The sequence below is a fragment of the Vicia villosa genome, unplaced genomic scaffold (genome assembly GCF_029867415.1).
Source record: "Vicia villosa cultivar HV-30 ecotype Madison, WI unplaced genomic scaffold, Vvil1.0 ctg.000030F_1_1, whole genome shotgun sequence".
NCBI classification, from domain to species: Eukaryota; Viridiplantae; Streptophyta; class Magnoliopsida; order Fabales; family Fabaceae; genus Vicia; species Vicia villosa.
The window spans coordinates 1770324-1841684 of NW_026704964.1; the positions used below are offsets into that span (position 1 = coordinate 1770324).

Here is a 71361-nt window from a genome sequence, read left to right on the forward strand (position 1 = left end):
TCTAGACATTTGGGTATTAGACATAGTATGATTAGGGAATTAATCATGAATGGGGTGATATCTATTGAGTTTGTTCGGTCGCAACAAAACTTAGCTGACCACTTGACGAAGGGGTTAGCTAGAGACTTAGTGAAGAAGTCGGTAATTGGGATGGGATTAAAGTCCATTTAAATCTATTAGTTATGGTATACCCAATTCCCTTCTAATACAACGTTAGAAGCTGAATTCAATGTGGAAAGATCATAATTAAAGATTGGAGCAATTGTGTTTATCTTCCCAAGGTATGTGCTCAGACCTGCAAGTGATGGCTAGGTTGAAGTATATCTTCTTAATGGTTCTTTTGAAAAATTGCTAATGCAGGTGCAAGATTAAAAGGATCACCTATGTGAGCATGAAGTTTTGCCGCTTCAAGAAGCTTGGACTTGGCTTCCTATATGCTTATTAATGGATAAGGACACATGGCTTGTAAAGTGTCAAGTATGAATAGTAGAGTATTGTAAGAAACATATGTGTACTATATCTTTAGATATTCAAATGGATTGACGGGTTCAATCATTATGACACCCCGATTTTCGAATATTTGGAATGTGTATTTGTACTAAGATGAAAATTCAATCGTAAGACATTTTCTTCTATGCATTTGTTTGATCGTTATACCTGTAAAGTAAATCAAGGATTATACTAAAATGGGGGGAGTTTGTTGGTGATTTTAGTATCATCAATGCATTTTGGTAGTAATGTGATATACTATAGGCCAATGCAATTATGCGTTAAGTTTGAAACGAGTTAGGGTAGTGCGGAGTGCACGCTCGTCAAACCAAACGCGTAATTGAATATGAATAATAGAAACGGACATAACGTTTCGTTTGAATAGTTGCACCCGTTCCCAACGGACATAACGATTCGTTTGAATAGTTGCACCCGTTCCTAACGGACATAATGATTCGTTTGAATAGTTGCACCCGTTCCTAACGGACATAACGATTCGTTTGAATAGTTGCACCCGTTCCAACAGACATAACTGTTTTCCGAAAAGGTGTGTCTGTTTGTTTCTATTATTGGTCTCCTATATAAGGAGTCTTTTGGTCTCGATTTGGAATACGAAATTACACACTTCCTCTCTACATTCTGATCTGTTCTCCATTGTCAGAAACAGATCGTTCTTCAAGAATTATCCCCGCAAAGATTTCGTGAACCCAGACAAGAATAGGGTCGAAATACTTTGTTCGGAAAGTGAACAAACACGATTCTTGAAGATATCCAGGATTATCATACCAAATCTCTAACACATCCTGTACATAGTGGTTATTTTCTTAGTCAAATTATCATTTTGCTGGAGCTTATTTTATTTCACAATTTTGGTATAGGTTTTGGTCGTATAGGTTTTTGTCTTAGGATATTGTTTGGTGCTTATTAGTTGTAACTTTGGATGGGAGGTTGGAGACTTGGAGAGCCTTGGAATTGGAAGCATATAACTTTTGCATGAGGAGAAGCAACATAGAGTATATAGAATGTAATTTTAGCAAAAGGTGGAGCATTTCTAGTTTAGAGGGGAAAATTGGAGATCAAATCATACCACAAAAGAGATAAGATTATAAATGACAACACTAAAGAGAGAGTTGGGGCAGCACATATAGTAGAAAAGATGGTGGAAAATATGCTTAGGTGGTTTGAGTATGTAGAGAGAAGACTTACGGATTTTGTAGTAAGGATACCTAAAGGTAGAAGAATACCTAAAAAACTATAACAGTAACTAAGAAAGATCTAGAGATTTATGAGTTGGATGAAGCATGATATCTGATAAAAAAATTATGGCATTGTAGCTGAGTCTGCTTAGTGAGATAAGGCTTGATTATTGTTGTTGTCATCGTCGTATTAATGAGGTTTAGAATTTGTAGTTGGTCATCTATTCATTTTTCGGAAGGTTTCAGGTTCTGGAAGTCTCATTTTACTATGCTTCTCCTTGTTTTCATTGCTTCTTAATATTGAACTATGTTCCAATTGTGCATATTTAACTTTATTCTGTTTTTATTTCTCAACAGAATAACATCTCCATTAACAGGTTTATTGATGATGCATACAATGAAGGAATTCCAGTGGTAGTATTAACAGCCTATACTAAAAGTGGTGATAATATTGCGAGGTACTTCTATTTAGTTTTGAAACTTTACAATAGTATAGGACTAACTAGGCCAATGTTATGGTGGAGAGGATGAATGTGCTTGGGTTTGTTTTGCATAAATTTAGAACACGTGACATATGTACACCCTGCCATTCTTTGTCCTCTCTCAGTCATAAAATAAAGATTATTTTTGTACTTACAAGAAAATTTTATATAACAGATATTCTTTGAGCTCTATAAAAACTTCCAATATTTGAGGGGATCTGAGTGAAGTTCACAATCCACTATTTTTACTTTTGCTCTTTGCTTTTTTAATGTTCCAGTTTAGTTTCCTAGGGAGAACGCAAGCATACTAATATTTCCTTATTTCCTTCGTTTTGCCGTGTTTACCAAAACTTTTAGGACCATATTAGAAAAGCTTGGTAATGATCGAAGCAACAAGGTGATTATTGTGGGGATTAAGGAGGCTGAGCAAAGTTTATATGGCCAACTCATCTCAGGAAAGGTGATTGCTCATGGTTTGGATGAAGAGCTTGCTAAGGAAGCCAGAAGAGCGGGTATGTACTTCTTGAGTTGTTCATTATGTACGTGTACCTCATGCATGCATATAATTCACTTCACTTTGTTGTTTGCTCACTTGCTGTGGTGCTTTGTGTTTCTGCTATTTTGTCTAGCTTCTGCTGAGAAACAAAGACTGGCAAAGGAGGTAGCGTCCATGCTAAATTTGAGTGTTGCGATTGATACTGGCTTATCTGAAAGGTTAGTTCCTTTCTCTGGACTTACTTTTGCACAAAATAAAAATAAGAATTTGTTGTCCTCTTCATTATTATTTTTGTTGTGCATAATGTTAAGATAAATATTCATTCCCTTAAGTGAGCTAAATTATGGCTCACTGCGTTGTACAAAGTGGTAATGAATGATTGATTGATTGAACTGGATTTCAATAACATAGTCACTACTAATGTTATAGTCAAATATTATTCGATTCTAGAGGGAGTTTGTTAGAAATTTAGAATTCATTTTGTATTGATAAAATGTTCTGAAAAGTACATTACAATGTGATTGCTCCGGCCCTTTATATATAGGCTGAGTGGCTAACTAAACATCTAAGCAATGGACAGCTTTCACAAGAAGCTAACTAGCAAAGTAAAAACAGAATAGAGTAAGTGGAGTTTTATTTCTCTTACAAATATAATTTAATCTGTTGATCATCTGTCCAGTCTAGATAAGATTGTGACTGCGCTACATGCGGGAGCCGAATGTGCAAGGATACCTATCTGCAACTGTGTCCTTGTTGCAGGAAGCCAATCTGGAGCAGCTGGTGCTGAACGGGCGGGCATGCCGTGCGTTGTTCTACGAAGCAGGTGATTGATCTGTTCTTAGAAGTTCACTGAACAAATTCAAATAACATGTCTGTTGCAGATATAAACAGAAGTTCCTTAACATCAATAGAATTCTGACTTATTTATTTTTTGAAATGATATAAATGTTTCTTGTTTTTAATTGTTTCCTGTAGTTTGACATCTAAAGCTGAGTTCCCGTTAGCAATTGCCACTATGGATGGGTTTGGAGGTGGAGATCTGACCATTTCAAAATTACGCAATCTATGCCAGAAGAAACAACCAAAGGATTGAATGGTAATTTTTGTAAGCTACAATTTCAATTGTTTATTGTTTAACATGCTCTTTTACATGAATCAAACTTGTGATGTTGCTGAATAGTTTCCCTTATATTATCATGTGCCAGAGTTTTGTATCTATTACCCTCAAGAAATTCAAAATAAGAACCAAGTATCCACTTGCTCTGGATTTGAAGCTGGCAAGCAAAAGGAACCGTGTCTCTAGAAAAGGAGTGTAAGATAGGTGTCTTCGGAGACAATTTTTGCTGGTACGATAATTCCTATAATTTTGTATTGATGTTTGGTGCTTCATTTGCAAATCCAGATGAAGCATACGATAATAATTTATCATGTGATTTTTGCTTTCTTAACTGTGAGATCTAAGAAAAAACTATTCTTATGAGTCATTTTGGCTGCAAAAAGCTTTAACTGTAGTTGCTGAGTAAATATCATTGTAATCTGATGTGATGCTGCTATTTGAACAGAGCTAATATACACGATGATTATGTATTTCTCACTTGAATGTGGCACCTTGACGAGTTAAAAAATTAAATGTGGATCTTATTGTGTTATTTTTTAAAATAATGAATTAATTTTGATAAAAAATAAATTAAATGTAAAGTGACTTATGTTTCGGCTGGTGTCTAAGGTGTGCGGCCTTGTTTGATAGTTGGATTTCAATGTTCATATATGAATGCTAATCATCATGCACCATCAAAATCTATTTCATGCCTTTGTGCTCTCAATCCTTCTTTTCTCCGACTCTTGATCCTTTCTCTTTTGTCCCTCATCTATCCATCTTTATTACAACAGTACCAACCGTTGTCTCTCCCTTTACGACCTCCCTCTCGTTCTCTCTAAACAGATTATTGCCAACATTTGACATACTCTTATTTGCATGTGCATGATTGATAATAAGTTTTATTTGATTCTGTAAAGAGTCTTATATCAGACAATATATGACCTGAAAATGTACTTATAAGTGGGGGCAATTTTCAATCTACAAGTCGGTTTTGTAGGATTGAGTTAGACTCAACCATATTTCTTAACATATTCAATAATCAATAATGTTGATGGTGTACCTAAACTATTTGATAGTTTCCTTCAATGTGTTGCAATACTTGTAGGTAAATTCATGGTTGATGATACCTACAATAAAATTCAAGAATAATTCCCTTCAAACAAATAGTTGGAGTTCATTCAAAATAAAGCCCTTTAATTCAGAGTCAGCACCTACAAACAACCCACCAGCTGTTAGAGCATACACACTTTAATGGAGGAATTGTGTTTCTCATATATCAGCAACTGCAACTTATTACTAAGTGAGAGTTTTAGCTCATATAATAAGATCACAATACATGACACTTGGCAACACACTATTGGACAGCTAATTACACATTCTACTACATATAGTTTTGAATTACTTTTAACATTTTCCTTTGATTCAAAATTGTTACAAAGACCCTACATTCATAACCTCCCTTAGCTCTTTGAATCTTTCCTCTTCAATAACTTTGTCAACATGTCTGATAGCTACAATCCAATCCTGATGAAGCTTGATCCTTCCCTTGCTAACCTGGTCTCGAAGGAAGTGGAATTTGGTGTCAATGTGATTATTTCTGTCGTGTCACACATGGTTCTTCGCCAAATCAATTGCTCACTTGCTATCTACCAATAAGTCCATTGCTTCTTCATTAAACAACTTTAGTTCTTTGAGTATTGTTCATAACCATAAAACCTGACAAGTAGTTGAATAAGCTGCAATGTATTCAGTTTCACGGGTGGATAGAGCTAACAAAGATTGCTTCTTAGAACTCTAAGATATGAGGGAACCCGACAACAAAAATACTTGTCCCATGGTGCTTCTTTTGTCAACAAGATCACCTCACCGGTCAGAGTCAGAATTGACTACAAGATGTAGACTATTGTCTTTTTTAGTGTGGTAGGGAAACAGAATACCATAACTTGATTTTTCTCTCAGATACCTCATAATTCTCTTGGCTGCAGTCAGCTGTGAGTGTCAAGGATCACTCATAAACCTGCTGACCAGGCCTACACGGAAAGTTGTCTCAGGTCTGGTATTACAAATATACCTTAAGTTGCCAATTATCTGCCTGAACATGGTTCTATCAACATGCCCTTCATCCTCATTTTTTGTCAGCTTCACGTTTAACTCATTTGGTGTCTCAACTGGCTTACACCCTATCATTTTGAACTTCTTTATGTCTTCTGATATGTACTTTTTCTGATGCATAAAGATGACACTCTCAGTGTATACAAATTCAATGCCTTGAAGATTTTGTGGATGATTGTTATTCCAAGGATACTTATTTTACATGTTATAGTTATAAATAAAGTCTTATTGATGGACAAGACATGTGGCTAGAACATACAAGAGAGGACCTTGAAGGCCAAAGAAATTGAGGAGGGAACCTGATGAGGATCCTAATAAGGGAAGAACACAAACAAGTTATTATTGCACAATATGTGGTATACATGGTCATAATGCAAGAAGATGTACTATTCTTGTGGTTGACCCTAAAGCTCAAAAAAGAAATGTATTTAATTATGGTCCTACTATGAATGATTTATTATGGTAATTGATGTCATATAAATTTTCTTGAGTTTTACGTGCAGAGAAAAACAAAGAAAACTGCTATAGGAGAACCATCTAGTAATACAACACAAGAACAATCTCTACCTCAACCTAATGAATTTGTACCTGCAACACAAGAACAACCTAAATCTTAACCTCATGAATTTGTACCTGCAACTCAAGAACAACCTAAATCTTAACCTCATGAATTTGTACATGCAACTCAAGAACAACCTCAACCTCAACCTACAGCAACTCAACTTGATATTGATCGTGAGTTTGAAATGTTTGCTACAAATATTGCAGCAACATTTGAGCCAAAACAACCACAACCAAATGTGAATGATGTCACATTATAAACTGCTAAAATTTTACATGTTCCTGCAACTCATAATGCATTTGTTCCAATGGTTCAAAATGCATATGTTATTGTTGTTGATTCTGGTATCACTCTTTCTGCACCTGATTATATTTTTCTGGCACCTATTCCAGCTGCTCAACATGATGTACCTGATGTGGCTTTTTTTGTAACTCCTACATCTCTAAAACGAGTTTAGTTTCTTAAACTAGTTGAGCTCGTGGAATTATTATATCAGAATGTTCTTCTAATACTCTGGTGTTTGGGTTTAGCAAAAAAAGAAAATCAAACCAAAAGTTGCAAGAAAATTGAAGTTGAGGAGAAGCGATAGAGCAATGGTCATTAAATGCAAGAAACTCAGAGGAGAAGGAAGTGATCATGCACAACCTTTAAAATTATAAACATCAAACATCTTCGTGAATTTTTATTATGGTTTAGATGTATTTTGAGACATGAACCAAATTGTATGAGTAGTTAAGATGTAATACATTATCATTTTGTGCTTTGTAGACAAATTCATATGCCTTTTGGGCTATGTGTGTTTTGGTTATGTAATACATTATCATTTTGTGCCAATCTTTATTTCAGTTCATTAAGTCACAGGGATGAAAAATCTATAAAAAAAATGAAACACTTATAAGAACGAAAATCATAAAATTCAAAAATGCATCTTTATTCATTAATTCAACAATACAGGGATAGAAGTCATAAATTGTCCTTGTTAGAGGAATGAAAACAAAAAAAAATTATACTCACTAAAATTACAATCAACATCATTTTTGGTAAGTAATGAAGAAACTCCATGAAACAATCAACAAAAACTTAAACATGTTGGCTTTTTTCCTTTTATTTTTCAACTTCAACTTCATCTTCTCTTTTTTTCTAGACAGAGGGTCTTTGATAATGCAACCTAAATCCTTCACAACCTCTGAGCAATTACAACCGCATGAATTTGTGGGTTCACTTGACATGTTGCGTTCAAGTTCATCATCCCACATGAACAGCTTGCAACTTGACAATGTCTACGATTGTTGGACAATAAACAAAATTATATAAAAATAATGAAACACTAACAGATGAACAATGAACATCGAATATTACCTCGGAATTCGCACATTTCCAATATCTCCATTTAAGATTTTTCGTGAAATTCAAAATGTACATCATCATTGATCTATTACAACCACATGCTAGGATTTGAAATGGATCAGAGTTTCCAACTGAGGACGTATCCATGTACCAATGTGCAGAAGTGGAAGGCAACCTATAAAAACAGTGATTTGAGCAGAGGAAGACGAAGAAGGGAGGGATAAGAAGGAGGAGTTAAAATACAATTTTGGGCAATTTTAAATTTAGTCCTCCTTTTAAAACCATCAAACAAGAGTTTTCACGTAATAATAGAGTTTTAGAAGAGGAAAATAAAAAATTAATTTCACATTATCATCGTTAGTTACATCATCTTTTTTTAACATAAGTTTAACATCAGAGACTAATGCCAAAAGAAAATCAACAGTTAGAGACTCCATTCAAATAAAAAATTTAAGAGCTAAAATAAAAAACACGTCAATTTATAGAGAAAAAAAATTATTTAAGCCTACCATTATTTCAAATTTTACAAGCTAATCTTCTTATCAACTTCTATTATAAAACACTACTTTTTGCATCATGTCAACAAAATAAATCTAACATAATTGCTAATTAAAACATTATAATCTACTAAATTTAAAATATTAAATTATCTTAACCAAATTATTCAATAATTAAAAAAATAATGCATTATATCAACTCAAATATCTCTTAAAATTGAACTAAATTAAAGAGTAATAATTCATATATTTCTAAGAGTTATCATCTTCTAAATGGATTTATACAAGTTGAACTTTTGAATCGTCTAGTGTGTTTGGATTGACGGTGAGTAAAATTAATTTTGTCATAATTGAGTTTGGTAGAATTAATTTTAATAGAATTGAGTTTATCATAATTGATTTATATTTTGATATATTTATGTAAAAGTAAGTTGAACAACAAATTTTAGTGTAAAAATCATATTTAAACTCAGAAGCTACAAATTCTAGCTTAAAGTAGAATCAATTCTGGAGACAGAATTAATTCTACTTTAGAAGAATAAAACACCTCAAAATCACTCAAGAATCAATTCTACACGTCTAAAATTGTTTTTTATTCATCTAAAAGTCAAACCAAACAAGCTACTTGTGTATCATTGAAAAGAGATAATTTGATTCCATTGTACCACCATTCTACTTACGCTTGTATTTAAATATGGAAAAATTAACCTTTAATATACTTGTCATTAAATATGAGAAAGTCTTGAGAGATTGCTCCTATCAAGGTCTTGGGTTCGAATCCTCCCATGTTCTAACAATTTTTGTGTTGGATCAATTCATACAGAACTTGAGAGAGAGAGAGAGAGAGAGAGAGAGAGAGAGAGAGAGAGAGAGAGAGAGAGAGAGAGAGAGAGAGAGAGAGAGAGAGAGAGAGAGAGAGAGAGAGAGAGAGAGAGAGAGAGAGAGAGAATTTTTTCCTATATTTAAAGATTTTAGTAGTACAGAATAATGATTTACTTGTGCGGTCCAGAACCGAAAGGCTCATCTACAGATTTCTGTACAGATTATACACAGTTCTTCAACACTGGCATTGTATGTTTTCTTTTTAACCTGTTCAAAATTTAAAGCTTTTTTCGTCTCTTTGATATTGATAGTTTACTCTTTATATGTTGTAAACGACAAATATTTTTGTCTTGTTCTGAAGTATTAGCATGGGCATAGTCCATTGGTAAACAACATGGTATTATTGTTGTCGGTGTTCGTTTTGATGCCGCAAATAGAATGCGATGGAGGAGAGATAACTTGCCTATGGGTTGTGAGAGAGGAGAAAACTACGAAAGGAATAATACATCTGAAAGCATAATTCAGTAATTTGGATATTGTAGGCAGAGGGTTGTTAAAGAAAAAGGTTCGAGAACTAACACATTCATGCATAATTATGTGTCCACCGCCGGTGAAGTACAAGCCAAATAAGAGAGTTAAAAAGAGCATAAAGGATAAAGAGGGTGATGTGCATCGTGATCCTTCACAGTGGAAATATGTTGACGGCTCACTTAGGAGTCAGCCTATGAAGTGATCATGCACAAAACCAACTGAAAGTCAATCGTACTGTCCACCAAAAATTCATGTTTATTTGTCTCAATTTCTTTATTTCTTATATGCATACATTGATGACATTGTTGATGTTAGTAAAGATGGAAAATATGATTTCCATGCTATTGCAACTCTAGCTGGATGGGATGAAGAGTCATCGTTTTTAGTTTATACGCAATTAGATATTCAAGTTCATCAACACCCTTAATTGTATTTCAATTTGTTTATGATACAGTTTTTACAGAAAGGAGTGTGTTGCGGGTAGCTACCATATTGCTTGTAAATACAGTGTCATATTGGTCTCCTTGTCCAAAAAACTTAACATCACATTTTTCCTTCTTGTTGTTGCTCCACCTATATATACAAGTAGGCATAAAATCATTGTTTGTTTTACCAACAATTATTACATTCACATGAAGTTGAAATCCGATTGTCTGAGTTCCCGTCACTGACCGTCGACAACAGAACTTTACTGAAGATGCAAAAGCATAAAGCATGAGAAGCAGCATAGACACTAAAAAGACAAAGTTAAGAAGTCATCATAATTTATTATTCCTATGTATATATTTTATCGAGAAATTATTTTGTATTCCTATATATAATACATTTTTTATTTTATGTATATATTTTATTGAGTAGTTATTTTATCAACTTATTTATTTAACAAAATCTCAATATCTACCCGAAAAAACTGGAATTTTTGGTACATAACACTTATATCAAAATTTCCAGTATGACACATTCGAAATTTTCAAAATGTTGGTATTTTTTCATAAGAAAATAAAAGTTGCTAGTATTTCTTCATAGAAAATAAAAATAAATAAGTAATTCTACCTCAAATATGTAACATCTACTTTGTTTGTCTATAATATTTGTCTATTGCAAAAGTGAATTTAAAGATGCAGATAGTGTTGTTAAGTTGTTAACTAGACAATGTTTTTGAGATTAGTAATTTTTCAATATCATTAAAGTTTTTAGTTTATTCTTAGAAAATAAGTATTTGTTTTTCTTCTTTTTTTTATTTGCAAAAGAAAATAAATGTTTGTTTAGAAATCTGAAAGCTATCAAAATTGTGGAAAGATTCAAATTGGCAAAGATGAAATTATCAGAACAGAACCCTATAGTAAGATTATCAGAACAGAACCCAAATAGGGGTTCTTCATATTATCATATAATTTACACGTTACAGTAAATAAGATAAGCAAAATATATAGATGTAAAATACAAAACTGATCCCTCAAAGCAACTAAGACGTGCATATTATAATATGATGCCGATCTTCTTTAATGTAAATTACCATGATCATAATTCAGCTTCAGAAACGTTTGTTCTTTGCCTCTGTAACAAGTTTGTGGTTGAGAATTCACTGTCATCATTAGATGAGCCAACACTAGATAGAGCCGAATTGGAGACTGAGCTTGTTACTGAGTCAGGTGTTTGCGCTTGACTTTTGAATATCTGAGAATCTGAACGATGTTGTTCCGTTGCTTCAGGTGCTGGATTCCCCTGAGCTTCTTCCGCAAGACGTTTAAGAAGGTTCATAACTGTGGGAAAAACCTTTGACGAAATTGACAGTATCCCAGGCAGCTGTGAACAAAATATGCACACGTAGAAAAAATAAAACAGTGCAAGTCATGATGAATTTTGTGCCTCTAACAGGAGTGTGTACAGAAAAGCGATCACAAGGAATTTTCAAAAATAGTAAGAAAAAAGGAAGAGAAAAATCAACTCTACTCACAGTGCCATGTCGAAACTCTCCGGCTACGTCCATTTGTACCCAAAGTGCCTTCCCCAGTAGATAGGCAACAAATAAACCCAATATGAGGAGAGGGTTTCTGTTTCAGAATCAGTAAGATGTAATTATGAATTGATGGAAAAAGGGTCATAAAATAAAAAATAAAAAAAATATCACAATTCAATATTGAAATTGGTATTTACTTTAAAAGCATCATAAATTCATTGAAACCAAATATTGCCAATGCCACCATTGTCCATGCAGGAGGTAACCAATTGTTATTTCGTTTGTAGGCCTCCTGAATCCAGAACAAAAAAGCAAAAAGCAAATTTGTTAGTATGTCTCCAATCAGATTTGTTACAAGGCAAAGAGAAAGGACAAGAATGCATTTTCAAAAAAAAATGTGTAACATACATTAGAGAGTTAAACAAGTGTTAATGAATGGGAAAAAAAGCCGGAATCTAGTAGCTTGCACCATTCTCATATTACCAGCAAGAAATTATCAAACCAAACCGGTTTTATCATGAAAGTGGACAAGAGAAGTGCAACAAAATCAAAAAGTAACAGCAAAGAATGCAGAAGGATCAAAACCTTCAGACCAATGTTATAAATACTAGACCGGATTGACCGGTTGACCATGAATCAGCTATGTATCTAGTTCAATAATCCAATTCAACCTAAAATTTAAATATTTGACTAGTTAAGCCAGCCGAATCAAAAACTGAACTTTGCAAGTTCAATTTCTGGTTTAGTTTTCAAAACATTGCTCAAGACGAGCAAGACAATCAACACAACTTATTATTTTCAACCACAAAACTTCACACATTTTTTAGAACAAGGCCTTCAAAACAAGTTTGTTAACAAAGATTGCTTGCATGGATAATTGGACTTGATTGAGCATTAAATGTTGCATTAATTGCAATTCTGTTTTTGTATCTAAAAATTTGTAAACTAGGATTGTGATTCCCATTTTGTTGCAAATTTGTATTTGGTAAAGCTTTAAAAAATTATAAGGTTTTCAGGATTCTGAAATTACTGGATAAAGTTCCAATTCAAACGCAATAATATAACAACCAATAGCCATATCAATTGGTTTGGCTGTATAAAGAATTCTTGCATCCACCAAAATATCATGATACACATGGTTATGAAGTGCATATTTATTATTTGTCTCCTCTTCAGCTTTTACCTCTTGTCAGAGTATACATAAAGCATATAATTTATATAGCTTCAAATTTTAGCCAAAATATTAACTAGGTGGTAATAATGACTTCATTTTTGTATATTGTCATTAACCAACTCCCCAAAAAGCTCTAACGCACTTCCCTCACTTATAAGCTTTTTTCACCTGAAGCGAGTACAAACGCCCACTCTATATTGAATTTAACCTTAATTTCGATAAGGGGGATGGTATGGATCAAGCTCCTAACCACCTGATCATAGAAGCTCTATTACCATGTCAATAAGTACTGTTTATTGCAAGAGCTTATTCTGTTAGGCTAAACCGCTAAAGCATATAAATAGTTTTATATCTCTAACTGCAGAGAAATTTGCCAAAACTGCAGACAAATTCAATTATTAAAAGGAAAGCAGAAAACGTAGACAGGAAAGTAATCTAATGGTTTTACTACCTGAGCTGCAATAGCTTGTGTAATTGTATACTCAGTTTCCCCTTGAAATTGTCTCCACAAAGCCTTGCACTGCACTGGAGAGATAAGTACATCTCCAGGAGAAACCTGCATTTATATAGATTCTCACATAAAAAAAAACTCTGACAGCAACATTAGTAGAAGCACAAATATCACACACAATATAGTACCTCCTCCCACGTGCTTGAAGCCAGTGGATCCACAGAAGCTTCTCTGTCTGTATACTGGGTAGATGTTGCAGCACTGGTTTTGTTTATGAGAGACAACTGAAGTACTCTGTCAATTTGATCTGGCTTCTCATCCAAGCGTATAGCAGCCATATCCGATAGAAGTTTCAGAGACTGTTGCATGGCAAAACATATTTTACATGGTGATTAAAAAGAGTGTTGTTTACAATATAATTTCAAGTATGAGCGAGTTGAAAGATTCATTGAACTAGCTATCAATTACCGCAGAGCGAGCATCTTTTGTAATAGCTCTGATATCTTCCTTCCCAGTCCAAACTCTTGGGAGTGAATCATTGTCATGATTAAACACTGTAGAGAACCTGAAAATTATTATAGAAAACAGTAAGCCACAAAACTAAATCAGAAAATTAATAACATCCACCTGGAATAGTGCAATTTATTTCATCATAACAGAAAAGGTACAAGTACAATAAAGGGCACCCTCCAAAATAAACAAATGTAAATAACTAGCAATCAAACATTATCTCATTTCGTGGATCAGCTAAGATACCAAAACCTTTACCATTATTATATCATTTAAAGCAAGGTCTTTTCAATGTTTCCACAAATGTTGTGTTTCTCTCTACTGCTTTTAACAATTTTAAGTGCAAATCTCTGTTTCTCTGCATGCCTCACAAAGAAATGCTTAGAAAGCACACATTCAATGAACAAATTATAACACCCAAACAACTTTTCCCTAAAATAAAAACCTATAGAAACTTGTGCTTCTAGCATTCTATTCCAACAAAAGACAACAATGAATACAACGATAGTAGACTATCAGTAGTAGTACAAATCTCGAGTTCCCAAACTTTAAAACCGACCAAACTTTACTCCCTCTTTATTCCGTTAATTGTTCAGTTCTACCATATTAAGCAAATGAATGACTGTAGATATCTTTTCAACAATGTTACCTATCTTTCATGCGAATCAGAACCTTTCCAGCTTCTTCTCGTGCTTTATTCTCCACCAATTTTCTAGCGTAATCTCTTAAGCCTTGTTGCATTTTTTCAACAGTTTCTTCATCCAGCTCAAAACCAGCAATGCGGTCTAAAAATTCTGATACAGCAGCTTCAGTTTCATGTTTAAGAAGTCTTCTTACTGAAAGCCACGTGTCCTTTCCTCCTGCTTCAAAGAGAGACTCTACAGGCTCAGCCAATGCCTTGGCCAGTTGTTTCTGCAAAAGGATATGGTTTAGTAGTTGACAAATATATTGCAGATACTAACAATACATTCCTCTACTCAACCAATTAATCTAAAATATTGACACCAATGCAGTTTTAGTAACAATATCATTTGAGAGAAAGTTGGAATAGTTCGTGTAGAAAGATGCTAGAGTCTTATTTTAGGTGATTTAGACATGTAGGAACGACTTACAGAAGTTTGTGTAATGTAAAGAAGGTTACTTAATAGAGAGCAGTCCAATTGATAGTAGAGAAGATCAAGAGAAACAAAAGGTCAAACTACTAAGGCTCTGTATGGTAAGTTCAAGAAGCTAGCTTATAACTTATAGGACTAGCTTAGAAGCTTGTTTGATCAAAAGAAAAGTGTTCTGTAAACTACTTTATCTCACCAGCCTATAGCTTTTTTTAGATACTCCTCGAAGAAACATTTTTACCCAATAGCATATAAGCTTATAGTATAATTATTATTGAAACAAATTTATAGAATAATTATAAATATGTCATTTTATCTATTTAATTTAATAAATATATTTAAAAATGAGATTAAACAAATAATGTGTATATATACACACGCGCGCGCACACACACACATAATACAAAGAATTTATGTAAAGAGTTAAATAAACAAGTCCTTTCATGCCATTTTTTCTTTATCACTTAATTAAATAGTTAATTTTACTGAACACTTTAATTTCAATTGACTAACTTCCCAGATATATAAGCTATCAACTAGCCTATAGCTTACAGCCTAAGAGAGATTCAAAGCTTAATGGTCATGCATCAATGCCCATCAATTGATACATGTACCCAGCCCAAATAGTGGAAAAATATTTTGATGATGATTGTACCGACAACAATATTATTACCTCAAAATTAGTTGTTATCTCCAATAATTTTGCATTGCGCACAGATAAAGCATGTGAATCAATATCACGACGAAGCTTATCTCGCAGTTTTGAAGCGCCCCAATTAGCCTGCCTTACAGAAGCGTCTGAAAAATGCAAATATTGATAAAAAAAACAAATAAGAATGAGCATTTGTAGAAAACAGTTTACATGATGACTAAGGCAAATTAGCAACTCCATACGAAGTAAAACCATGCAAGAGAGAATGTGCTCCTTTAAAGAAAGCTAACGAAGACATATTATGAATGAACGATTTATATCATGAATTCTGAGATGAAGACTGGTGTAAAGGTGGTAATGTTCTTTCTTTCCTTTTATTTATATATGACCAAGAAAAAAAAATAGTACACCTATAAAAGCAAATCAGGAGCCAGACTTTCTATATCTATGAAATTGAAGATTCATAAATTCCTAAAGATTCTGCTTAAGATTAAATAATGAAATTCATACCACATTTCACAGAAAATGTATAAATAGTGTAAAGTAAAAATAATAAAGTCACTTGGGAATGGCCAAATGACACCTGATATAAATTTAAGAAAATGTATATGCCACTATGAAGAATCCTATCTGATTATTACCAGCAGATCCTTTATCAAACTCGAGCAAAATAGAATGAGTCAATGTTTGAACAGACGAAGCAAATCCTTCTCCATTGTTTAGTGATTGATCCAGCTTAGTCTTAAAATCATCTAAAGCTTTAGAGCGTAGAAGCCCTATCATTGTTGTATAAGCAGGATGCACTATCTGAAAAGTTGAAGCAAAAACAAAACTTAAGTGAAAAGTTTATAATTTAAGAAAGATCTAGGATACAATTTTCAAGGCATTATCATAGGCCATTATATTCAGATTCCGAGAATATTTTAGAACACATAATACATAATATTTTAAAATATTTAGACACATATTTTAATTAAAGAAAAGTGTTTTTCCTTTATATGATATACCGACAGGTCCTTCACGTACATACTCTCCCTTCAAAATCTCTTGCCAATAATATTTCAGCAGAATCCTAGGTGGTTTTTCACTTTTTTGTTAATTTTTCAGATCAATAACCAAGCAAAGCAAGTGCATGTTGAACAGAATATTGCTTCATTATCGATGATATATATTTGTATTTGTACTCATTTACTCTAAACTTAGGCTTATGGAATGTTGTGCTACAGAATCAGGGAAAGGTAGCATGAATCAACGAGTTGGGATGCTACTAGGAATCAACAAGTTGGGAATGTCTTTCTGGTGGTATCACCTAAAGGCTAAAGCAAAGCACCCCCACAGTTTTTTTGTCTCCGGATCTGGTGGAGGAGAAAGGATACCATCAGAAGCAACAAGAGATTATTTGAGGAGGTGGGCAGCAAGCTATATTAAGGAAGTCAAGTGGTGCCCAGACGAGTGGGATTATAGCTACCAAACCTGAAAATGGTTCAGGATATTTTTTTCTTATTCGAATTGGTGGGTGTCATCAATGTCATTTTATTCCAAGACTAGAAGAACCAATTATCAAGTGGGTCCACTTGCCCCCAAAATTTGAAGGCAGCAGTATTGTGTTGATAACCTTTTGTTTGGTACTCTGCAAAGCATGTTATTAAGGAGTTCCATTTCTGTGAGTTTCAACTTTAAGCCTCTTTGGCTCTGTTTTCCATATTGGGTTTTTTAAAGATGTTTTATTCTGCACCCAGGTGTACTTCTGCACTTCTCTATACCCAAAATAGTTATTTAAATTTTTTTTAAAAAAAAGTACTTATTTAAGTTAGTGTGATGTTTTAAAAGAAGCTTGTGTTTATCAAAATTCAGTCCAAATGGATCAAAAGCCAAAACTAAATATGAATAAAGCCTTACATCCAATGCATTTGATTCCAATTGCTTCCGTTTTGCTTTTCTCACAGCTTCATCAAAGAAGATTGTCTCCTCATCATATCTGTTGAAAACATAGATTATCACCATATGAAAATAAAATTTAAAAAATGGAACATTTGGAGACAATTAAATAATTTATTAAAAAAAACTCTTATATGTCAAACAAATACCCTCAATATCAAATAGCTCTATAGGCTCTAATGACTAGTAACAAGCTTGCAAGGACAAATACATATTAAAGTAACACATTCAACGAATCCCATTTTATCTCCTTTTATTGGGAGTCTTATCAATCAAACATATACCTTTTGACACAATTGCAAGCAAAACTTAACAAAGCTCCAAACAAGGTAAAGAATTTTGCCGAAAAAAACATCTCAATTCAATTCCAACAATTATTACACTTCTTCACTGACGCATAAACATACACATTAGTTATTAGGTGTGGAAAAATTTTGATTTAATTCAGAAACTAAACATCAAATCAAGTAGCTTCTGAGCACAGGTTTATTTTGAGAATGAATAATTAAGTCTACCAGCATCTGGTACTTACAGAGAAAGGTAAGTGTCAATAATGGAGCTCAACGCTTCCCCAAAGCCTTGTACTGGACCTACTTGAACAGCTTCCTCCAACTCCAGCCAACCCTAAGCCAAATTCATTCATATGGTGACTGATTTTTAAAATAACTGATGCAACTTAGATGGGTAAAGTAGAGGAGATATAGATCAACACCTTATCGGAACGTAGGAGATCAAGTTTTTCATTAGCAATCTCTTCACAACGCACAGTTGCAACCATTACCTGTTATAAAATGCAAATCAATAAGAAAACCACACCACTACTGCGTCTAAATATCAAATTATTGGGAAGATAAACCATTGTAAAATCCGAAAATCAGATAATTAAAAACCTTATGAGCTGGGAGATCAAGATCCTTGTTCTCTCGTATGACTTTCCATATATGTTGTGCACTAATAGAAAAAGCAGATGCCGGCACAACACCACGCCGATCACCAGCGAGACCTCCAGGTGCTATAGAATGGTAGAAACGTTGTCGTAATTGAGCAACCTGTATGAAAGTAACAATGTGATATTGCAATAAGACAAAAGTCAGGATGAAGAAGTTTTTATGCAAATAGTTTCAAAAAATCATTATGGGCATGCGTATTTATAGCCAAAAAATTGTAAATCTGGACAAACATATTTGGAAGCAATAGGAGTGGGAAATCCTTCTAGGATTAAATAGAAAAGTTGAACAAACTCCTTAAAGCAAAGTAAAAACTCATGACAACTTGAAAGGGTACCTCCTCTTTGAATTTATCCTCTTTGTCCTCGTAGCTTGACAAAGCAGTAACCTCCACCTTCAAATTAAGAGTCATTAATCATATGCCATAACATATACATAAACAATTAAACAAGCGTGTGAAAAAGGGGAAATAGATAGATCTTCTTACATTAAAAAATTCACTAAGAGGAGTGTGTACATGAGCTTGAGGTTTTGGAACTGCATCCCAAATCTGAGGAATTCATATCATGTTTAAAATTGATGATGAATAAAATAAGAAGCCAAATAAATGAAAAACTAATAAATTAAATGAAATAAACACCTTTTGAATATCTTCTCTTAGAATAGGCTCCAAATTTTCCAATGGAGTCTGTGTAGAGAGCAAGAAACGTGATAAATCATTGAATAGAAGTATAGAACAGAAGGACGCGTTCTCAATAAAGGATAAAGTGTATAGACCTTTGTTTTATCACGTATAACAAAAAGCAATGTTGTCTTCCGAGGGCTAAATAAGCGCATCATGACCTAAAATTAAAAGAAAGGTCAAAGTCTATAAATTTAAACATTGAATACCAAACGGGCAAATTCATGGGTGCAAACTACCTGAAAAACTGTTTTTAAAAGAGGTTTGTTGGCTGCTTGTTCACGACCAATATCATGACACCACCTGTCCATAAAATAAAAGACAGCTTAGATATAAATTCTTATGTGCTGTTTTTACTTTACTCTAATTATAATTCAGTACAAGGATTATGTATCTAATAGTATCATTAGGACAACTTCGAATTAAAAATCAAGTCAAAAAATTAATCCACATGGTACATTATAATTAACATAAACAGCATATATAGAATGATTCTTAAGTTTTATCTTAATATAAAATCTTCAAGGGCTGTCCAAAATGGAATTGTCTGTATAAGACTATAAGTCTATAAGTCAATTCTAAGCATAGATAACCCAAAAAAGAAGGCTTCTTTTAGTTTCTAGTTTCTGATTAATTTTGATAACTAATTAGGCTCCAAAGAAAGGAAGCGGGAAAAAGGATTTTAAAGGTGCACAGAGGACAATGCTGCAGAGAATACAGAAGGAAAATGCCATAATGTATATCATCTACTTCCACACCTTGTATTATGAAATATACAACACTAAATTTCATCCTACAATCACTAGTATACAATGTCAATGATCCCAACTGTCAAGTATATAAGTTACAAGCAAGAATATAGCGAACATCAAATATACCAAGTTAGACAGAAAGATTTGTGATTCAACCTCAACTTATATCAAGCTAGACTCTAAGGACTGCAAAAAAATAATGTTGGAACTTGGAAGTAAATAAAGTTGCTTAATAATTAACCATGAATCCTAAATGTAAAGGATCGTCCAAGAATTTCATTCATTTTATCAATTATAAAGCACCAATTTAGGCCTAAAAACTTACATGTTTATCAGAACAATATCGGATACTGCCAAAGCGAAAAGGGCACTCTGCTTCTCAAATGCAGTATCATCCTGAGATATAAATTGAAAGAAAACAATAGTGAGTTCTAATGTACATGAAACAAAGAGATACAACAGCTCAATAATATCAAATAAGATAGAAACAACAGCTCAATAATATCAAATAAGAGATACAACAGCTCAATAATATCAAATATGTAAATAGCACTTAACAGACAAATATGCAAACAGGCTAGTCAGTAAAGTGAAGCTAGAACATCCATAAAAAGTTTTTAAAAGTTGGCTATACTAACATGTGTCAACACTAAACACGTGATGATAACTTATAGTATTTTCTTATACTAACAAGTCAGTCCTATCTGATATCCTAAAGGCAACTTAAAATAACTAATAAACCACTAAACCAAACTATTAACTCCGTCCCTAAATATATTACCCTCTTGACAAAATTAAAGGAATTAAAAAAGTTGTTGGTGGTATTAAATTTGTTGATAATTGATATTGTTTTTACAAGTTTATCCTTCAAGAGAAAGAATTGGTTCCCCTCGTAGTATTTATTGTTGATTGTAGGAAAAAAATGTAAAATAAATAGAAGTATATTTGTAAAGAAAAAACTAATGTTGAAATTCAAAGAGAGTCTTATAAGGGTCAAGAAAATTTCTCAAGAGGGTCTTACATTTAGCGACAAAGGTAGTAATTAATATTAGTACATAAAACTATGGTTATCAGTATCTTATGATACATGTTAATCATATCTCAATTCAATACAAAGCTAAATCCAATCAATACAATCTCTAGTGTGTATCTATTTTGAACATGAAACTCATCTTGAATTCCGATCAATTTAGATGAATTAATGATTCACTATGTAAACTTAGTGTAGTCAACCACTTTTTTCTCTCAAATTGGTATGGCCAGCCACTTTTCTTGTCCTTTGTTATGACTTGAATCTTGAATCATTTTGAGGTGAGTAAATGATCTATCAGCTTACAATTTTGTTATGTCACATGTTTTTACTTTAAAATGACATACTTTATCGGTAACACATCTTGCGATTCATAATAAGATTTGAATCATGATAAAAATCTCGATTTGATAACCAAATAAAATGATATCGATAGCACGGTATGAAGAATCATCTAGAATAGAATCTATTACCTCACCCCTCTCCCTTCCATCCGTACCCTCTAAATCCATAGCAATAGTACACGGCTCAATTCCAGTACACTTAGCCATCCAAATACCCTTAGTAGTTTGAGATCTGCAACAACGCGAACACAATATTCAAGAATAACAACAACAAAAAATTCAGTATTTCAGTTTTCATCTCTCCCCTTCAAACACTATTTTCTCTATCCACATTCCACAGTAACAACTCAATCAATTCAAAAACCTAACCTCCCCCTAAAAGCATCCATCTCCCTGAAAGAAGTGTTGAAAAGATGATTCATCAAAGTACTCTTCCCTGCTCAAGCAACAAAATCAAACCACAAGTTCAGATCACACAGCAGAAACACATAACCGTTACAAAAAATCAAAATCGAAGTATTAATAATAATCAACTAAAACTGCATAGTAATAAAACCTCACTCTCGCCACATTTCACTTCAATCAAATCAAAAACCTAACCGAAACTTAATTTTCAGTTAAATCACCAACTCAAACCAAAATTAAACTCTCGATCCAACTCAACAAGTTCATAATTACACAAATAATCACTTCGCAAAAAAAAGCTAAATCCAAATCAGCAAACAAACAGCAATCGAATTCAAAAAAAAAAAAACTCACCGCTACTCTGCGGTCCCATGATAGCAACGACGGCGTAAGAAAGACCACACGCGGCCATGTTTGAAGTCTTGATGAAGTTATCGAGACCGGAGACGTTGAAGACTCCGTCACCGTCAATGAGTTGCGTGGCGCAGCAATCAACGGTTGTTGCTCCCATGATGAAGATGATGATGATGATGATGATGAATTTTGAAATTTGGATCTCGAATTTGGTATTGCAAGTTACTGTATGTGTATTCTATTCTTTGATTGTGGTGTGACTCTTGTGTAGATGCTGCCGCAAGCAAAATACAAGAGTCTCTTTTGGTTTATTCTATTTGACTGGTTTACAACTACACGTGCTAATCACATTCAATTAACCAACCCATACCTTTTTTTAGAGCAAAATATAGAATTTTTTAAATACTCTGGAAAAAATATCTGATAACATTTAAATTTAATACTGATCTAGAAAGAGTTTAATCATTTTAAAAGAAATTAAAATATAAGGAAAATATTTTTTAAAATTAATGGCGGTGATTAACGGTAATATAAAATAAACAAGATTTGTGGTGTGGGATAGTTTTTTTGTCTTCGTCTTTTTTTTTCTATGAATCGAACTTAAATTCATGCTGTTAATTGTAGATTTTACCTAAACTAGATTCATGGACACTTACTTAATCTAAGTTTAGGAATGTCTCAAAACTCAAATTCTTCTTAACGTATATTATCAGACTGATACTTAGAAACAAGTTGATATATCTAATTTATGTGATATGTACAATATAACTTACACAGTATGTAAAACAATATATAAGAGTGTTAATGTTAGATATAGCTAGGTTAAATTTAGATCTAAATGGCATAAAAAGAAATTGACATTAAACAAACTTCATACTTTCTTCATAGCTTCAACATTCAGCAAACTACAATATAAATAGTTAGGGTTTTTCTCTACTAAATGGGCTGAAAAGTAAATGGCCCAAAAACATAAAGAGGGAACAATAAAAACTACTAACAGCACCTACTTAATAATAAAAATCTTTGAGTAAAACTGAAACTTTCTTTTCTCTCTTAGGCCTGTCCAACTTCTTATCAATACTCATAGGCCCAATAAGAACCTTGTCCTCAAGGTTCAGATTAGGAGAAGCAAAATCGGTTGGGCCTTGATGTGGAATCAGCAGATTTGGGCCGGGTGCATTTATGCCAGCATTAGGGTTTGGAGAGAAAGAGGAGGGACACTTGTCATGCTGAGAGAGCGCCGCGGATGAAGAGGAAAACAGTTGTGTATGAGCTGTAAAAGGAACGTTGGAGACAGAGTAATCACGTGAAGTGTTGTCTTGAGCCTTGTGCGGATGGGATAAGTCACATGTGGTGGGCCCCCTTGGTACTTGGTTAACGTGAAGAGGAACGTTAACTTGAGACTTGGAACACATAGACCACTTAATGTACTTCTCTCTCTCAGAATCATTCGGACTTCCTTCTTTCTCTTTGCCAAAGTTCTCTCTTTTTTTGTTCTCCACTTCTCTTTCGAAACACTCCAACTCAGTTTCCTTCACACCCATTCTCTCTTTATCTTCCGATTGCTTCTTTGTGCTGGTAAGTTCTTTTGTAAGTTGATGGTCTTCCTTTACGTGTGTTGAGTGTTCTGATGCTAACCCCTCGTCTTTATGTTGCAGTACCTTGTTCTGATCCGCGTTGTGTACGCTGTTCGGATCGGTGTGAATCGGAAGATGGTGGTGCGGCGGCAGGGGTCTGAAATCTTGAATCGGATTGGAACCATAGTACGGTCGTAAAAGGGAGACATGGAACACCGGATGTATGCGAGAAGACGATGGAAGATCCAGCATGTAAGCAACATGACCTATTCGTTTAATGATTGTGAAAGGACCGAAGAAACGAGATGTAAGCTTTGGCGATTGCCGTTTCTGGACAGTTTGTTGACGATACGGTTGGAGTTTTAAAAGAACGCGGTCGCCGATCTGAAAGGTAAACTCTCTTCTTTTAGAGTTGGCTTGTTTTTCCATCTGAATCCTACTTTTCTGCAAATTTTCGTTTAACGTTTTGAATATCTCTTGTCTCTGTAGGAGAATGTCTCTCAGTGCTGGATCTGAAGTGGATTCGGTGATATAGTCCATCAAGGAAGGGGGATCTCGACCGTAGAGTGCTCGAAACGGCGTCATTTGAATGGCAGAGTGGTATGAAGTGTTGTACCAATATTCAGCAAGGTGGAGAAAGGTGTACCATTTTCGTGGCTGAGAACTGACGAAGCAACGAAGGTAAGTACCAATCGATCTATTAATGACTTCTGTTTGACCATCTGTCTCAGGATGGTAAGCGGTACTGTATTTTAATGTTGTTCCTTGCTCTTTAAAAAACGTTTTCCAGAAAGTACTGAGGAATAATGGATCCCGATCTGACACTATGGACTTCGGTTGACCATGAAGGCGTGCAATCTCCACTGTAAAGCGCTTAGCTAGATCCTGTGTTGTAAAATGAGAAGGCATGGCAATAAAGTGTGCAGATTTTGTGAGACGGTCACAGATGACCCATATTGTTGTGTGTCCGAATGAATTAGGTAAACGTGTGATGAAGTCCATGGAGATGTCCTCCCACACCTGTTTTGGTACAGGTAACGGTTGTAATAGTCCCTTCTTCTTTTCTGTCAAGTATTTGTTGTGTTGACATTCGTTGCACTGCTGAATCATAGACTTTGTTTCCTTGTAGATACCAGGCCAACCAAAAGATGCAGAGATCCGTGCTAGTGTGGCTTTGAGACCAGAATGTCCAGCAGTTGGTGTTGCGTGGAATTCCTTAAGCAGAGTAGAGCGGATCTGGTCTGTATCAGGTATAAAAAATTTTCCTTTGAAAAAAATTAACCCTTTCAAAAACTTGTAATCTGTTTGGTTGGTGTCACTTGTGATAAGTTTCTTGACCATTTCCTTTCCTGTTGCTTCTTTGGTATAAAATGCACGCAAACTGGAAAGGATGTCTGGAATCGGCGAGGAGATGGCGAGCAGCATGGGTTCATCTGTTGAGTATTTTCGGCTCAGAGCATCGGCTACCAGATTCGATTTCCCAGGTTTGTAAAAAATCTCGAAGTTAAATCCTTGAAGTTTTGAGGCCCATTTCTGTTGCTCAGGGGTTTGTATTTTCTGGAGCAACAGATTACGTAAACTCTTTTGATCGGTGTATATATGAAACTCTTGTCCGATTAAATACTGACGCCACTTTTTTATGGCTTCTGTGACAGCGAACATTTCTCTAACGTAAACAGAGGCTTCCTGCATTCTAGGACATAACTTTTTGCTGAAGAAGGCAATCGGATGACCCTCCTGGGACAAAACAGCACCAATGGCCACACCTGAAGCATCCGTTTCTACGATGAATTTCTTTGTAAAATTAGGTAAAGATAAAACCGGCATGTCGGTCATTCTTCTTTGTAGTTCTGTAAAGGCTGCGGCCGCCTCTGTACTCCAAACAAATTTAGTGGAACAGAACAAATCGGTGAGCGGAGCGGCGAGAGTGGCGTATTTATTGACAAAGCGACGATAAAATCCGGTAAGGCCTAAAAATCCTCTGAGTGCCGTGAGAGTTCGTGGCTGAGGCCAATCTAGAATAGCTTTAATTTTTTCTGCATCTGGTGCCACTGTGCCGCTTGAAATGACATGACCTAGGTAATGAACTTTAGAAACTGCAAACACACACTTTGAAAACTTGACAACATAAAAATTGGTCATAAGTAGCTGAAAAATAATCTGTAAGTGAGCAATGTGATCATTAAAATTAGTGTTGTAAATTAGGATGTCATCAAAAAAAACTAAAACAAATTTTCGCAAGTAGGGCCGTAAAAGATCATTCATGGCTGATTGGAAAGTAGAGGGTGCGTTAGTCAAGCCAAAAGGCATAACAAGGAATTCATAGTGTCCATCGAAAGTACGAAAAGCCGTTTTATGTGTATCCTCTGATGCCATTCGGATATGGTGATAACCTGAGCGTAGATCTAATTTGGTGAAAACTTTTGCTGAACCAAGTTCATCGAGTAATTCGTCTATTGTGGGTATTGGGAATTTGTCTTTAACGGTGACAGCATTAAGGGCTCTATAGTCAACACAAAAACGCCAAGTGCCGTCCTTTTTTTTGACTAATAAAACCGGGGAAGAAAAAGGGCTGTGACTAGGAGTAATTAGGCCTTCTTTAAGCATTTCATCAATGATAGTAGTCATAGCTGTTTTTTGGGAATGAGGGTACCTATAGGGCTTAACGTTAACTGGGGCAGTGTTGGGAAGTAAGTTTATGTGATGATCATGGGGTCTGGGTGGAGGGAGGCCAATATGAGGTTGAAATATTTTGGAGAATTTGTGAAGTAGTTTGATAAGCTGGGGGGCGTGTCTTTGGGTAGGGTTTCGAACGGGTGAGGTTGTGTGTTAGGTATAATAGGTGGGCTGGGTTGAAAAATCATGAGATGTAGTGATGCAATGGAATCTTGGTGGACAAGTTGTTTGAATTGATGAAAAGTGGTGTGTTCGGGAAGTGTGGCAGAATCCCCTTGTAAGGTCATAGGTGAGTTGTTGTGGTTGAAGGTGATTGAGGGGATAGAAAAATCAGCCTGGATAGTGCCAAGTGTCCTTAGCCAAGCCATGCCTAGGACTACATCAGCTCCCTCAATAGGTAGGAGGTAGAAGGGTAATTGGAATTGATGTTCTTGTAAAACCAATTTGACATTGTTGCAAATTCCTTGACATTGGAGGTGAGAGCCATTGCCAACCATAACCGAAAATTGAGGAATGGGGGTGGTTAAGAGATTAAGGTGCTGAGCGATGCGAGGTTGTAGTATATTGTGGGTGCTGCCTGTATCCACTAAAACCATAACCGGTAATCCGCCAATAGTTCCTCGAAATTTGAGAGTTTGAGGAGAAAATTGACCTGTTAGTGCTTGGGTGGATAGCTGAAAATAAGTGTCTCTTGGTTCTGTCTCTTCTATAGATTCCTGTTGTTCATCGACCAATTGAGCATGTTCCAAAACCTCGTCATCACATAAGAGGATCAAGAATCTGCCCGTAGCACACTTATGTCCGGGAATAAACTTTTCATCACAATTAAAACACAACCATTGGGCTCTGCGTTCCTGAATTTGGGCTTGAGATAATTTTTTTATGGGCAGGTGTTGAGGTTGTTGGGAATTAGGACTTTTGGGTCTGAATGTTGTATGGGATGGATTATTAGGAAGGCCTTTTTGGTATGGGGTATTAGATGAAGTAGGATTGGGTTTGGGGTATGGGCTAACATAGGTTTTGGAAAATTTAGGCTTAGAATCTTTAAGCTTTGCTTCAATCAATTTAGCTAATCCAATAGCTTGGGAGATATGTGTGGGTCGTTGAATAGCCATTTCATTTCGAATATCAACATTAAGACCAGAAATAAAGCAATTTAGTAAAGCATCTTGAGGAAGACCCACCACTTGATTTCCCAACTGTTCAAATTTTGTTTGATACTCAACTACTGTTCCTTCTTGCTGTAACTTAAACAATTCTGCCTGATGATTTTCATATGTAGAGGGGCCGAAACGCAATTCTAAGGCTCTTGTAAAAGAGGCCCAATCAGATAATAAATGACTATTATGCATCCATTTAAACCAACTTAAGGCATCACCTTTCATGTAAAAGGATATTAAGGATAAACGATTTTCCGGAGGCATATTATAAAAATTAAAAAAACTGCTCCGCTTGAAACAACCAATCAAGAGGTCCGGAACCATCAAACATAGGTAGATCGAGTTTTGGAGTACGAGCTGTTGGTAAGGGTGGTATATGGGAGAGATTGGGATAAGGGTGTTGGGAAGGAAATTGTGAAAAAGGGGACTGATGGGAAAAAGGGATGTGGAAAGGTTGGGAAGATGATAAGATGGTTGGAATAGGGGGGTAGGGTACAAAGGTTGAGGTGGTGTGAGGGTTATAGTGACGTGTAGATGTTGGCTGAGGATGTGTGGTGGAAAAGGTTGCAGAATTGCGTAAGGGTGTGTGTGTAGGTGACAGATTTGGAAAATTAGGTGTAAGAACCCTAGAAACAGAATGTAGTTGCTGTGTCATACCTGAAGCGGCTGCTGTTCCATGAACAGTAGCAGAGCTAAGCGGAGGTACTGTTCCGTGAACAGTAACGGACCCAGCAGTGGTCCCAGATCCGTGAACAGTAGCATATCTGCTTGATGTACCAGATTCGTGAACAGTAGCAGAAGGGGATGGAAGGGTCTGCTGAAGCTCTTTTTGAGTAGCTATTTTGTTAATAGCTGCCATGAGGGAATCAAATCTAGAGTCTTCCACACTTTTGTCATTATCAAACCTTGTTTGGAGGTTGGATAATTCTGTAGAGATTTGGTGGAATCTTACATCCATTTGCTCTTGTGTCTCTTGCATTGCATTGTTTAGGTTTAAGGTAGTGATTTGAAGGGCTTCTTCTAAAATTTCTTTAGAAGATGGGTTGGGAGGTTTAGGGGGAGCCATGGGAGGGATGAGAGGAAGGAGATGAAAGCACCAATGTTAGATATAGCTAGGTTAAATTTAGATCTAAATGGCATAAAAAGAAATTGACATTAAACAAACTTCATACTTTCTTCATAGCTTCAACATTCAGCAAACTACAATATAAATAGTTAGGGTTTTTCTCTACTAAATGGGCTGAAAAGTAATAGGCCCAAAAACATAAAGAGGGAACAATAAAAACTACTAACAGCACCTACTTAATAATAAAAATCTTTGAGTAAAACTGAAACTTTCTTTTCTCTCTTAGGCCTGTCCAACTTCTTATCAGTTAATCGATTTAATAATTGTTTTTCTTTCACTAAATCATATTTAAGAATAAGTCTTTGATGTAGTTGACGATAGAGTAGAATTTTAAAATATACATGCAATTAGTATAGTTAATGGGTATAATTGTTATTGACAAAGTGTTTACTATATGTGATACATGTGATGATGATTTATTGAAATGAGATAGAAAAGTTAGGAAAGGAAATGTTGTTATAAACTAAGGCTATGTTTGGGAGTTTGGAGAGGAGGGGAGGGGAAGGTTTTCAAAAACAAAATTTTAAAAAAATATAGGAAAATATTTGACATTTTTTGAAAAAATGAATTTGTTTAGAATGATAAAAGAGTTATTATCATTACTAAATTTTTAATTTTCAAAATAGTATAACAACCTAAAAGATATTTGAAAAATTTATGTAAGCCCTTCAAAACCCTCCAAAACCCTCCAAAACTACAATTTTTGAGTTCCCCCATTTCATGGGGTTTTTGGTGTTATGAATAAACTCAAACCCTCCAAAACCCTCCTACCCAAAATCTTTTTATCCTTTTCCCCCAATTCCTTCTATTTTCCAAAGCTCTCCCCTCCCTTCCCCTCTAAACTCCCAAACATAGCCTAAATGTTTGAAACAGCCACAACAAAATAAAAAATAGAGAAAAAGTTAATTCTCGATTGTGTAAAGAATGGAGTATAGGTTTTGGATAATCCTGAACATATGAGATTTAAAAGTATTTCTTTAATTTAAACGTGTGAGTGTCAATTTAGATGAATAGGAATAACTTTAATGGATGGTGAAAGACAAGTTCTCCCGATAGAATATGATATAGCACCTATTGAATGGTAATCTACTTCTTGATCGATTATTATATTGTTATTGACAAAATTTTAGTCTTGTCATTGAACGTTGAGAGTCAACAAAAAAATCAAGATTTTAGAAGAAATATGGAAGGCTTCGACTACGAGAGTAATTGAGATAATGGATGTTTCTAACACATATTACATATTGGCCAACATTCAATAAAATATCAATCGACAAGTACAAATTAAACGAATTATCATCGGACAAAGAACAATTTTTAGATCGTATATCAATTTCCTACATATGATCTATTAAGATTGGCTCATCGAAATAACTGACATGATCATAGATTGTCAGTGATATTATATTTATCTAATTTATTTTTCATATAGATAAGAGTCTCACGAGTAACAAATGGTTGAATACTTAAATTCTAAAGTCTACTCCTAACTAGAAACTGACTTCAACAGAACTTTAAGCATACTTCCATCGTCTTTAAATTTTTATTTATATTTTCAGCAAATTTAGTATTAGCATTTTGTCTTTTGAATTCATTTGTTTTGTATGCATTTTACATTTCAAAACATTTACCTTTTCAAATCTTTACTTTTATGTCATTTAAATTAATTTGTCAATTTTACCATATTTATTTACATTTCTTGTAGCTCAAATCTTAAAATATTTTTCAACCTCTCAAACTAATTCGTAGATATTTTAAAAATCATTGTAAAACGTGTAAGCGTAAGTCATAACATGGTAGTTGTAATGTTTAGAAATTTACTTGTGTTTTAAATTTGATATACTTTTCTTAGATCGAAAATACCAACAACACAATCATAAAAAAGAAATTTATTTGGTGGCATAGCAAAGAATATGGTTAAACTAAGAAATATATTGATTGATAATATTTAATGATCAAAATACAAAGAGTTTAACTACCATTAAGAAGAGTTATAATGAATGTCAAACATATCGTTAATTCATTGAGGGAAACAACATATATTGATGAAACGTGATAATTATGCGTAATTGTATAGAAAGGTGGATGATTTTGATAAGGCCTGAGACATATTATGGGCACATTTAAATTTTATCACACTTATGAATACAACTCACCTAGTGATTAGACATGGCAACAAAACTCGTACCCGCAGGTACCAACCCAAACTCGCCCCAAAGTTGACGGAGAAAACCCACTTTGACTGGGTTTGCGTTTGGGTTTTCCCCGTTTTCAAAATATGGGGACGAGTTGGGTAATGGGGACACTAGTACCCACCCCGAACTCGTCGCGTTTATTTTATTGTGTATATTATTATATATTTTTGATAATTTAGAATATTAAATATGTGGTCAAAATTATGATATTTTGATTTGTATTTATTATTTAAAATATTTGAAATGTATGTAAGAATTTTTTTGAAATTGTTTCGCTTTATTTTTTATAAAGTAATTTAATGTTGGAAAAAATAAGTATTTGTTTTAAAAAATTGATTTCACTAAATGGATGGTGGCGGGGCGGGGATACCCGAACCCGTTTGGATCGGGTTTGAGTTTTAATTCTCCATTATCGTTTGAGTTTGGGGTGGGGAACGGGGATTGTGAGGGGATTCGGGTTAGGGTTTGGGGGAGGTAATAACCGTCTCCGACCCGCCCTGTTGTCATCCCTACTAGTGTTGATTATGGGTAGCATGCATAAAATTTACAAATATTGATTGTTATTACTTGAGATTGTTGGTATTACCTTGACTAATGTAAGTGTGTTGGTAACTTTGTATATGCACTACAAATATTCAACGAAGTCTTATTATTTGTAATTCGAGTGTGTTAATAACTTTTTGTATGCACTATAGATATTTAAATAACAAATAACACGCGGTGATGGTCGGCTCATTATTTTTCTCAATACACCAAGCTTATTGTATTCATCTATGCAATAATGTAAAAATAAAATTCAATAATCCTCCGCAACTGCGATCGGGAGGGGGATGGAACCACTTGATGCCAGAACTCGCCCCCGAACCGGACTAAACCGGTGGTTTAAAGCCAAACAAAAAAAAATTCAATATGATTGTATTTATGAATGAGAAACTAAAAAATTATGGTGACATGCAAGTGTATGGTATATTTCTAACAAAACTGAGAAGTAATAACAAATGAAAGTATTCGAAGATATTTTTAATGATTACGTCAATTTTTATGATTATGTACATGCATAGTTATTGATTTCTCACATTTAAATATTTGTTAAGGCATGGGCGAACAAGATTTTTCACTTAGGAAACACAACAATAAATAGGGTTGAGTTTACACATTAAAGTTTGAAAATGATATGGTAAGATAACAAGAAGGATATATGTAGTGTATGACAAATAGTTTATAGAGCATGATCACACTTGCACCACCATTGACACCCTTACCACATCACGAGCACTTCAACACGACACGTCATCTGACCACCATCATGTCTAAAAAACTTTTGATATAAGGAGTAGGTTTTTTACTCGAACAATCGGCTCTGATACCACTGATGGGTCATCATGAGGGGAAATATCTATGTTGGATCAAAGACTCATCCAAACAAGTGAAAGAGACATCACATATTAATCCAAAACCTTAAGACATATATATATATATATATATATATATATATATATATATATATATATATATATCCACTTTTTCAAGTAATATGGGACTTCTAACTCACATTAATTTTTCAATATTATGTAAGTTTAGTTTGTGTTTTCTACATGAGTTGAAATTGTGTATACATCTGCGAACAAAAAAAACAAAAGTTTCATAAACGAAAAACATGACTTTTCTGCTCCAAACCAAACTAATTTAAGATAATCAACAAAGCAAACTATAAAATTGCATATGCTTAATTAAGATCTAGAAAATAATAATAAAAAACAAAGGGTTGCATTTCTATAAACTTCCGACTTCTTAAGTCGTCTCAAAAAGCATTTCCCTCATGTATGACTCATGTTTAAGAGGTTGTGCGTTATCCAATCTTCTTAGCCAACCATTAAATTCATATTTATCTTACGTGACTCGTGCTTGAGAGATTGTGTACCTAAAAAACAATAACAAAAATAAATGGTTGCCCTTTTGTAAACTTTTGACTTTAGTTATTTCGAAAAATCACTTTGCTCCTATGTGACTCATGCTTAAGGGATTGTGTACTAAGTAGAGTTGTTTTCTAGTACATTGGTGAAATGGGTGGAAGTGTTCCCTACATCTAAAGTTGAGATTGTGGGATTTGCGATTCGTAAGATATGAGTATGACAGTTGTTTGACACCCATTATGTGATCTTTGCTCCCCTTTTGCTATTCACCATTAGTCGAGTGTTCCATGTCAGAATTTAGAGAGAGACTTCGATTAAGATTCCCACTATTTAAACCCATTTAGGTTGAGAAATCTATATCAACCCATTATTAAAATTCCCACGAGTTAGACCTAGGTTATAACTCAACCCATTAGTATCCCTTACACAGGATCTATATTCATCTTTTCTCCTTTCCATAATGAATTTTATGGCACATTCATCTTCTTGGAACCAACAATCTCGAAATTCCACGTCTCGAGCGAATTTCATAGCCTCACTTTGGTTTTGGGAATTGAAAGTTCTCATCCTCGAGCGAACATCAAGCTTGAGACCTCCTAGAAAATACCCTAGATATTATTTTTTTAGAGATTCAACAAACTTTATAAGATACATATTCAAAAACTTATGTGTTCATCAACCTCTCCTATTTGATGAAACTTCTCTTATTTGATAAACATATTTCAACTCTTTGAATGTATTATCACTTTTTCTTCCTTCATAGTGCTCAATCAACGGTTTCTTCAATCTCAAATAAATGAGATCATCCTTTGTTCCCTCCTTGCCCAACTTCGCCAATTTCATCCTTAACGCATTTGAAGAATATTGCACCTCAAAGTACATTTTTGCACATGTAATTCACCCTAAGGGATCTTCGTCGTCGAACGAAGAAAACTCAACCTCCATCTTGAATTCAGACTCAATTTCATTCCTTGGAGGTAGACGTTGTGCCTCTAGTATGGGACAATTCAACAATTTTGCAAATTCTAATAACATGTTATGATGCAGTTCTTCCAACACTTCTCACATTAAATCTTTAATTTATCGTCATTCTAATCTCCAACGTGTCTACACGACCTATCAACTTTTACAACATTTGTGATTTTAATTCAACGACTCTCCTTGTTTGATCTGGCAAATCGGACGAATGGTACAATTCATAATTAATAATGAACAAAGTTATTATTAAATTAAAAAATAGTGAGCTTAAGAGCTCTACAATAGTGTAAACTTAAATTTTATGAGCTCTTAAATCAAATATAAAGAAAATTTCTTTATAGACCTCCCAACCTTCTAGTCCACCTCTGGTGAAAAACCCAAACTACCCCTGACTTTGGAAATGCATTTCCGAAATGCAAGAAAAAGGTGTTTTCGGAGATGCATCTCTGAAAGCGCCTTTTTTTTTTTGAAAAATTGTCCTATTTCGGAAATGCACTTCCGAAATCAACATTTCGGAAGTTCATTTCCGAAATATTGCGCGTTTTGCAGATTAAGCAAAACAACCCCCTCCCCCATTCAGTTTACCCTAAATCTTCTTCAAACTTCCTCTCTTCAAAAATTTCTGCAAAAGCAAGTGTGCATTCCAAAAGCTTCCCAAACTCAACCTAAGTCATCCTAATCTCTTCAATTGGTAAGTTTTTGAATTTTTTCTATTTTTAGATCTATTATTAAAATCTCTAGTAGGGTGTTTAGAAATTGCAAAAACCACATTGGAGTAGGTTGGTACTGATATTTAGGGTGTTTAGAAATTGCAAAAGTTGTTTTTAAGTCTGGTTTTGGGGTCTGCCATGGAAGTTGCAGAAAACTTCATCGCAGGGGTGTTTCGGAAGTTCATTTCCGAAAACACCTCCATCCCAGTTTCAGAAATGAACTTCCGAATTGTATCAGAAGTTCAATTTTTTTAGTTTTTTCTTTTGTGTGGCATATTAATTGATTTTAATTGTTTACAGGAACATGTCAGACAACCAACCAGCACGCATCAGACAGGGTAGGGATACCCAGACTGCGTCGGCTAGACGCGAGCGGGCGGCGGCGCAGCTGGCATCGACACAGGGACGTGGGCAGGGACGGGGACGACGTGTGCGAGTTCCCGTGGGCGAGGGAGAGGGTACATCTGCTTCAGGATCTAGGAGTCGGCTGATTCGGGTATCTTCTTCCCGCCAGCCAGAGGAGGAGGAGGAAGAGGTGGCGGAAGTGCCCTACCACGAGCCGGAGGGGGTACCGGATGTTGACCCTCCAGCCGGGGAGGAGGATGAGCAGGAGGACAGCTATCCGGGAGGGCCCTTTGACACTTCTGTGCTGATTAACTACCACGATCACGTCGCTCGGTGTATCTGGGAGGGAGAGGTATTTTTTATAATTTAACCGTTTATTTGTCACCATTTTTTATAATTTAACCGTTTATTTGTCGCTTATTTAATATATGTCGCTTATTTGTTTTTTTTTTGTAACAGGAGAGAGAGCCGTTGAAAATGGTGAACCACGCCCGGAAGATTTTCAGTCTGTTTAAACCAGCAGCTGAGTGGTTTAACGACCATGTGCGAGATTCAGGGCTTAGCGGGCTCTGCATGACAGGGTACACCACCATCAGCACCGGCATGCAGGGGCATTTGTGGAGCGCTGGCACAAGGAGACGTCCTCTTTCCACTTGCCGGTTGGCGAGATGACGATCACCTTGCATGACGTGCAGTGTCTTCTCCACCTGCCGATTAGGGGGCCAGTGTTGCACCACTCCCGGATCCAGAGGGTCGAGGCCATTGAGTGGATGACGCTCTATTTGGGCATGGAGCACGAGGTTGCTCACTTTGAGTGCGTCACGACATCTGGGCCTCATGTCCGGTTCACCACACTGAGCTGCTATTTTGAGCACCACCTAGACGCGGCGGCCGAGGCTGAGGAGGCGGGTGACGAGCTACTCACACACTATCACCGCGGCTGCGCTCTCCGGTGTTGGTACATGCATGTGGTAGGCGCTGCATGCTTTGTGGACAAGAGTGCAAGGTACGTCGACGTGACCTACCTCCGCTACTTCATGGACCTGGATACCGTTCACCAGTGGAACTGGGGGCAACTACTCTGGCATACCTCTACCAGAAGCTGAATGAGGCCTCCAACTGGAGGACGAGGCAGTTGGTCGGATCCTGCACACTACTTACGGTACGTTTTATTTTAATATATTATCGTATTTATTTATTTATTTATGTTTCGTATTTATTTTTAATACATTATCGTGTTTCTGTTTCAGAGCTGGATCATCTCCTACTTCTCCCGCATCCACGACTTTCACATCGATCCTGCGTAGGTGGACGCCATGCCCAGGGCCGCCAGATACGTTCTCCAGAGGGGGAACGATGCGATGGGACCATACCGTGGATACCTGGACCGCACGATGCACGACGACGTCACCTGGAGGCCGTTCAGCGACTACGCTCAGATTGTCCCCTTTGACGGCATTGCTCTATATTCAGGCTGGCTGGCATGCGGGACTACCATCATGGTCCGGTATCTCCCTGAGCGGTGCATGCGTCAGTTCGGATTCGTGCAGCGGATACCCAGGTCACCCTTTGAGGCTGCTCCCGACACAGTGACCGAGTGCAGCTCACTGCCATATGGGAGGACTGGCAGCATCATGTGGTACCGCAGGAGTACCGTCTCACTCGGGTCACACAGGACTGGCACAATGAGGAGGGATACGTCACATGGTTCTATCGAGTGTCACATCCTCTGCTGAGACTCGACGTTCCCGGCGCTCCTATGCCAGCACACGAGGAGATCCTGGAGAACCAGCATGTCGAGGATGACCACGCCATTGATCTCATGCCGATCTGCCAGCGGATAGAGATGCTTGGGCGGGACGCGTTGGATCGAGGTGTCGTTCAGCAGGGCGGTCCAGAGGCAGTGGCCGTGATGGAGATGATCGTCACTGATGCGGGCCGTGCGGTGGCATACAGGCGGCAGAGGAGGTCCCAGGGAGAGAGGGTTAGGCACACCCAGTAGTGGTCGGGTTTATTTATTTTTTGTTTTCGGATTGTATCTTTAGCACATTATTATTATTATTTGGATTCAGATCGGTTGTATATATTACTTTTTTTATCATATTAGTATTTTCACCTTTATATGTCGCTTATTTTATTTCCCAGTTTTCTTTAATTAAAAATACGAAACTGTTAAGAAAAACATTAAAAAAAAAAAATCTCTGTTTCTGCATAATTCGGAAGTGCATTTCCGAAACCTCTCAAAATCTGAACAAAGGTGTTTTCGAAAGTTCATCTCCGAAGACACCCCCCATGAGGTGTTCTCGGAGATGCACTTCCGAATTGTGGAAATTTTTTTAAAAAAATCAAAGCTTCGGAAGTTCATTTCCGAAACAGAGGTAATTTAAGTTTTTCGCTGGGGGTGATCCCATAGGGAGGTAGCTAAAGGAAATTTTCAAGATAAATTACTAAACGCGAGAGAAACCAACTTTTTTAATGTATAATTTGTTTCCCTCCCTTTTCTTTTATATTAGAAAACTCCCTAAAATTTAATAGAAGTCCCAACAAACTATTATTTAATCCAGGCCATGGTATTCTATTATCCATCCATATTTGACATTATAAATATACAAACCCGTTCGCCAGGATTGTCAAGGTAAAAAAATATTATAGCTTGTTTTCATTATGAACAAGTGCATGTGCCTAGGTCAAAAAGTATTATAGCTTGCACTTCATTATGAACAAGTGCATGTGCCTGCAACAAGTTACAACAAATTCTGAAAATCTAATTTACTAGGAAGAAGTGAGAAAAAAGTTGACATCTACACAAGAGTGAATCATAATCAACAAATATATTGAAACTCAAGACAATATTGGGCCGACATGTTTAACACCAAGTTAAGAGTTTGTCTAGTCAAGAGCTCAACTCGGAGGCCAGAGCTGTAAACCATGCTTTCTAGTACATACTTAGAGATTAACGCAATATGTTGATAAACAATAGTTTAAAATGATACATAAATTAAATGTAATCCTAATTATCAATGTTGAACAATCGAAACTAACACAAACACATTTTTTCCAGTTTCTAAGATGTCGGTGATACTGAGATTATAACTTCCTCAATATATTTAATTCTCTACAACGAGGAAACTTTTCGGCCAAGACTAGTAGTACACAACACATGAGCATGTTAGATTATAGGGATTAAAAAATTGTGATAAACTGTATCAAACTAATGCACACTGTGACACTATAACATATCAAATAAATTACTGTGTATAAAATAGAGATAATGTCAAATAACACCAAAGTATCATTTCCTCAAAAATCTTTTAACTTAGAGAGCACAATTGCATAGACATGCAAAGACAACCATTTCCATTCAACAATTCAAATACATTCTATTAAAATTAAATAACTCAAAATTCCTTCAGAAATCAATTCTAAAAAACACAAAATAACTCCATTACTAATCTCATTTCTAATCTCCCTTCTTTCTGAATGAGCATCCCTCTGTTAGTCTTGCTTTTCCACCGGTTGGTTGGCACAACACAGTCTGACAATTACCACAGACAACAACGGTTTGGGAGTGACTGAATACAGTAGTTCTGCATCCAAAAAAATAACCATTATGAACAAGGCATTCAAATTGAAAAGGTTCCTTTAGTAAATTTGTATTATCTTTCAATAAAAAATAACTTTATCATTAACAAAACAAATCTTCAATTCTTAAACAATGGACTGTGGTGTAGATTTCAAGAAGAAAATTCTCCACTACAGAGCCAGTTTTTTCAGTTCCTATAAATAACCAAACTACAAAATCTTACTTTGTTTATCTCTAAAAGAAAGACAGTAAAATGGTTACAAGACTAAGGACCTGTTTGAATTGGTTTAGTTGAACTTGTTATCTACTAAATTAAATTTTGTGACACTGTTTACAATAACTTTAAAAAAAGCTTATTACACTTTTTATGAAATTCTTAAGCTTATTTTTTTGGTTTATGAACTTGTTAACTTACTTTAAAGAAAGACGATAACTAATGATAATAACCTACAGCATGTAACAAAACGATTCAACTAAATTTTATTTTTTGTTATAAAAATAGATTATGTAAGCTTATACATAAGCACTTGTTTTGATAAGCCCTTGTGCTTTAAGCTGTTTATCCAATTTTAAAAGGGGAATTTAATTCTACAACAAAATACTAAAAAGTAGCTTTGAAGAAGAAGAAAAATACTATCCAGCTGCTGTGCTGGTTTTTCAGTCGCTATAAATAACAAAAGCTACAAACTCTTCCTTGTTAGTCCCTAAGGCTATTTTTGGATATCATGAATTTTACGGAGCAGAATGGAAAGAAGTGGAATGGAGTGGAATCCATCGCTTGATGTTTTATAACCGAACCGAGCAAGGCAAATTCTCCATTCCGCCCAAATCGGAAGGGAAGAAATATGAGGGTAAGTGATGGAATGGAATGAAATTCATACCACTCCATCCAATTTCAAATGATCCCGTTCCATATCATTACATTCCACTCCATTTGTCACATTCCAGGCACCTAAATCATATTTAGCCCTAAAAAATTACACTACAGGCCCTTACAACTATAAAGTGGATACAAGGATTAACAAGTGAAAAGGTCAATTTTTAAGACGCTTAAATCCTATTTAGACCTAAAAAGTTGTATAATCATAATCAAAATCACATTAAAAAAAGTATTTTTTTCTAAATCAAATGCTCCTGAGTAAGGAAAATAACAAAGATCGTAATAGGAACTTACATATTGAAGCAACCTTGACATTTGACATCCTATTAACAAACACAGACGAAACAAAAATCAGATTACAAATCAAATAAGAAAACTAAAACTTAACCTAATCGAAAAAGATTAGCGAAAAAAATTACCATGAAGAATGAATTAGGAGATTGAACAAGTCGTTTAAGTTTATGCTTTCTCTTCTCGAGTTCAGCGGGTGGATTCAACAGATCAATGTCGTTTTGAAGAACCTGAAAAAAATCAGAAAGAAAAAGTAACAATCAGAATCGGAAACGGTTAGCGATAAACTGTTAGCGAGAATGGAATGATACGGCGAAGAAGAGAGAGTGGATCACCATTTTTGCGCCGCCGGTTTGATACGTAAACCTAGAGAAGATGGGGCGCTGGTTGAGTGAAGCGATATTTGTGAAAGGTTTGAATATAAATGGTGTTTATTGAGTGAGTGTATTAGCCCTTGGATTGTGAGAATGATTTAATCTCAGCCGTTCGTTTAGTTCCTTGGGTACAAAGCGCTGTGTCTTGGTCGCTAGGGCAACACTCCCTCTTTAGAATTACTTTATTGACTTTTTTACCCCGACCATGTTTACGTGACACACTCTGATGATAACAAATTGCAAAAGTGTTATATTGTAATTTCACGTTCCAACATTTTATTTTTTTTCATTTTTTTTAAAAGAAAGCTCTTCTTTTTTTTCTTTTTCTTTTTTCAAAATAAATATGAAAATTTTATTTTTGGCTAAATATAATTTTTTGTCATTTATTTTTTATTTGAACTTTAGTTTGGTCTCTTAAGCTATGTTTGGATACAATAAAAAGAATGGAGCGGAATAGAGCGGAGCGGGATGGAATAGAGCGGAACAAAGTGGAATGGAATAAATACGTCATTCTATTGTTTGGATACTTCATGATGGAATAGAGTAATTTTTTCATTCCGCCCAAATCGGAGGTACAAAAAATGGTGGAAAGTGATGGAATGCATTCCATCTGATACCACTCCATTCCATCTGTTTTTAACCGATCCAAACGATGAAACATAAACTTATTTCATTCATTTCCGCTCCATTCCATCCTATTCCATCAATCCAAACATACCCTAAGGGAGCGGAGCGGAGTGAAATATGATGTAATGGAGTGGAAATGGTATTGAGATTCCATTCCATTGTTTGTGTATATTTTATAGTTTGACGGGGCAGAGTAGAATAGTTTAGTTCATTTCATAGCTTACACCCTAAATTGGGTGGAATGAAAATTGAAGGATATGATGGAATAGATTCCATCATATTCCATTCCACTCCATCCGTTATTTATAAATCCAAACAATGGAATCTGATTAAATACCACTTCATTCTATTCCATTCCATCACATTCCATCAATCTAAACATAGCCTTAATTTTTTAAAAAATTAATTTGATTTGTTAACTATGCAAATTAATTTACATTAATCATTTTGTTTTTTTAGTTAAAGTTAATTTTTAAGTCTATGTGACACTTATGTGAAATGTCACGTAACTTAAACCAATATTGTAATAGAAAAATTTATCACTAAAATATTTTATAAATTTTATCTCTGTTTTTTATCTTCTTCCCTTATCTATTCACTTTCATACAAATTCATAAAATTCAGGAGAAGAAAAAACAAATTCATCTTCCCTATCTGCTTCTTTTTCTTTAGAGGTGCATAACAACATGTGTTAGAAGTGTGTAACAAGAGCTATTGGATGTGCATAACTAAGCGCGTAACAGAGGTATACGCACTCCATACATTATTACCACAGCATCCCAATTGCATTATTAGAGGCATTATTACAAGACCATAACCCTATTTTATGTACATGTTCTTCTTCCTTCATTTCTCTACCTTTTCTTTGACAAATTCTTCAATATTTTTGTCCCAATAAAAGACCCAAACCCTAAAACACAAAACCCCTTTTTGAAGAGAATTCTCACAGGTGGAAAATCTAAATATTATTTGCGCAAATAAATAAATGCCTAGAACTATTAAATAAATTGTCGTTGTTGCAGCAAAGATAAAAGGTTATACACATAAAGCAAAACAAAGCTAGCTTTGGCTTGTCATTTCTCATGGGACACCATTAGTAGTTTATCAATATTTATTTAAGACATATTACACGGTTGATTATATATTATACTCCTTCCGTCCCAAATTATAAGAGAAATTCACTTTTTAGATTCATTGAATAATTAATGTATCTGGTCTGCTTATAGACCAGATACATTAATTATTCAATGAATCAAAAAAGAGAATTTCTCTTATAATTTGGGACAGAGGGAGTATATTGGATGGAGGTTAAATGACTTACTTTTATCTTTTTGCAAACTGAAATGATGAATATTAAAAACGTCTTGTCAACCGCTAAACCATGAGTAACCCATTAATTAATCTTTTTGCAGAAATATTGTTAGCCCATCTATGAACATGGAGAGTTTAAATCATATATTACATGAGGATTCTTATAGAAAGCAATTTTATGAATTTGACCCAAGTTTTTGCCTCCACTTCATGTCCCTACACCTAATTTTCTTATGGTTTTCAAATACATTTTGAGTTTGAGTTTTTGAAGAAGATGAAGATGGTATAAAAATCCAAAAAAAACAGTCTTTTAGCGACTGATTTTTCGGGTCGTTAAAACAATCACAAAATTGAATGTTACATGTCATTTGCTACATCAACAAAATCTCACTTCATCACCGATATTTGGATGGAAAAGACTGATATGGTTCACTTTGTAGAGTTAAGGGATCAAATGGTATTTTTAAAAGTTAATTGACCAAACTGAACTCCTAGTCAAAGATATGGAACAAATAAAATGTATTTAGTCTTCATTTTTTGTATTATGTTTGGATTAAAAAATGAACAAAAGAGAAGAAAGCAAGATGATTTTTTTGTTTTTTGTTTTTATATAAATGATGATAGTAAATGATTGAATGGAAAGTGAAAGAAAAGAAATATATAATTTTGTAGATGACATAAATATGTGTATAATATAAAAAGGATTAACGCTTAATTTGTCTCTTGCAATTTTGGATAAAAGCATCACTCGAAGATTGTCATCATCCACGAGAACTTTAAAAATATTGAGGAAAATAGAAAAGCTAAAACAGTAGAGAAATGAAGAAGGAAAATTACTACAAATGTATAAATCAACATCATCTTAGTGTTTTTTTTAATTCAATTCTCAATTGCACTTCACCAATAAAATTGAAAAACCCCATAAAACAAAAAAAAAAAAAGCAAAATCTAAAGAACTCATTTTTTTCTATTTTATCAACGATATAATTTTTAAAGTTTAGTTGAGGTTATCGTATATACCTGGTGTTTAACCATCATCAAAATAGAATTCATCTTTTTCATCCTGAAACAACAAGGTAAATTTACTCCTAATGTCTCAAAGTTTATGTCCTCTAATTGCTAAACATATTTTTTGATGCATTTTTTGTTGTTGTATAAATTGTGTCTAAGACATCAACAAGTAGCAACTACAATATATCTTGTAAACCCAAGTTATTCCAACGACGAATGCATGATAATAGAACTACAACTGCAAGTTATGCACTGCAACACATGTACACCATAAATATTTTGAGGTACATATATACTAAGGTGGCAAACGACATGCCCGCCCCGTTTAGACCCGTCCCGCAAAAGTCCAAGAAAAAACGGGGCGGAGCAGGCATATTGAAGAGTGCGGGTATAAAATCTTGCCCCCGCCCTGCAAAAAAGTGAGGGCGGAGTGGAGAAAGCCCGCGGGTATCCGTTTTGCCACCCCTAATATATACTAGTTTCAAACCCTTTAGTCCTAAAACCCCAAAAGTCTTAACGAAAAATTCAAAAAATTTATTTCAGACCAAAAGAATGTAACCTTTTTAAAATTAGAAAAAAAATATCTTAATAACCAAAAGAAAATACAAATCGTAAACATGATGGGTCACAAAGTACTTATCTTCTAATTTTAATTATTTCCCTCTTGATACTTGTGCTAACTTAAACATCATTTCTCTCTCATATCCGATCTTGATTCTACATAAGACAAAACATCATTTCTCTTTCATTTTCGATCTTGATTCTACAAACGACAGTGGTTGGATTTAGTGGTTGGATTAACCTAAAAAAGACTCACAAATATTTCTTATCATTTTAAAGAATAATATGAGAATATTGAGTACCATAGAAACATGTCACTAAATTTTGAACTCGTGAAATCAAAAAGATTATTTAGAGATAGAAAGTCAAGAATAATACATATGATTAATGAGTGAGGATACAGAAGAGAAAGATGATTTTAGTTAGGTCACAACACATAAAGCACCGTCGAGAGAGATGAGTTTTGAAATAACAATTTGAGAATTTTAAGAGAAAAATATTTTTCAAACTTTAATAAATATTATATTAGTTTATTTTAATAATTAAGATAAAGTATGGAAAAATAAAAATAACTTCGAATGATGGAAGAGATATGGATCACAAAGACCAAACCTACTACTCCTTACTATTAAAATGTTGAGTTTGATTTGTAATTAGGGGTAAAAATAGGCTGCGCCGAGTTAGGCTTTATCAAACCTAAGCATGATCTGTAAAAAAAAATCGAAGTCTAAGCCTAGCCTATAGCCTGTCGTAGGCTTATTTTTTAAGCCTGAGCCTAGCCTTTTCGTAGGTCTGAGTCTGACCTTTTCGAAGGTATGGTTAGCTTGTTAGCCTACATAAAAACCTAATTGTTTTACACATATGTAAATAAACAATTAAAATAATGTTTAAATAGACTAACTTATTTTACCTTACCTATTAACATAAGTTCATGGAGACTATTTGTTTAAGAGAATTTATTAAAACAATGTTCATCTGGTGTTTTCGTCTTATTTTCACAAGTTCTTCAAGATTACCAAGTTTTATTTATGCAATTTAATTCAAAGTACAAAACATAACATAATGATCATAAAAAAATATTCATATTTATTTAAATAGGCCGGCCTGATAGGCTCAAAAGACTTTTTTTTAGAGTCTGAGGCCTAACCTTTTTAACTAAATAGGCTTATAAAGAAACTTAAGCCTTTTCTATTTAAAAATAATGTGTGGCCTAGCCTGAGCCTATATAGACTAATCGGTAATCCCCTGTTATCGGTCTGACCTATTTCCACCCGTATTTATAATTCATACTTTGAGCAAATAAGTAGTTAATATGAGCAAAGTTAGAGTACTTTTGAGCAAATAAGTAGTTAATATGAGCGTAGTTGAAGTACTTTTGAGCAAATAAATAGTTAATAGTAGTAAGCTTCTTAAAATTTATTGATATTGCATATTTACAATTTAAAGTAACACTTAAATTATAATATAGATTCAGTCCAATAAAATAAATAATCTTAAAATAAGATGTTGCAATGTATAACCGAGCTTTAAAATAAAAGAATATTATCCGTGCACTACTTTAAACTCTAAATTTAAACACACTGGCCTAAATAAAGGGATTTGATATTTACGACCGACCATCTTTTGTAAGAAAAAACAGATTTTCACAACCTGCGACGCTGTCCTCCAGTTTGCCGGCCACCGCAAGCCGGCCGTGATCTATATTCCGGCGAAGCAACGCAGGAATCAACTAACACAGTCAAACATACACTACACACCATTAACGTGTCACTAGGTTTTGTTCTACCACTCTCCAACTCTCTACAGCAAAACAAAAGATGCAGGAACCTCCCAATTCAACAAACGAATTCCGATTAGGGAAACGAGTACACACATCCGGTAATCCAACTAGAATCGGCACAGTGAAGTATCTCGGAACTGTAGAAGGCTACTCAGACACATGGATCGGAATCGACTGGGACAATGCAGAAGGAAAACACGATGGATCCCTCAATGGAGTTCGCTACTTCAATGCTAAATCCGAAACATCAGGTTCCTTTGTTCGTCCTAAGAATCTCTCTAAAGGAGTTTCATTTCTCGAAGCTATTGAAAAAAGATATCGAAGTTATTCTACTAAAGATGAAGAAGGTGAGTAACTGAGTATATCAAACTAGTGGTTAATTGGTTATTTATATATGTTTAGGGTTTATGGAAGTGATATTTGATTTTGTTTATTTTTGCAGATGAAATGTATGTGTTTTCGTCTAGTAATAGGCGGGTTTCTATTCAATTGTTGGGTGAAAGTGAACTTAATGATAAGCTAAGTCGACTTGAGGAGTTATCGAATGTGTCGTTGTCTTTTATGGGTGTTGGTTTCCCTGGAAGTCCAGGTCAAATTAGTACTACGGTGCCGAGTAAGTCTAATTCTATAACACTCTTGTTTCTTTGCTTATATGAAGAGAAATGAAACATTGAAGTAGTTGAATCTGTTTCCTTTTTTGTGGGGAGGGTTGATAGCATTGTGGTGTTATTGAATTGGTTGCTGTTAACTTGGTTAAGATAAGGGTTTTAAAAAGCATTCATGCTAATGTGGCCTCAATTGCGGTTGTGTGGCAATTTCAGCAACATAGAAAACTGTTGTGTCACGGCCTAGATTGTGGTTATGGACCTTTATTTACAACCCTGGTTTAGGTTCCTTTATTTGAGGTTACAATTGGAATTTATAAATTTCGATACAGTGTTTAGTTCACTTGGAATTTTCTATTTTCTGGCAAAATCCTTGTTTTGTAACTGTACTTTTCTGTTAATAGATATAAAAGAACTTGATCTGTCTGGGAACCTTCTTTCGGAGTGGAAGGTATGTTCCACAACCTGGTTTTGTCGTCTATTTTCTCCTGGCTACTGCTGCAGCTTTGAATCTGCTTATTTTCTTGATGCTGTTGCCAAAAATAGCACTATGATGTAAGATCACAGATTTTGGAGGATTCTCATTATCTGCATAGTTGTCACTGTTGTCTTGTATCTCTTGTAAAACTTCTTATTCTATTAAAAAAATAGCACTAGGGTCTAGGATCACTTGCAAAACTCCTTTTTATTTTGCATGGTCCACTATCTTGTTATCAATTGCCGTTTAATCCATTTTCATTAATCTTTTTGCAGGATGTTGGCATCATTTGTGAACAGTTACCTGCTCTGAGGGCTCTAAACTTATCCTACAACTTAATGTCACCATATAAATCTGAGCTTCCATTACTGAAAAGCATCCGTATTCTAGTTTTAAATAATACCGGTGTAGATTGGGAGCAGGTTCCCTTTTATGTCTTTTCTCAAGTTACGTCTCTTGTTTGGATTTTCATCATGTTTAATTAAGAATTGCTAAATATTGCGTTGTAACTGAGCAGGTCGAACTGCTTAGACTGTCATTGACAGCAATTGAAGAGCTACATATTATGGGAAACAATATAAGCAGAATACTGGTATGTTATATTTGGTTCAATAACAACATGCTTGTTAAATATGTTAGTAGCTTTAGGCTTAGATTTTGTCCCCTAGCGTATCTTGGCTTACATATAGAGCATTTTAATAAATGGAAACGGGCAATGCCTTTAAGTAACCTCTGAGCTTGAACTTCTGATGTTTTATTTAGGGCATGTAAGCAAATGATCTCCTCATTCCCCCCACTTCCATCCAAAATAAAGCAAAATAAAGGAAAACATTTTCCCAACATGGTTCTCTGGTGGATTTTAAGTGATTGTAGTACAATGGAAGCATAAGTAGGGAATAGTATTGTTGACACAGTCTTTACTATTTTTCATCCAAAGTTTCTCCTTGTCCTCAAAAAGTTTTTGGATTAACAGAGGGGATAAAAATATATCTAATTAAAAGAAGCTGATAAAGATGTTTTTTCCCCCTAAAATTTTATGGTGGCTGTTGCAGTTGTATTTGGAGTTTGCGATGCTTTATTAAACATGTAGTCTCTTATCTGACACTGGCCTGGATCTGCTATACTCTTGCGTTTTGACATGAAATATATTTGAACTTAGTGAATAAGATAGGTTTGTATTTTAGGCTGTCTAATTTTCCTTTTTCTGTTCAGCCTGCGTCATCCTCTATGGTTCAGGGATTTGATACTTTGCGCCTGTTGAATTTGGAAGATAATTGTATAGCAGAATGGAGTGAAATCATGAAGCTTTCTCAGCTAAGATGGTTGGTAAATACAATCTTGTTTAGATCTACAATACAGTCCTGACGTTAGTTTAGAACAATGTCATTTTTAACTTGTAGGCACATGTGGCTTCAATAATAAAATTTGCTTTCGTGTGGATTGAACCTAAATTTTCCGGCTCAGTACTTAATCTAATAACCACTTCACATTTTAGCCACACTTATTGTTTTTGTCGACCACTTATTGATTTATTGCAAGTGTTCAACTTCAGCATGATAGCTTAGCTATATAATTGAAGTGAAATGTGGTTTCATAACATGTTGTATCAGTTTATCTAAAAGTGGTAATTGTATCTTAGAACTGGCCTTTATTATTCAGTTCTTCTCTTGTTTATGATTCTTTCCCCCCTGTAAAAATGCCTCTGCTTTTGGTTAGATATGTTCTATCGTCTGTTGAATTGATATAATTTTGAAATTAATTTTTTTTGTTTCAGTTTGGAGCAGCTTTATTTGAACAAGAATTGTTTGAGTTCTCTCTTTTATCCTGATAATGGTTCTCAGTATTATGATTCAAAAGTTACGGACTGCAAGCCCTTTCAAAATTTGCGCTGTCTTCTGTTGGGTAATATAATGTAACTCTTGATAAGATCATCATATTGAAACGGAATGTGAATTGTGGCTGTCTGCTGACTTTAAGTCTTTCAATTATCATACAGGTGACAACAACATTAGTGATCTAGCATCTGTTGATTCATTAAACTTGTTTCCTAACTTGGTGGTAAGGTTTATAGTTATTATACTGTGATCTATTATGTTGCTATATATTTTAATGGTTTATAGTTATTGATGTTTATGCATAACTTATTACTCCACTGTACTTATGTTAGAGAATGCTGAACCAAAAAGACAGTTATTGATGTTTATGCTTAACCTATTACTCCACTATACTTTATGTTAAGAGAATACTGAACTACAACGAAAATGAATTGGATGCCCCTTAAAGAGAAAAAATAGTTAAAAAGACATACAAAAGAAACCCTAGCTTTCTAATATATCTGAATATCTAACTCTTAGATCTCTTCAAAAAATCAATTACCAAGCATGATAATCCCAAAGAAACCTTAAAACATTTTTTATCATACACAGGCAGTACTAAGCCACTTCCTTTACCATACACTACTTGGAAATTAATGTCTATCTCTGTCTGGCTTGTGTGCTACATATGCCTAAGTAGAGGAACTTTTGCAGATTTCCTTTTAAAAAATAACTATCTGTTTCAGCAGAGGATCTTTACAATTACAAGTTTTTTCCGAGAAAGTAATTGGTCTGTTTTGCACAACTTGTTTCCCTGTATCACTACAGGGCCTACTCTCTCCTTTGTTTCTCTTATTCTCTTCTCTGTTTTTATTTTTACTATTCTATTTTGCTAGAGCATATTCATAGTTATGGTAGCGAGCTTCTATCTAATTGTATATTTTTTAATAACAATTAAGGAAATCAGGCTTTCTGGGAACCCAATAACTGATACTGCAAGAGGTGGGGTTCCAAGATTTGTTTCAATCGCTCGTTTAGCAAACATTCAGATATTGAATGGGAGCGAGGTATGATGAAAGATATCTCTATTGCTTATGTGTCTTTAATATAGTCTTTTACTAAATGTAATGCATTCACATCCGATTAACCTTTCAGATTACCTCTCGTGAAAGAAAGGACTCTGAGATTAGGTACCCTCTTAAAATTTGCTGCAGTAAATACCCACTAAGCAGCTGAAACATCCTTTTGTAATAATTATTAATCTATTCATTAATTGTTTGTCAATGGTTTTTACCTTATATTTTTTTAGTACTTAGCTTAACTTTATTGTATTGGATTTTTGTATATTTTTGTGATCATTTAGTTCTGGTCTTTAATATATCTATTCTATATTTGAACCACATAAATTTCCTCATTGGAGAGCAGGTATGTCCGGCTTGTGGTCTCAAGGTTGCATGTTAGTCCCGAAGAAATCAAACAGCACCCCAGGTATGATCTATGATCTTTGCTCAGTTATGTTCAGCATCAACCAAATTCTACCTCGTATTACAATTGTTTTGCGGATTTACTGATGCAATTTTATACAGGTTTTCTGAGCTTAAGAATTTTTACGGAATTGAGGATCAAAAGCCTTTAGTTGGAGCTTCTGGTGGCCCACGGGCAATGAGCTCGGGATTCTTGTGTATGGACTCTGTATATTAGTTTTGATCATCAGCTACTTTTTCTGAACTTGCCATAGCTTAATTAACTTGAATAGATATTAATGCAGCTATCACTCTGAAGTGTGTCGGAGCATCCATGGGTGAGAAAGAACCATTGACAAAGAAGCTGCCAGCAACAACTACAGTTAGATATCAATACCTTATTAGTAATATTATGTTGAAACTGAGTCTATCAAGACTTTTAAACAATCCTTCTGATTACTTTGTTTTTCTCAGGTTGGCAAGCTAAAATTTCTCTGTGAAAGCTTTTTTAAGCTGAAGTCAATGAAGCTGAAATTATTTTTTCAAGAAGAGGTTTGTTTCCATTAAGAATAAACTATGCTATTTATTATCATGATTGCCTTGTTACTTCAAATTTTATTGAGGGGAGCAACAACCTCAGAACAATCTTAAAAATCATTTTTAATCTGCTACAATCAATGCAAAAAAGTTCAAATTGGTATGCTGAGAACAAACTTGTGGTTGAAATTATTTGTTACATGCATTTGAATTTCCAGGGATCTCCATTGCCCTTGCTGCTTGACAATGACTCGTCATCTCTTACGGACCTTGGGGTTGGCAATGATTCGGTTATCCTTGTCGACGAAGATAGTTGATAAAAACATCTGAATTTTTGTATAAGCCTTTTGGTGTAGTCTATATTAAAAAGAAATTACTCTATAATCGGGATTGAATATGTTGTGTAGGTCACACGATTTTGTTAAATGCGTTGTTTGAACTTGTTATTTTGGAGCTGTGATGCACTATTTGACGGGACTTCATTTTTACCTTGTTCTTGCTGCTAAAAAATCCTACATATTTTTGAAAATATGTTTCTGAATGGGATGAATTGTTTTTTTTACTAGTATATGATAAAACAATTCGGATTTATAGGATCCTTGAGTATGCATATGATTAATTGAAGTGACCAATGGTCTAATCTTTGTATCCAAATTAAGAATGGTGAAATCTGTTGTTTGTTGAAATTGGAGATGTTGGATAGCCATTTGCTTGACAAAGTAATCTAATGACGGTTCAAATCTAACAACTTGTGGGTTGTTTTGCCACAACTAAAGTTTGTTGTTGTGCAGATCAATTTCCATACCTCAAGTTTAAATGGTTTTTTCAATTGGGGTGATACTTGTTACCGGACAAATCACAGTTGTTGTACATGTCATAGTTGTTGGCTTAGTATATGTTTGTTGCATTTGTTTGAGGTAAATCAACATTGGGATTTTCTTGCAAAGTGAGACATAAATCTGTTGGGGGTGCCTATGAGAAGTACAAATACCACTAACCTTTGTTGTTTGAGTTTTACCTAATGCTAATTGCTATACCAACCAATGAAGTAAGCTCATCAAGCTTGTTCTTTAAATTCTTGTTGGAAGTAGAAGAAGTTTGAATCTCATTCACTTCTCTTGTCAATACTAAATTGTTTTTGGTTGTGAAAGTGACATATACTCAATCAAAACTTTGCTGTTTATAGGGTCTTATTGACAATTGTCTCCTCCACTACCAATATTAAAGATGTTTATATTTATAAGTAGCAAACCTTCGTAGAAATAATGGATGAGCAATTGTTCAAAAATCTTGTGTTGAGGACAATTAGACATTAATTCCTTGAATCGCTCATAATACTCATTCAAAGATTTTATGTCATTATGTCTAATGTCATATACTTATTTTCAAATTGAAGCAACTTTTGAGGCATGAAGAAAATCTTTCTAAGAACACTTTCTAATTCGAGCACTTGTCTATAAAAACCCAAAAGAAACTAAAGTCTTGATTCACAATATGTCACTTAACTATTAGCACTTATTGAATGATACTCAAGCTTCTTCTACTTTCCAACAAGAATATGGAGAACAGGCTTCTTGAGCTCACTTCACTCGTAAAACAATTAACAATAGGTAAAAACTCAAACAATGAGAGTTTGTGGTATTTACACTTATTATGAGCATCTCACATAATAATAATCAATGGTTAAGATTTGGGGTAACTTTTCTTAATTTACTCGTAACTCTTCTTAACTTACTCTTGGAGTAAATATATACTCCAAGAGTAAGTTATCAAGACTTACTCCACATCTTGACCATTAATTCTTCTCAATCTAATGGTTAAAATTAATAAGTATTAGTTTTCTCTCTTCATATTTAATTATTTATTATTTTTAACCATTAGATTAAGTAGAATTAATGGTTAAGATGTGGAGTAAGTCTTGATAACTTACTATTGGAGTAAGTCTTGATAACTTACTATTGGAGTAAGAGTATCCCTCCTCTATGTATATTTAGAAATTATTTGTCATAGAATGTACCTTTAGGAAAAATAATATAATGCAACTTAGGGTAGCGACACTTAAGTCTTGTCATATGGACTCCAAATTCAATTAACTTAAATTTAGAATCAAAAAAGTTAAATAGGGGTTGTTGAGTCCGGGCAGTTTGAGAATTTCGATTAAAAAAACACGAGTAAAAAAGGATTAGTTTATTGATTTGCCAACTTTGACCGATCAAAATTTTACGGCTCATCTCTAATTTCAATTCTTTTCCTGTTTAACTATATAATAGATTATGCAAGTGTCAATCAACCTGTGTGAAATTTGAGTTTCTATTACCGGATAAATCATCATAGCTGATAGTGAATTATAATTAAGAAAACAATAATTCCAAAACTAAAACATATTGATTCTTTCCTAAGGAAATTGAATTCTACCAAAACTAAATTCTATCAATTTTATTAACGTTCGAATTAAGTATTAGAATAATAATATAATCAGATAGAAAATGAATAGAATCAATGAAACTAAAGAAATAATATAAAAAATCAAGTTTTGTCGAATCAGTGGGTCGATTTTGATCTTAGTATGCCACGAGGAGAAAATCTAAACCTTGGTTCGATTCTTTTACAATATTTTGAGTTTAGTGTTATCGTCTCTTATTTTATGCCAAAAACAAATTTTAATAGTTTAGTGGTTTGGGCTTTAAGAGCACCAGACTGGAAAAAATACAAAAACAAAACATAGTTTTATTATGAGGCTTCAAATATGGTACGAAAAATAACTATTTGACTCATCAACATTTTTAACTAGTCTCTGACATCAACATAAAACTTGTATCTGTTCTCTTAGATTTCTAATGCATATTCGTAAGCGTCAATCCGATACTCGCAGCTCAAAATATCTTTTCTCTTAATGTTACAATTTTTCATGCATGCTGACACTACCACATGGTCCTCTTACTTTTTGTCAGTTCATTCGTAATATATTTCAAAAAAGTGATAGAGGAAAAAACACTCATTGGATGTGTAAGGGCGCAAACAAATTTCCAGGCTCTGAGGTATCTCTTCCTAGTACGGTTGGAAGGTTATCCTCCTATAAATCCTCCAAAGACCAAGTTGATTTCTCTAGCTTGGGAGTTGAGTGCTTCACATTTCTTTAATCGTAATTTTACATATTTTCTAGATTCATTAACTTCCTGTGAGGTGTTGGTGACCTACTTATCCTATGAAGAGGTCTGAACCTCTATGTGTTTATACATATGTTGTTTCTTAAGCGTACTTTTATAGGTAAATGAGGTTGAAGTCATATGCGTCTCAAAAGGTTTGAGATTTTTCCATAAATGGAGTAAAGTTGGAGTAATACTTCTTCCTCTCGTCCTTCTCAGAATCATTCCAACCTCAACTCCAATCACGATCATTATGAATGGAACTCTTTTAGTATCCTCACTTTGTTGCATCTATGAGCTCCATGGCTATGTTTTCCCTCGTTCTCATTTTAGTTTCCTTAGCATATTATTGCGCTGACGTAATATAGAGTTAGAGAATGGTCTCGATTTGAGGCATGTCACCACTATAAGTCAGACCACAACTAGATTAAGGTTATTAATTTGAAATATCTTGTAGCCAAAGTGAATTGTGAAGGAGGTGAAGGATTCTCTTTGTTTGTACTTGGATTCAAAGAGGCGCATTCAGTTTTATTGTGTTATCTACTTAAGAAGAATTGTGAGGCAAACATATAAGCTATATAACATAGGCACTTGCAAGTGAAGTGAGAGAATCATATGAGTGTATAAATCTTCAAAGTGCATTGGAAGACATGCTATTGAGGGAATTATATGCCTTTTTGAAGCTTCATTATGGATTTAAATGAGGTCAGAGGATTTTATGGGTCCATCTTGCTATCATATTCTTCCATTTTGTCAATCATGTTTTATGGAATTTGTTCATGGTAACTGGGCTATGAAGTGTCACATCTCATAAATCCTTTGTCATTGTCCATACTTATTGAACGAGAATGTTGAGGGTTAAGATCCCATTCTCCATCATCACGTCCCCGAAGTGGCGACTATCCATGTGTTGGATCCACTATTTTGAGAGTTATAGCTATGATGGCTACACTTGTCTTTCGAGCGTGAAAATTAAACTTGACTTCTAGTTACCCCTACATCAGTTAGTCTTTAAGGTTTGATGAGTCTTCTATCAGGCCCCACAATGGACGACAATTCTCCTATACGAACTTGTTAGATGAATCGCCTGAACAAATGATGCAAGCCCTACTTCATTGGTTGCGCTGTTGCAATATCCTATTCTACTTCTTACTCTAGTGCTTCTCTAATGCCTAAGTTAGGCAGTGCACTAGCATGTAGAAAACGAGCCTCTATTTATAGAGTGACTATACTTTAATACACTCCAAGAAATGTTATCATTATTGAGGCGATCTGAAGAACCATTTGCGGATAAATGTGATCTTGTTAGTGTAACTGATGTCAAGATAATGATGGATTCAATTAGTCAAAAATTGCTATATGTAGTTCAAAATTTTGCAAGCATTTCAATACTTCTAGATACATGACTAATAGGCTTATTCGTTCAGAAGGATGACCACGAGGTAAAAAACCGTATTGTGTCATTGAGGTAAACACCTAAAATGGTGGCTTTGTGTCTTGCTGTTGAGCTAACTTTAAGTTCAGAAGAGATATTAATCATAATTACAATATCTCAAATATTTTAATAAAAAATATTTTTATAAAACTATTGGAAATATTATAAGTCTCACATTTGTTGGAGATATAATATTGAAAGAGTTAATATAGAGTGACACTCCTCATTTTACAAGTCAGTTTTGTAAATATAAGTTAGATCAAACTCTAAAATGGTACCAGAGCATATCGATTCGACCTTGGGGCTTCCACCGTTTAACATCCAAACACGAATCCCAAAAAGAGTGTTGAACATGAGAGAGCGTATCAGAAATATTACAAATCTCATATTTATTGAAAATACAATATTAAAAGAATTAATAAAATTAATATAGAGTGACGTACAACACCTTACAAATTTTTGAAAAAAAACAAAGTTAATAAATTTACTCCTTAAAAAAAATATATAATTTTACTCCAAATTGAATTTTTTTGTACTACTCATCTCTTTTTGTCCCTGTCATATCTTTCTCCTCAATTTCTTCTTTGTATCAAACATGCCTACAAAGAGCATGAAAAAAGAAGAGAAGATGAGAGAATTAAAAAAAGAAATATTAAATTTTTTAAAATTAACCAAGATTATTCTCTTCAAAATTGAGAGTATTAAAAAAGAGAGTATAATTTACTCAAAATTAATTTTTTTTCTACGACTCATCTCTTTTTTTCAAACCAAACAATACACGTATAAACAAAATTTCACTTTTTAGATATATTAAATAATTAATATATCTAGACTATATATAGTCCTAATACATTAATTATTCAGTGTATCTAGACTTTTTTTTTTTTTTTTTGTCATATCTTTCTTCTCAATTTCTTCTTTGAACATGCTTACAAAGAGCATGAAAAAAAGAAGAGAAGATGAGAGAATTAAAAAAATATTAGTATTAAAATTTTTAAAAATAACCACCAGAGTATTCTCTTCAAATTGACATGTCAAACTTTCGAAACTAAATCACTTCAAAAACATGTTAGGTTTTTGAACTTCAACAACTCAATCCCAATTCTCCTTCACACTGTCTCAATTTTTTCCGGCTTCATCAGAAACAACCACAAAAAATGCTCTCTCTCAATGTTTTCCCATCATCATCCTCTGTCCCTTTCACCAAACCAAATCACCATTTTTCCATCAATGCATCATCTCACACTCTCAAACCAAATCTCCTCAACCGGTTTCACCATGAACCACATCTCAAAAAAACCAACCTTTCTCTCACACCCATGTCTCAGATCCATCGTTCAACCACAAAGTTTTCATCTTTTAACGGTTTCCTCTCACACCCATTTGAGTTTTCACCGTTTTCTCCAAAACCCAGAAACCAGATTTTGAAAGCTGTATCTGATGAAGGTGAAGGTGAAGGTGAAGGTGAAGTTTCACCTCCAAGTACTACTCCAAAACCCAAGAATCTCAAGAAACTTGCTTTGGTTTTTGGCTTTTGGTACTTCCAAAACATTGTTTTCAACATCTACAACAAGAAAGTGTTGAACATTTTCTCTTTCCCATGGCTTCTTGCTTCTTTTCAGCTCTTTGTTGGTTCAATCTGGATGCTTGTTCTTTGGTCTCTAAAGCTTCAACCTTGTCCAAAAATCTCAAAACCCTTCATTTTTGCATTACTTGGACCTGCTTTGTTTCACACAATAGGCCACATTTCAGCCTGCGTTTCATTCTCTAAGGTTGCTGTTTCTTTCACACATGTTATCAAGTCTGCAGAACCTGTTTTCTCTGTGATATTCTCTTCTGTTATTGGTGATAGGTATCCTATTCAGGTTTGGCTTTCCATTTTACCTATTGTTCTTGGTTGTTCTTTAGCTGCTGTTACTGAGGTTTCTTTCAATATTCAAGGGTTATGGTGTGCTCTTATTAGCAATGTTGGTTTTGTGTTGAGGAACATTTATTCGAAAAAGAGTTTGCAGAATTTCAAAGAAGTTGATGGGTTGAACTTGTATGGTTGGATTACTATTCTTTCGTTTTTGTATCTTTTTCCAGTCGCGATTATCGTAGAAGGGTCGCAGTGGATTCCGGGGTATTATAAAACAATTGAAGCTATTGGAAAGCCTTCAATTTTGTATGTTTGGGTTTTGGTTTCTGGTGTTTTCTATCATTTGTATAATCAATCATCTTACCAAGCATTGGATGAGATTAGTCCTTTAACTTTCTCGGTCGGAAATACAATGAAGAGAGTGGTGGTTATTGTGTCTTCGGTTTTGGTGTTCAGGAATCCGGTTAGGCCGCTTAATGGTCTTGGATCTGCTATAGCGATTCTCGGGACTTTTCTGTATTCACAAGCTACTGCTGCTAAGAAAGCAAAGAAAATTGAAGGTGAAAAGAGTAGTTAGAGAAATAGAAGGAGAAAAACAAATAGAGGAAATTTTAGAAGATGATGATTACTGTTTGAATATTTTAGCAGATTATTTGACATTAAATAAGATATTTCATTATGGTTTCTTTTGAACTATTGCAGTGATTTTTCTATTGATGTGTTTCAAAGCATTTTTCTTGATTTGGTTTGTTTAGTTTCATGCATATAATTCCTTATTGCTGGATTTTTGCTAAGCTATGTTTGGATTAACAACCTAATTAAGTGCTTATAGCATACACAGTCTATCATATTAGCTATAAATTGTTTTCGTACTCTATCCCTAAGAGTTTATGAAAGTAAAGTTATAAGTTGTTTTCATAAGCTTTTTTAAACACTGATTTTGTTGAAGTTCTAAAGTATAGTTTCTGACAAAATCATAGCGACACGCTGTGATTCTGTCAAAGTCATGCAAATCTGAAATGTACTTGGTTGTGATGTCTTAGGAGTAGCAATCCACTATGCATCATCAAATGAAACTAGCGATGGCTGAAACAAAGCCTGAAAACCTTTGAAAAATTAATTTTTGAGTGAATTGATTTTGTAAATTTTGGTTGAATGGAAAGTTATTTATATTTAGATAGTATATTAGTATCTAAATAGTCTGCTATTGACACTTTTCAAATTTTATGAACAATTTGTTATATTGTAGAATTTGGTTTTTGGCACGCAGAGGATGCCTTGATTAACAAAAAAATGTTACATCAAAATATAGGAGTGTGGTTAGAAAATGTGGGGTATAGACACTAAGTGTTTTGTTGTTATCTTATGTCGACATGACCTATTACAATCAAATTATACATGGAAATGGGGAGATTGAATTGTTTGGCAGGAACACATTGGACAGTTAGAGACGGATCCAAAAGTTTTAATAGTGGTCAAGGTCAATTTCTTTTTTATACAAACATAAAAATCAAATAATAAGTATATAAAAGCTTATGCACTACAACAAAAAAAACTTATGTATGTAAAAAATTGAAGATAAACTTAATATATAAGGATTATAATTGTTGTTTACGTGTCTTCATATTTTGAAACTGTATTAAGATTTTTTTTTCATTTTCAACATTATCATATTACATCACTCCTTATGAATATGAAACTGCATTAAGATTTTTTTCATTTTCAATCCTTGTCATATATATCACTCCTTATGTATGTTTGAGGCAAAAGTAATGTCTAATTTCAGAAGTAAGTAAATATATCATTGGATTAACGTTTTCGACAGACTCAAAATGTTTCAAGAGTATATTCAACATTGTGTTAGCTGGAAATTTCAACGGGCGAAATGAGACGAAGATTATGAAAAGGAGATGTTTTGAAGAGAGTTATGAAATCCAGCTTATGAAATGAGACGAAGATTATTAAAAGAAGATGTTTTGAAGAGAGTTATGAAATCCAGCTTATGAAGAAGATTCGAAATACCAAGCATGTTGAAGAGGTTTTTATCTTGTCAAAATGTTATTCGAAGAGAGTATCCTCGAAGGTGGAGATAAAGACTTAATTTGGAGCTTCTTCTAACAAGCTTCGACAGTCACGTTGATAGAGTTTGGGGCCTCAAACGGGAGAAGATTTAAATTCAAATGATTGATCTTATTCAAAAAGGACGTGTGGAAACCTTAGAGATAGAGGAACATGCAAACGAAAGACGTGACATTCCATTAGGAAAAGGTCGTTAAGGTCGAATCAGTATAAATTAGAATCTTAGCGTTAGATTTTAGTGTGTTCAATCTGTACAAAATACTCAATCATACTCAAAGTATCAAGTATATCGAGAAATGAGTGTTGAGAAATGTACGTGCAATTCACCACCACTTAATCAAATTTCCAGTTATTCCTGTTTTACTTTATCAAAAGTCTTGCAATTTCTTTTTACATTTTTTAGTCGAAGCCTTTTACGTTACCTTTACTTTTCCTGCACTTTTTATTGTCTTTTAAAAAAACCCTTTACTTATAAAACAACCAAGCAATCGAAAGATATGTACCAAACAAACATCACAAAATCTAAAAAATCAGACCATGTTCTAGGATCAATCTAATCGATCCTGCGAGCAACCAACAACTTTCGTTTTGGAGGACTAGTGATTAATTACGAATTTCCACCGTAAACAGATTGCAAAGTATTTTATTAAGTTTTCTTTAATACACTTGTATTCTTTTGTTATTTGTTTGATTACCAATTCATAGTCACCTTTAATTTCGACTCTTGTTGCCCCCAAATCCAATAGGATATTGAGACCACTGATCAAAGTCTCATTGTTCGAATAGAACCCTTCAACTTTGAATTTAAATTTTATCTGGGATCCCTTTAGGAGAAATTATTAAAATCCCAACACCAGTCCTATTCTTATGGCTTGAACCGTCAAAGTATAACTTCTAAGGTTTCACATACCAAGTTTTGGGATGGCTCGACTATCGCATGGTCTAGTATAAAATCTACGACTATATGTCCTTTCACGGTCTTTAAAGGCGCATATGTCAAGGAGTACTCAATTAATGCAGGTGCTTATTTTCTAATCAGAGTGTGCAAAATGAGTTTGGACAACATATGCTTAGTAAACATCGAAATAAGGCGAAACATACACATCCACTGACTTTATATATTGCTTTAATTTTGTACAAGAAAAGTATAAACACGGGAACAACTTTTCTATTATGTTATACCTAGTTTCAGCGTCAACTAATACTCGACTGAGATAATATATGGCTCCTTCGACGTCATTATCATTCTCTTGTGCTATCGTATTGCCTATGGCCGAATCTGACGCAGCTATATACAATCACATACTTTTGTTCCTACTTTGAGGAACTAGAATTGGAGGCTTTGACAAATACTCTTTAATCTTGTAGAAGGGCTCTTCTTACTCATTTCCCATTAGAACTCACCTTCCTCCTTAAGTCGAAGTAATTGCAACAAAAATTTTGTTTTGCCACTTAAATTGGATATAAATCTTCTTAAGAAGTTGTTTCTTTGTTGTAGGAGGCTTGAGATCCAAAATAGCCTTTGTCTTGTTTTGATTGATCTCGATGCCTTTTTTTGTGCACAACGAACCTTAGAAAATCTCCTGCATGGACACAAAAAGCATATTTTGATGGATTCATTTTCAATCCATATTTCCTCATCCTTTCAAAGTATTGTCGAAGATGGTCTAAATGACCATTTTTAGAGGAAGGCTTGACAACTATATCATCAATATACACCTGCATGAATTTTTTTATAAAGTCATGAAACATTGAATTCATGGCCCTTTGATAGGTTGCTCTTGCATTTTTAAGACCAAAGAGCATTAATACCCATTCATAGGTCCCTAGAGCACATAGGCATCAAAACGCCATTTTGGGCACATCTTCTTCTGATTTAAAAATATGGTTCTATCTAGAATAAACATCGAACATACTTAGAAATTCGAAAGATGTGGCTGAATCGACTAACATTTTTGCCACGAGCATCAAATATTCATCCTTAGGTGTTGCATTATTCAGATCTTTAAAATCTATATTGACTCGAAGAGTCCCATTTTTTTTATCACATGTATAATATTAGCTAACCACTCGACATACCTGGCAGTTCGAATGAATTTACTATTTAGCAGCCTTTCGATCTCCTGCTTGATTTTCGACATTACTTTTAGGGCGAACCTTTGAGGTTTTTAATTTTCTGGCTTTTTCCCTGGACGAATTGGTAGTTGCAATTCCACCATGCTTCGAATTTGGCCAGGCATTTCGTTGTAGTCCCAAGAAAAACAGTCTTTGTATTCTTTCTGCAATTTGACCAGTTTCAATTTCATGTCTGGTTCGAATTTTGCACTTATATAAGTTGTTCTTTTGATTTCCCCATCACCTAGTTCTATCTCTTTGAGTGGGTCTTGAGCCTGCATTCTCTTAGTAGAATTTAATGGGTCTTTCTCAAACCCCAAAGGCTCATCATCGTAAATACAATCGAGCCTGCGACTTTCTAAAGCCGTTCTCTAGCCAAAATGACCGTCCTCCTTATTGTCAATCAGGGCTTCCAACACCATATTTTGCAATTTCCCGGCTTCTAAAGCCGATTTCATTCTATTTTCAGCCATATATGCCAAAATTCGAGCCATACATTGAGACTCAATGGTCATCTTTGTCGACCATAGTCCACCCCGTAGATGGGTTTTTCCCTATTTGGTAATTGAATCCACTACATCCTCTTAATCCCAAATGAAGGCATATTTGGGATGCAGGTTTAGAAAATGAGTTGCATTCTCCTCAGGGGTATAACTTGCTTTGGCCTCATAGCAAGGCGCAATATTGGCTAAGTGTTAGTCGAAATGTTTTCTTCCAACTTTGTTTACATCAACTTTGTAGTAGCTTTGGTCGGCTTCGATGTTTTCAACAATGCCGTCAGGACGCCATATGGCCACTCTTTGGTGAAAGATTGATGGCCCAACACCAATACCATGGTTCCATTCGCGCCCTAATAAAAAATTATAGTTGGCATTTGATGCAATCACCATGAATAATGTCGCCCTTGTGGTGGTACCCACTGCCAGATCAACTTGTATAACTCCTAGTATGTAACTGGTTTTGCCTTCATAATTCGACAAAACTGTATTATGGGGTCGGAGTTCAGCATTTGACTTTCCCAATTTCTAAAACAATGATTTGGGAATCAAGTTCACTAGTGCCCCTTCATCTACAAAAACCTTGTTCATCGCTACACCGTCCACCTTTGCCCTTATGAAAAATGGCTTTAGATGACACACCATTGTTGGGCTAGGTCTTTTGAAGATGGCTTTTCACTCTTCGACTACACCATTACTCATGACATCATAACATATAGGCTTTTCGTTAGATGCTTCGTGATGCACAAAGTAATCATCAACCTCTGATACTTCTGACACACGATCATATTCCGCTGGCAATACACACACAATGCCACAATCGATAACCAAATCGTCTTTAGACCCGATATCAAAGTTATCCTCTACCAATTCATCTTGTGGAAGGGGATCATACTTAGGGTCCCCTTCTTCAAGGTGAAAGGTGTATTCAGGATTTCCCTCTTTAGGCTGAGGGGTATTTTCAGGAGCTTTAATCAATATAGACTTGCCTTTTCTGAAATGTGTCCCTCATAGATAGCCTATGATTGACTATTTTCTTTTCTTCCTCGTTCAACTTCCTCGAGTGCGTTTTTTTTGTCTTTAGTGGTTTCAACAAACTTTTGCTATGTCATGAGGCTTTCTTCCTAACCTTCTTTTTCCTCTAATGACTCCTCCATTGTATCCTGATCATTGGATTCTTCCTCTTATAATTTAGAGGACACATAAGATATGTATAGAGGACACATAAGAAATGTATAATCTTGATTATATATAATTTATTCAATATATATTTTTATAAATTGAAATATAAAAATGGGACCAAAATCTATAGAATATCTAAAAAAGGGTCTAAAGTGCAATTTGTCATATTGATCTTCTACTCGATTAAACACTATTCCAATTTCGAAAATAAATACGGAGAATCTACTAGCAACATAGTAGTGATTTGTGAGCACATCAGTGAAAGAAGTGTGAAAGAAAGAAAGAACCAGAGAAGCGAACCAGAATCGCAAAGATGGGTGCACGTACGGAAAACATTCCTCCATTCATCACCGCTCAACTCAGCCACCTCCTCTCTCATTCCCGCCTCCCCCTCAAGGCAACAACCACCGCTCTTTCTTCCCTTCTTTCTTTCCATAATTTCCATTTCCATTTCTCAATCACTCACATTTAGGGTTTTTTCTTTCTTTCTTTCTTTCTCAGGTTGATCAAATGTGGTCAAGCGACAAATACAATTTCGGACTCATCGATCGCTTCACGCTCGTCATTCCGTATTGCTTAGACTTCATCAAATGTTTGTATCATTTCTTTCGTATTCATTATTTCATCTTCTTCAATCAATATGAACTTAGGGTTTTGTGATTTTGTTTGTTTTAGGGGATGTTATATACGATGCTGAATCTCCTACTACTCCACCTGATGTCATTTTCGGTCCGGAAGATGAACATTTTCATCCCTTTCATATGGCAACCTCTCTTGAACCTGATGATAACATCAACTCTTTGTTATCCGATTGGAATTACAAAGACCCAACGCGTCTCTTGGCTCTTATTCAATTCTTGAGGTAACTTCACTTTTTTGTGAATTCATCTTGTTTGCATTAACATAAATTTACTAATAATTAAGTAATAGCAGAAGCACTGATTTTGTATAACAAAAGATGAATTAAGGGTCTATTTACATGCTATTAGATAAGCTCAAATAACCAAATCAGTACGGGCCTTTTTGTAGTTTGGATGAATGGATATATACACATGGTGATGGTGATTTTGTTTGGCTGTTTTGGTAGGGATCAATATGTGCTGTATCAAGTGAAGCGTGTCGGAGAAGTTAATGATGATAGGTTGAAATTTGAAGTCAGCACTATTGTTTCCAGGGAGGTAAGTCATTTTTAATATTTGTATTCAACTTTCAACTCATTGCTTTACTATGTCTACTGCCGGTGTTAACTTGGGAGAAATTGGTTAACTAGTGTTAAGTTTCATTGAAGAAATGAAAAAGTGTTTGAGCGAGAAACTAGTTAATGGGAGTTTGACATGTTCCCGCGTTGATAGTTGTGTTATATTTATTAATTATAACTTGTGTATGAACATACACGAATTTGAAAAAAAATCAAAAGCTAGTGTAAAATTTAATATAAGAAAGGAAAAAGCATTGAAAATCCAATTTGACTGTGGGTTAGCGTGTGAAATCTGTGCCCTTCCTCCTCTGGGTGTGGATTGGAAAGCACATGTTTGAATTTTGGATCTAACTTTGTTTAGTGGGTAGTGTTTATTTAGCCTTTAACTTAATTTAAAACATTTGCTGCAGGGACTAGAAATGCATATGAGTTGTTCTGCTACTGACAAGGTATTTCTTCTGAAATAAAAGTGCTACTATTTCTATGATCTACTCATCGATGGTCGAGCAAATTGATGTAACCTTTGAACAATATTCTTGACTTCTTTGATGTTACATTTTAATTTAGTTAGGGTTAGGGGAGGTTAAGTTTGCGGTGCCCCTACTGGACATGAACATAAACAAGATGGTGTCTGGCTCTCCCTGGAGGCTATTGCAGAAGATATACTTGCAGGTTGATTTCTTTTCTCTTTAAGATTCTTTTGAATTTTTCACTTGCTTTCAAACAAACTATTTATGATATTTTAAACCTAGGTTGTATATCCTGTTGGGAGAAAACATATTTCTCCTCGCCTGAAGTTAGTATCTTCTCCTGACTTGAAAGCCCTATATTCCATCGATGATGTCAAGCTGCCTCATTGGGTGGATGGGATGTAAGCTTTTCAATTTTTGGTTATATTCTATTTGTCCCAAACCAACTCATATACAAGGTTGAGATAGTTTTTAAGGGTGTGTCTGCTTTTGTTGTTGTTCTCTTACAAAAGGTGCTTGGCAGAATATCTTCCAAATCTAGAAGAATATCTTGGGAAACAGGTTAGCTGGAATTATCTTTACTGTGCTGTCTATTAATTTAATATGCACTCTTTAGTGCTTCAAAAACATTATTCTTTTTTGTTTGAATTAATATAAATATACTCTGAACATAGGTCATTGAGGCTGTTTCATTAATTGATGTTAGAAGGCACTTCATTGAAGCGTTGGCCGGTTGGTTAGGAAGGCCAGTTGAAGCTGATCCTGTATTTTCCCTTTACTGACACTTATTTTCAAATTGATACAATTGCTTTGTTTTCATTTTAATTGCTAATTTATGATTTATCTGTCCAGATCTTTTGTAGAAAGGCAACTTTTCTGGCTGCTTCTGGAGTTTTTGCATTTCTGGTAATTTATCACACTCATTGCTTGATACATGATTTCTGTGCATTTATTGTGACATATGCTTGCTTTTGGAAGTCAATTTTAATGTTTTCTCCATGAATGATGGAGCTTACCATATAATTTGTGGTAAGTTCTGTCAGTTAAAGACATAGGTAATATGTGACTATGGTAAGGCAGCCCTTTACTGTTGATGTTGAAAATATGCTTAGGATTTTTGTGATTGTTATATGTATATATTTTGCAACTATGCTATCCGTTCCAAGATAATTGACTTAGTTGAACAATTTCATATTTTAAACAAAGTGTATAATTGACTTACTCCATCGCATAACTTTCAGAATATACTTAATCTTACCATTTATTTTCTTATTTCTCCTAGAGTACCCAAACCATATTAATTATTTTGGCTTTTTGAGGGTCTGATGATGTCTTGGACTGTCAATGTTGGAACCATTCAGTGTAGTCAAGATTGAGTGCTGGATCGTAAGTTCGTAAGTTCTCACGTGCCATGACTGCCAAAGCGTGCTACGGTCACCGCATGATTGATTCTGTTGCCGGTATTGTCAAGATCGTAAAAAAAAGTGCTTGACTAAGATCTTGTGCTTGACCGGCCGATCCTAGTTTTACGATCTTTCACCGACCGGCAGATACTACTTAAGATCTCGTGCTTGCCTATATTGGTTGGAACTGCAATCAAATACTTGTTTTAGGGAGAAGTACTAGAGTGCTAGGATAATAGTAATTAATAATTTTTGAAAGTACTCTACAATTTCAGTGTATGTTTATTCCGATGATAAAGTGTACCTTTTACAGAAGAGATTACATTAAAGCACTCCACAAATTAAGCATGATTTTAGGAAATATAAAAAAATGCAATAAATATGAAAATAAATAGTAGTATCTAGGATAATTATGAGTAAATATTTCAACAACCCCCTTCGAGTTTGCATTGACATAAATCATGCACAACTTACTAATAAAATGCTCAAAACTTATTCTTGCTAGGAGTATTATAGACATAGTTATCACATTCATATATTACCTGTGAAATTAGAGGCTGGCCTACTTGTAGGACATTGAAACTAGTTCAATTTTTATGGCTGGATGCTTAGAAATCAGAATTCATTAATCCATTCATCCAACCCCCATTTCTGGTTTGTAAATAGAAACATGTTGCCCAGTCTTTGATTCCTAGTAATGCCATGAAAATTCACTAGGGAAAAAAGAAGGATATAGATAGTCTGTCTGTTCGAAATTACACTTAACTCTTTGCTTTCCGATACACACTACCTATGAGTTTCTTTCATCGATGCTAAATTGTATAACTGTAATCAATGTTTCTGGGTTGGTCTTCCATATGAATTGCAGTGTTATAATTATATATTTGAATTTAGTCTTCCAAGTAGTTTTTTGTTCTAACTTCTAAGGCTGACACTGATATGTTGTATAATTGTATGGATATTTTTCTTCATTTCATAGCTTCTACTAATTGTCTGATCCCTGCACTTGACCAAAGTTCTGATAATTTCGTTTACTTAGGTACACATCCTAATTCCATCTCAGTTTCCAAAGCAACAGCCAGCTATTATTCTTCAAAGTTCACAGGTTTTATTTGCTTCCACTTTCTCTCAAATATTTGTGCAAAAATTTTAGATTGAGCATTATTTACTGTATAGAAATATAAGCAGCAAATAAATAAGCTCTTTATAGTGGAATTTTGGTAGGAACTCAAGAAGTTGATATGGAATATAGGTGTTTATTTACTGAAATTTATGGAATATGATGGTTACAAAGAAAAAAACCAGAAATATTGATTGTAACCATCATATTCTGTAAATAGAGGGCTACTGAAATTTATGGAATAAAGATCGTAACCAACTTCCATGTCGTGTAACCAACTTGTTCCTGGTCCCCCTCTTCCTAGAATAAACCTTCCAAATAATGGGCCTAGGTGAAACCACCCCAATATCAATATTGGGCTTAGCAGTATTGGACTTAGGGGTTCTATCAAATTTACTGATTTTGTTGCAAAAAGCCAATTGTATAGGGCTGAATTCTTTCAATCACTTAGTTAGTGTAAGTAAGTTTTGTGAAGTGATTGTCTAGTTTAGTTTTTATATTATAGTCTTTTGTTGTTAGTGACAGCGATGAAGAGATTGATACTCTTTAGATTTCTGTACTCGGTGATAGGTGTTGTACTTCAAATCACTAACATGTTAATGTTGTTTGTAAGATAGATGGTTATTCTTCTCTTCTCAAAAATTGTTTTGTTACTTAGGATAGTCTTTGAAGCATGTTTGTTGAAACAAATGTAAATATTTGTTTATTATGATGTACATGCTAGTTATTATCTTGCTGTTCTATAGCTGACCATATAGTCAGACTATTGGGTCCTAGTACATCTTTAGCTATCCTCCATCATATTGGGATTTGGGAGGTTATGCATTTTGAGTTTGACATTAGATCCTTTTTTAAGCTATAATCTATGCTATCAACTTAGATTGAAGTTATTTCCTATATTGTTACCAGTGAGGTTCTTCATGTTATTTTGTAGCATTTTAATTCACAAATGGCACCTATGAAGTCGCGTTCTATATCTGATTACCCATGGAGTCCAAGATGGGAACCATCCCTGATGGCTGAACGAACTAGGTGAGTGTTTTGTATCAGTTGCTTGATTTTTACCATTATTTTTAATCTTGTATTTCCTTGTTCCAATATTGTTGAGCTTAACTAATATAAATTGTTTCTGTAGTGACTTTCTGGCAGAGGAGGCCTTGAATTTCAAGAGGCAGTGCAGCGAGGGTCAAGTTCAACTGTAACATGGCTGCTGGCTATAGTCTGTAAATTTGGTCATCACAAAATTTCATGTTGGTCTCTTCCCTTTAATCCAACTGTTTTCTTGGGAGCTAAATCAATTTCCATTGTGTATTCATGCAATTCTCGGAATTTTTGTATCATATCGTGGCTGTTCTTTAACCAAAAATAACCATGTACATAAAAGTAGGTGTTGTTGTATTATCAAAAAGATATTCAACTTTGCTAAGAGTTTGAGACCTCGTGGTAGGAACATGTCATGTTTGAGCTTTATTGTAAAGAATTGGTGAGTAGCGTTTCTTACTGATGCCTACCGAGTTGACTATTTTTTTTGTTCTACTAAAACTCAGTCATATTTTTGTTCCAAATCTTTAATCTTTCTAAAATAATGGTGGATTACAAGTGGAAAGTTGGGACATACTTTGGTAGGAACTTAAAAGTTAAATAAAAATGAGACCAAGAGGATTAAAATGATTTGCAAATAAGGATGTTCATGGAAGATTTGTTGTGCAAAGATAGTTATGTTTCTTACTTTAAACTGGCTAAGTAATAAAATATACTTTCCATATTAATTTATAAGTAAAAGTTAATAGTTTCACACTTATTACAAAAATTTAGTTTTTGTATTTTTTAAATAACCAGAAATCAGAACATTCAAATATTACTAAAAAAGATGAAAAATATTATTTTAAAATGTAAATAAACAAAATCAGTAAATCGAATTAAAATAGTGCAAAACAAATCTTATGGTTTTTGTAGATCTCACATAATGTAAATCGAAAAAATCATTGAGAAAGGAGAGACAGAGAGATGAAGAAAGTAAAGCACAAGTTTGATTGTAGTGAGAACCTATCAGGCTATGTGAACAGAAATAACATATGAACTATGTGAACAGAAATAACATATGAAATGACATTTTGTTGCTTCAAACTGACATGAGGTGTAACGTAATAGTTACTCCCTCCGTCTCATAATAAGTGTCCCATTTGCATTTTTTACTTGTCTCAAATTAATTGTCCATTTACAATTCCAATGCATCAATCATTATTATTTTTCCACTATTATACCCCTATTTAGTAACTTTCACGTTATTCAACTACTATTAATAGGGGTATTCTAGTAAATGACATTAACTTTTTAACTAAAACCAACACATCCAATCATTTTCTTAAAAACCGCGCATTGCTCAAATAGGACATTTATTATGAGACGGAGGGAGTATGTTTGATGATTTAAAAAAAAAAAAAAAATTCCAAACACACAAGTTAATAAATAGAAATATTTTCTTAAAATACGTGTCGAAACTTTAAATATGACTTTATTATATTTAATTATATTAACTTTAAATATGACTTTATTATATTTAATTATATTAATTTTTTTTAATGATAGTATCCTTAACACGAACCTTTAAAAAAATATGAAGTAAATGAAACATAGGATAAATAATAGGGGTGGCAAAACGGGTCAGGTCTGCTGGATCAGCCCGTTTAACCCGCCATTTTTGACGGGCTGGACTGAAGTTTTTGACTCGATATCTTAAGTTGGCCCGCTCTGTTTAGCCTGCTTTAAAAAGTGGGCCGAGGCGGGAAAATTATACCCCGTACCCCTACATTTATCCCAATACCCCTACAATTTTAAAAAAATCCCAATTTTGTCCTTATTAAATTTTTAACTTTTCTTTTTTATTTTTTTTTTCAATTTTATTGAACCGGATATCCCAGGGGTGGGTGTTCCGGTTCCGTTTTTTTTTTCAATTTTACTGAACCGGATATCCCAGGGGTGGGTGTTCCGGTTCCGTTTTTTTTTTCAATTTTACTGAACCGGATATCCCAGGGGTGGGTGTTCCGGTTCAGCATCACAAGCTTACGTTTTAGCTTCAGCATCCACAGCTTCAGACCGACACCGCACAAGCTCAGAAGAACAACAACTCCGACCGCTGCAACCCTGCCGGGGAAGCCATTCATCCACCCATCAGAGACACCACCACCAGCAGCGAAGACGTCGCGGAAGACCTGCGAAATAACACCGAAGCAATTTGCCACTCTGAATCAAACATCATCAACAACCGCAAGTCGAATCACAGGATTCCCGCCGATCATAATCCAGAATTTCCGCACCGGCTATTTCCTTCTTTTTTTGAACTGGTACTTTCTCACAATAGCTTCATTTCCTTGCTCGAATTTGTATGCTCCTTCTCCTATGTTAATTATTTGTGCCATTTATTTATGTTTTGTGCAATATCATGTTTCCTTTTGTGGGTTTGAGAGGAAGGTTTCTGTTGTTTATCAAAGAAAGTAACAGAGGGAGAGTTGTGAGAAGAACAGAAAAAGTTCATTGAGAGAGAAATGGTAACCGAGTGAGGTTGAGGGGGGCCGCTTTTTCCATCTTGATTTTCTGAACCTAGAGAAATTGAAAAAAAAGAACCGGAACACCCAATTCTGGGATATCCGGTTCAGTAAAATTGAAGAAAAAAAAAAGAACCGGAACACCCACCCCTGGGATATCCGGTTCAGTAAAATTGAAAAAAAAATGGAACCGGAACACCCACCCCTGGGGTATCCGGTTCAGTAAAATTGAAAAAAAAAAATAAAAAAGAAAAGTTAAAAATTTAATAAGGACAAAATTGGGATTTTTTTAAAATTGTAGGGATATTGAGATAAATGTAGGGGTACAGGGTATAATTTTCCCGAGGCGGGACAGAGGAGATTTTTTCCTCGGGCTTTTTATTAAATTTTGTTTATTTTTTTACTTATAATTAAAAAAACTTTAACTATAAATACAACACTGTTCTCTTAAGATTATGTTGATTGAATCGTATTCTAAATTATTCTACAGAGAAATTAAATTATAATTGTAACGTTTTTTTTAATAATTTACTAGTACATGTGTTGATTGGAAAATTTTTAAATAAAAGAACAATTGTATGACATGCAAAATTATTAAGTTGTCAATACAATATCTCACATGTTTTCTTTAGAGATAGATGCTGATTTTAATAAAAGAAAGGAGTTGATTAGTGTAAACTAGTGATAAATTTATGATATACAACTATTAAGAAATAAGTCAATATAAGAGTCTATATGATGAAAACGGTGACAAAACATTGTTTGTCTTCTGTAAATTCTTAATCTTTTTTTTGTGTAAATTCTTAATTAGGTTCTTTTAGTAATTATTTTTTAAATAGGACTAGGATGATATGTATTGTTTATTTATTTGGATATGTTTTTTTTATGGTGCTTGAGTTTATTTCATTAGTCTTTATTTATTTTAACTTTTGAAATGTTTGGACTTAAGACATGTTATAGTTCTATTATGCGTTGTTAAAAAATATATTTTGTCGACCTCTTTGGTAATAATTAAAAAAAAATTGTAACTTATGTAGTAAATCAAATTGTAAATTGAAAAAATAAAAAATTGGCGGGCCGGCACGCCAACCCGCTAACTCATTACTAAACGGGACATGCTAGACTTTTGAGCTCGAACGTCTAAGTTGGTCTGCCCCGTCCCGCCCCACTTTTGGACTGACTTAAACGGGGCGGGTCGTCCGCTTTGCCTTCCCCAACTGATAAGAGTTATGTTTTCAAATTGTGGGGTGATGATTTAAAAAATATGAAGTAAATGAAACATTGTGTACGAAATACTAGTAAAAGATCGGTGCGTTCGTACGAGTCGTGCAAAGTTCACATAAATATTAAATAAATATTATATAGTTATAGTTA

General features: G+C 34.5%; 6 protein-coding genes across 7 annotated transcripts in view; 4 read left to right on the forward strand and 2 right to left on the reverse strand.

The window, feature by feature from the left end:
• LOC131622481 (CBBY-like protein) overlaps positions 1–5139 on the forward strand; it is a 10955-nt gene extending 5816 nt beyond the window's left edge. Inside the window, exons 7-12 of one of the 2 annotated variants that reach the window (XM_058893516.1) lie at positions 2063–2143; positions 2525–2679; positions 2797–2881; positions 3343–3486; positions 3639–3759; positions 3869–5139. In XM_058893516.1, coding sequence (XP_058749499.1) covers positions 2063–2143; positions 2525–2679; positions 2797–2881; positions 3343–3486; positions 3639–3756 — 583 coding nt within the window. In that variant the 3' untranslated portion in view covers positions 3757–3759; positions 3869–5139. Of the gene's footprint in view, positions 1–2062; positions 2144–2524; positions 2680–2796; positions 2882–3342; positions 3487–3638; positions 3760–3868 lie in introns of those variants that run through there. The other variant, XM_058893517.1, reaches the window with a different exon arrangement.
• Positions 5140–10914: 5775 nt separating this feature from the next.
• LOC131622482 (protein ROOT HAIR DEFECTIVE 3 homolog 2-like) lies at positions 10915–22290 on the reverse strand. Its single transcript, XM_058893518.1, has 22 exons — positions 21945–22290; positions 21555–21621; positions 21315–21417; positions 20137–20207; positions 19299–19362; positions 19155–19220; positions 19018–19065; positions 18865–18927; positions 18715–18771; positions 18321–18479; positions 18143–18211; positions 17963–18054; positions 17392–17470; positions 16134–16299; positions 15514–15638; positions 14378–14640; positions 13687–13783; positions 13407–13577; positions 13219–13323; positions 11791–11885; positions 11591–11687; positions 10915–11439 (listed from the first exon to the last, which is right to left on the reverse strand). Exons 1-22 carry the CDS (start codon positions 22099–22101, stop codon positions 11155–11157), a joined length of 2499 nt encoding a protein of 832 aa, XP_058749501.1. The 5' UTR covers positions 22102–22290; the 3' UTR covers positions 10915–11154.
• A 15571-nt stretch (positions 22291–37861) lies between these two features.
• LOC131622431 (small ribosomal subunit protein eS27y) lies at positions 37862–39858 on the reverse strand. The gene is made up of 4 exons (XM_058893459.1): positions 39714–39858; positions 39507–39608; positions 39382–39410; positions 37862–38211 (listed from the first exon to the last, which is right to left on the reverse strand). The coding sequence occupies exons 1-4, from the start codon at positions 39714–39716 to the stop codon at positions 38085–38087; spliced, it is 261 nt and encodes an 86-aa protein (XP_058749442.1). The 5' UTR covers positions 39717–39858; the 3' UTR covers positions 37862–38084.
• A 4973-nt stretch (positions 39859–44831) lies between these two features.
• On the forward strand, positions 44832–51174 carry LOC131622483 (tubulin-folding cofactor E-like). The gene is made up of 15 exons (XM_058893519.1): positions 44832–45389; positions 45485–45655; positions 46052–46098; positions 46401–46547; positions 46643–46717; positions 47338–47447; positions 47900–48027; positions 48122–48183; positions 48899–49006; positions 49095–49129; positions 49365–49427; positions 49526–49620; positions 49708–49784; positions 49877–49954; positions 50158–51174. Exons 1-15 carry the CDS (start codon positions 45080–45082, stop codon positions 50254–50256), a joined length of 1605 nt encoding a protein of 534 aa, XP_058749502.1. The 5' UTR covers positions 44832–45079; the 3' UTR covers positions 50257–51174.
• A 4364-nt stretch (positions 51175–55538) lies between these two features.
• On the forward strand, positions 55539–57062 carry LOC131622432 (xylulose 5-phosphate/phosphate translocator, chloroplastic-like). The gene has a single exon (XM_058893460.1). It carries the CDS (start codon positions 55678–55680, stop codon positions 56953–56955), a length of 1278 nt encoding a protein of 425 aa, XP_058749443.1. The 5' UTR covers positions 55539–55677; the 3' UTR covers positions 56956–57062.
• A 5370-nt stretch (positions 57063–62432) lies between these two features.
• Positions 62433–67946, forward strand: LOC131622484 (uncharacterized). Its single transcript, XM_058893520.1, has 13 exons — positions 62433–62648; positions 62753–62843; positions 62927–63113; positions 63339–63429; positions 63860–63898; positions 64017–64121; positions 64202–64320; positions 64432–64480; positions 64594–64683; positions 64772–64825; positions 66362–66427; positions 67377–67474; positions 67578–67946. The coding sequence occupies exons 1-13, from the start codon at positions 62565–62567 to the stop codon at positions 67642–67644; spliced, it is 1140 nt and encodes a 379-aa protein (XP_058749503.1). The 5' UTR covers positions 62433–62564; the 3' UTR covers positions 67645–67946.
• The last annotated feature ends 3415 nt before the right edge of the window (positions 67947–71361 follow it).

What these genes read in the sequence shown, in the direction of transcription:
- LOC131622432 (XM_058893460.1), top strand. Translation starts at nt 55,678, where the DNA reads ATGCTCTCTCTCAATGTTTTCCCATCATCATCCTCTGTCCCTTTCACC.
- LOC131622482 (XM_058893518.1), bottom strand. Translation starts at nt 22,101, where the DNA reads ATGGGAGCAACAACCGTTGATTGCTGCGCCACGCAACTCATTGACGGT. An exon ending in ATTGACACTTACCTTTCTCT is followed by an intron (nt 17,471 to 17,962) that starts GTAAGTACCAGA and finishes TGTTTTCAACAG; the next exon opens with ATATGATGAGGAGACAATCT. An exon ending in CAAAAGATGCTCGCTCTGCG is followed by an intron (nt 13,578 to 13,686) that starts GTAATTGATAGC and finishes GCCATGCAACAG; the next exon opens with TCTCTGAAACTTCTATCGGA.
- LOC131622483 (XM_058893519.1), top strand. Translation starts at nt 45,080, where the DNA reads ATGCAGGAACCTCCCAATTCAACAAACGAATTCCGATTAGGGAAACGA. An exon ending in ACAATATAAGCAGAATACTG is followed by an intron (nt 46,718 to 47,337) that starts GTATGTTATATT and finishes TTTTCTGTTCAG; the next exon opens with CCTGCGTCATCCTCTATGGT. An exon ending in AGCTGCCAGCAACAACTACA is followed by an intron (nt 49,785 to 49,876) that starts GTTAGATATCAA and finishes TGTTTTTCTCAG; the next exon opens with GTTGGCAAGCTAAAATTTCT.
- LOC131622484 (XM_058893520.1), top strand. Translation starts at nt 62,565, where the DNA reads ATGGGTGCACGTACGGAAAACATTCCTCCATTCATCACCGCTCAACTC. An exon ending in GTTGTTCTGCTACTGACAAG is followed by an intron (nt 63,899 to 64,016) that starts GTATTTCTTCTG and finishes ATTTTAATTTAG; the next exon opens with TTAGGGTTAGGGGAGGTTAA. An exon ending in CTGGAGTTTTTGCATTTCTG is followed by an intron (nt 64,826 to 66,361) that starts GTAATTTATCAC and finishes TCGTTTACTTAG; the next exon opens with GTACACATCCTAATTCCATC.
- LOC131622431 (XM_058893459.1), bottom strand. An exon ending in CTCCTAATTCATTCTTCATG is followed by an intron (nt 39,411 to 39,506) that starts GTAATTTTTTTC and finishes GTTTGTTAATAG; the next exon opens with GATGTCAAATGTCAAGGTTG. An exon ending in TGTCAAGGTTGCTTCAATAT is followed by an intron (nt 38,212 to 39,381) that starts GTAAGTTCCTAT and finishes TTTTGGATGCAG; the next exon opens with AACTACTGTATTCAGTCACT.